The following is a 56,795-nucleotide window of genomic DNA, read 5'->3' as shown; positions in this document are numbered from 1 at the left end:
ATGGTGTAGTTGGTTAGTATGTTCGTCTCACATTGTAAGATCCCGGTTCGAATCTGAACTTAGACAAAAAAAAAAAAAAAAAAAAATCAAATGAGAACTCTAACACCAATGCTTCAAATTAATTCTCCTGCTAGAAGTGAGATTTGAACCCGACAATCTTTGGTTCTCAACTTTGTCATCTACCACTACTATTTTTTTTTGTTAGAATATATACCTATTGATAGATAAACTAAAATAACAATAACAAGAACACGGTGTTTACTCCATATTTTTAATTCCTCTTTTTTTTTAACCTCTGGAATTGTGCTTGCTGAGTTATACTTAGGAAAATTAGAAAAATTTTATGGAGTTGTTCCGAGTCTTTTTGTTTGATACTTAAAACACCTACAAGATTTCTATTTTGTTTTTCTTGCTCTTTTACTTGAACTACAAAAGTTGAAACCAATGAAGTAATCACTGTATTTTGGTTATTTTAGTTTTCTAATTCAACACTTATACTAATATGTTGGTCCCAAAGGCATATAGAGGGGGTGAATAGGTGTTTTTAAAACTTTTAATCTAAATTAAATTATTTAGTGTGTTTATAAGTTATTCTTGATAGAAACTCGAATAACTTAAATCTAAACTAAAATTTAAAATAAATAAAGTAAATAGTAGAGTTTAGAGACGCTTGACACAAGAGATGTTTACGGAGTTCGGCACTAACGTCTACGTCTTTGGGGCTTCGCAACCTTCTTGATGGCGCACCTTTCTTTACCCAATGAGAAAGAAATACAAGGTGGAACCGGTGAGCCCTTACAAAGCTTGGGAAGTCACACGGCCCGAGCATGGAAATGGCTCAAGAACACTAAAGGCTCTAATACAAGATAAGCGAGCACTCAAGGCTCTAGGGTTTTGTATGAATAGAAGATCTCTCACAAATCACTCGAGTTCTTACACTAAATTTGAGTATGGAGTAGATTTTCGGTTGTTGAATGAATATTAAAGTTTCAAGATCAAGTAACTAAGGTAGCTCTCTATTTGAGTTGAGAATAAGATGTTTGACGGCTGGAGCACATCAAATAAACCTAGCTTTGGCTTCCATATAAAGGGAGAGAAGCACATCTAGGTTTATTCTTGTTTTCATATCTGACGTCTGTCTTTCAAGGCCTATATCGATCCATCAGTTCATATTTTGAACAACATTAATATATAGAAGTTGTAGATCTCAGTCTCCTGAGAATTTCAAGCTTGATTCACTCAAATCGGAGTTCGTATGACCAAATGGCGGTCAAAATACAAAAGGTGCGCAGGCTGACGGAACACAACGGTCCATGACCGTTGCAACGGTTCTGGCAACGGTCCGGCTCTGGATTGCTTATCCTATTGAGGTAAACCACATATGTCTAGCAGCCGCTGAGGCTAGACGACCCGACCCTTGGGCTCGGGGAGGAGACCTAAGCGTTTTCTAACGCTAAATGGTATTTTATGCGTCACGGACTATACTGAGATGTATTTTTACCATTATAAAGGTCCCTGGATCATTATAATGGTCCTCAACTGTTTTGAAACTTCAGCACTCTTCAAACAGACGTATCTTGGTGCTCGAGTGTCCGATTTCGGCATATGACCATTTTTCGGAAAGCTTGTAAAGAGTAGATATTGATTCTGAAATCTTAGTCTTCATTAGAACATGTTTACATTTTATGAACATGCACACATCTCAACTCAAATAAATTGTTAAATACAATTTATGTATGTTTTATAAATCTAGTCAAACGGATAAGTCGAGAGCTCCCAAAGCCAACATAATATTGTATATTATAACAAGAAACGTTAGCTAGTGTAATGGACTAATGGTAGATGGTAAAGTTGAGAATCAAAAGCTCTCGTGTCTAGCAGCAGAATTAATTTTGGACATTGGGTCGGAGGCTTGGAGCTAATTAACTTTCTTAGGGATATTAAAAAAAAAAAAAAATCGGTTACTCATAGGACTTGAATTCAGCAAGCTAAGTATGTCACACAGTCTTCTCTGTTAAAACCCAGTGTGGTCTGCAATTGGTGCAGGAGACTACTCGTACGCAGCTTAAAAGGTTTTACAGCTTTCGCGCCACAACTTTTGTCTGTATGGTATCTGGAATGGGGAAATAAATCTGCTTAGAATCGTAGGAACATGTTTTTTCAAATCCAACCACTCATTTATTTAGAGATTCGTGCATGAAAATCAACTTTTTTTGAAATTCGTGCATTCTAAAATATTGATGGTTAGATTTGAAAAAGGAGGGTCCTACAATTCTTGTTGGAATCGTAGCATATTTATTTCCCTGGAATGGGATATTGTAAATTTTCATACAAGACCCTCTAATTGGTTGTAATTGCATACATTTATTCAAGTTGAAATAAGATTGGCCTAATTAAACTTGATTTGCACAAAATATAAATCGACTGAATAATACGATCAATCGAAGTACGAAGAAACAAATATTCACTAAACAATTTATACAAAATATGATTGACCGGATTAATATGAAATATTTTAGCAGTGAAAAAATTGATTATTTGCCACTCCAAAATCTTAAAATTTGAAAAATATTATCCCGAAATTAAAAACCATTCTAATGTCACTCTAAAGTCTAAACTTAATTAATTTTTAATTTTATCACAAATAATAATTAATAACTAAAATACCATCCCATGCTGTGTTCCTTTTATATTTTAATTTTAATTTTAATTTTTATATTTTAAAATATACAATCTCTTGCGAAGGAGATTCTTTGTTCACCTAATGATGCCTCGTCTCATCTCGCATCATTGCTTGAATCAGACTCGGTCAGATCGATTGTACGCCTCTCCATTGATGATTTTCTCTTTCTCCAGTTGCTCTCCTTGTTTAAACCTCGACCACGGCTCGCTCTTCAGGTACTCTTTGTTTCGTGCTTGTTTTTGTTCTTATCTGATTCTAGCATTTCTACCGTTCGTATCATATTTCAAATTCTGATTGGCGAGAAGCATAGTTCGAATTGAAAGATTTATTTTTATAATAGTAGCCAAATTAAGATTAGTTTCCTTGTGTTTCTTTGCAGAAAATTTCAATTTACTCTACCAGTTACTGAGAAGTAGCTCTTGGAGTACCATTCGTGCAAAAATTTGTATCCAAATTAAGACCATCCGGCATACCACGCACTGCTCAAACCTACAACATATTGATGTGTGGATATTTGAGAAGCAAAAGATGGAATGAAATGGAGAGAATATTTAGTTCTTTGAAGGATCCTGATGTGAGAATATGTCTTTTGATGCTACGTGTCTATGCTATTGCCGGCTGGAGAAAATGGAAAAGCTGTACAAGTTGGTAAATGAGGAGGTACACGCTCAACAGAGGTCGTTAATTCGGGCCATGATTTGTGCATACAGCAAGGTCAGAGGTGAGTCTAGTCTCAGAAAGATTGAAGAATTGATTAGATTAATTAGAGCCGAAGAGTATTTCCCACATGATCATGTAGTTCTGATTAAGTTTTGTGCTAAAGAAGGGCTTATTGTTGATGGGAGGGTATTTTAGTCATTAATTATTATTTGTGATAAAATTAAAAATTAATTAAGTTTAAAATGGTATTAGGATAATTTTTAATTTTGGAGTGGTATTTTCTAAATTTTAAGATTTTGAAGTGATAAATAACCAATTTTCCCTAATTTCACAAATATTCACTGGATAATTTATACATAATATTACCGAATATTTTCAATTTTATTTAATCGTTCAATATATTTAATACTTTTTTTTTTAAAATTTGGCAGTGGCTGCCGAATGATTTATTTAATTTTTCATTTTTCAAAATCAAACAATCAATCAAAAGCTGAGGAATCGAATTTAATAGATGGAACAACCGAATTATTTTATCCAAAATAAAATTGATTTGGTTAAATGTACTAACAAATCGAACCATTCGGATTGCACTAAACTGTTTTACTGTTTTATCTTTCGAGTAAATTAGTAAATTCAAATTGTAATCGTATATATCCCTCCGGGTATATCCACCAAGGTGTTCCATTAGATTTTTAACTATTCGCATATATCACACATGCACACAAACTTCCATATCCGAAATATATATTTACCTAAAACAATATTCTTAGAAGCAGACAAAAAGTTCCCACCAAGTACAGATAATTTGTTTAATTCCACTATACTCAAACCCAACAAGGCACCATCATTCTATTTTTACAGCAAAACAGAGATACAGTCATACAGAGATTCTGATCACGGAAATGGAGCTATGCGCTTCATCTCAGCTGGTGCGATATCAACAGCAAACCCTTTGCTGTGCTTCATCCAGTAATCAGCATTCGGATGGATTACTGGTTCTTGTATATCAGCCCTTGCTTCGCGCAATTCCTCGGTCGAAATCTTGTACCTCTCATCTCTTCTTTGCACCAAGTCAGGCCTCACCTGCCATACCCAACAAATTTAATTGATGCAACTCAAATTATCCACTTGAAATAATATATGTTTGTTGTATACCTTTGTACTCAACCAATTGAATTACAACTTCCAACAAAGTCCATCTTGTTAATTATTTATAATGTGTTCGACCAACTACACTATTTTCCTTCATTTACTAGTGATTTGTATTACTGGTATTAAGAGTGGAGTTGCATTTTTTTTTGGTGCCAATATTGGTGCGGGCTTGTTGACAAAAATAACTGTAATTCTTCCCTTCAAAAGAAAATGAGTTGCAACTAATTTTACCTAGTGAGAAAAGATATAGGAATTATTACTTTTCCCAGGTTGACAGGCTGAGGGGAGAACATGAGAGAAGGGGCGCCTAGTGGTAGGCGATCGCCACGGTCAACTTGCCAAGTGCACCAAAACTTGCCATATGTGCATGCCATCTTGTCTAGCTCTGGCTTCTCTAGCATCTCTGGTACACTGGGGTTTACCCATAGTCCCGATTTAATTTCGTACGCATGCGAGTGCCAAAGTTTCTGCTCTTCGGATGATAAAGTCTTGTAGAGATTCGGTGATATAATATATTCCACACCTACAAGCCAATTGACCAAATTTTCTCAACACATTATTTTCCTTTATGCTAGCATCACATTAATTATATATAATCCGTACCGATTAGGTTTGCCTTGGATTTGTCAGAGTCGTAAACCACGCACTGCAGGAAGTCTTGGTTGAGACGGGCAACATAATGGTGTGTCTCAATCTGACGGCTCATATCATGGCCGTACAACGCGAAGGTGCACACGTGTTGCTTCATTTCCTTCACCGGCTTTAATGACTGCAGCATCGCCACTCCTTTGTCGAGCACTTTCGAACCCATTGTTGTTGGTCCCCCTGGTGGTGTGGGTTCAGCTCCGGCGGTCACCGGAGCGGACCCCGGCTTATCATCACTGGAAGCCATGATTTTTCTCTCTATTTTCCTTCTTCTCCTCTTTTATCTCTTATTTGGATTTTGATCTAAAGATTTGGATTGATGGAATTTATAAAAGGTTTGAGTGAGGAGTTGGGTCTGGAGGAAACGGGAAAAAGACACACGTGTCGAGCTGAGAAGCTAAGACTCGACGTGTCAGCTCGCATGCAAAGGATGTGGCGCGCAGGAATATGCAGATATTGCCAGGGACAAGTTTCAGGTTTTCGTTTTTCTGTACACCGTAATAAGTGATAACGTCGGCAGAACTCAGAAGGCCCGGAACTAAAGAATCAACGATGTTAATTGACCTGAGAATAAAATGGGCCTCATAGAAGCTGAGGTTGGAAATAGTCACATCTAAACCCAGCCCAAAAACCTGGACAGTACTTGAATTTCGTGGCCGTAATTCAAAATGTATGATGATCCTTCAAAAATGCATGACGATTCTGTAATAGCAACAACAACAAAACAGTAATACAATAGTTCAATTGTACACCAATTAGATTTCATAAGCTAATCATGACCCATCTACAAACAACGTAACCCAAAATTAAAAAAAAAAAAAAAAAAGGCACAGACGCCTTCAAAGAATAGCAATTTTCATAGAATGTACAAAAATGAAAAAACAAGAACAAAAGAACCAAACTGTGTATCTATGATGCCAGAAAGAAAAAAGAAAAAAGAAAAAAGGAAACTAAAAAAAAAAGGAAGCTTCATCACATACACAAATGAAGCAAACCAAGAAAAAGACAAAAAATCACAAAAACAAACAGCATTAAAATCACAATCAATAGTTCAACAAAGAATACTTAACCCGGACAACAATCCTCCCCTTCTCCACACCCAATTTTGCACCAGTGACAACCCAGTGACCAGGTGGATCTGCTGCCCCTTTCAGCATCTCACTCATGTCAACAATCTTCAAAAGCTTATTTGCACCATCACTCGACCCAGATGCAGACCCGGACCCGGATCCGGACCCTGACCCAGATGAGGATACCTCGTCAGTGCTCAAACTAGGACCAGGGCTGTGATCCCAGACCGACCTTCTAACAGTACACCCTGGGACCCTAGAAAACAACAACTTCAGATGTAAAACACTCTTATTACTAAAATCCCACACTCCAAGCTGGGCCCCAGTGACAATGAAGACCCCAGACAAGTCTCCAATGGTGGACTCAGAGTGTTCGATCGGGGCAGTGCTGACGTGGGCATAGTTTCTATGCTTTATCGGCTCAAACCAGCGGCTGTCCTGCTCCTCAGGCCCATGCCACTTGGGGGGCCCGATTGCCACATGGGAATCCCAGTGTGGTAGGAGGATTTTTGGAAGTGAGGCAAGGTGTTGGAGATGGATAGCAAGGCGGTTTTGTCTGTCTCCTTCTAGAGAGAGACGTAGTCCTGTAACAGGTTTACGACCCACTGATATCTGGAAAAGAAAATTGCCAAGGTAGTGTTTTATTCCCATGCCTTTCTTTCCAAATAAGAGAAAATTATATTTTACAAAAGTGACTCAATACAAATGAATGAATGAATATACATCCTTTTCTTAGCTTAATCCAAGTTTGAGATCAATAATGCATTGGAAATAAATGACCTAAAGATCACATTGTTTAGTAGGATTTGACATATCTGTTAATAAAGTCAAAATTTGTAACAGAAATGTTTACCTGCTCTGGGCTGACATAAAGCTTGTATTTACTCATCAAGCTGAGCTGGAGAACCGGGCATACAGGTTCCCTTCTCTGGGGACCTGGTATACTATTAGGCGCAGGAGCCCAAACTCGCTGTAGTTGAAAATCCAAGAAATAGTGCAGCTCCTCCATTGGAGGTTTATCTGAAACAAACAGATGGCATTTTATAACACAACTAGAAATGACCATTCATTTACCAGATATGATGTCGACCCTTGTTGGCAACTGACCTGCACGTTATTTTTTGGTTGCATATTTGATTTTTATGTTTGTGGAATTGTACTCACATTATGGGAGAACTAAGTTTCATTATGCCCTGAACAAGCATGAAACGTTGATATCCAAGTGAAACAAAAATAGCTAAACAACTAGAAAAGAAACGAAAACATAGAAAACAAAAGAAACTATATGTTGAAACGATAAAAAAAAAACAGCTGGCATCTATTACAACTTTACAAGGCTTACATCAAATAAGCAAAGATATCTAAGTGATCCTTTAAAAAAACAAGAAATTAGATAAGTAGCCGGAAAAAATAAAAACTTACATTCCAAATAGAGATCAATGGCACGCTCAAGGTGTCTTTTACCAGGCAAATCCTCCAAAAGAGAAATAATTGGAATGAAGGTCATGCTTATGATATCAGGGGCAAAAGATACAGTGTTGGCCCATTGTTCATGATTTTGTACCAAATCACAACCACCTCTTCTCCTATATATTACTGTTATATCCTGAATGTTGTGTTAAAAGAAAAAAAGATCAAAATTAAAAGCTTCAAATGTGATTGATCTTTAGAAGAACCTAGCTTTTTCTGTCAATGATGGTACTTTTTGCACTTGCTTACTTTAGTTGCCACAATTCATTTAGTTACATGGCCTTTAGTTTTTTGGACAAAGTGACCTCAATGTTTAAAGATTTTTTTCTTATTCATTCTGTTGTGGCTGAAATTATGCTTATTCCATTCCAGATGGAGTACTTTTATTCCATATATGGGGTCAAATTCCAGTCAATTCCAGACATAACAGATAAAAGCCACCGATATCTGCATTCCAGGTATGTTCTGTTCAGATACACCCCACTCAATTTTGAAACATCAATGGGAAAATATTAGGTCCCGTGAAACATAAATGGGGCATCTGCCTTGGCACTTGTGATAACAATACATTTCCACACATCGGATATACATAAATACAACTAGATGGATTACTTGGTAGTCCTTGTGATTGTTACAAACTTAATATAAATTTGAAATTCATTTTTATAAGCCACATTTATATATAGTGAAATTGCGGCATGTTTAACCATTTCACATGATATAATTTTTTTAATAGTCTTAAATTTTCTATCCTCAATGCAATACCCAAAAATTACTGAAAACTGCATGAAATTTCAATGTTAGGCTATTTTTATGTCCAACAAATCACCTATGGTAATATTTTTCAAATTTCGACTTATCTGGGTTGATTTGAGAAATATTGTCAAGATTGTCAGATAAATGCAAGTCATCCCACCTTGTATAATTATGTGCTTAAGCATTTGTAACTGAAAGTGGAGCACCAAGTAACTCCAGAGCGTGACATGCTCTACTCAGTGAGGAAACCAAAATGACCCACCAAAACAGATTTGACAATCTCCGGTTGGGCTTCATTTCTAGCCTACCCCAACTTGTTTGGGACTAAAGGCTTTGTTGTTGTTGTTGTTGTTGTTTGTTGTTGTTTTAAGCTTAGAAATCATGTTGTGCTTAATTTCAAAATTCAGTGCCAAAAGAGCCAAGGGAAAAGAAGGGTATGGACCAAACAAACAGAAAGAACTCAAAAATAAATTTACACGAGCAAATACATAAGAGGACTAACCCTCTCTCTATAATTCATCGGAATGGTCGTGGGTTGATTTTCTAAGTTTGAAAATCTCTGATCTCCAATCTCTCTCACATAGTTTTCAAACTCAGATAATGATAGCTGAGACGAAGAATGTAGTTTAACGAACACCTCATCTTTACCTCCAATTGTCACAGATGTAATAATGTGGGTTCCATAGTTCTCTATGAAACTGGAAACAAATAAAAGGTAAAAAGGAATAATAAATTGTTACAGTATCCTAGAGGGACTTGGTAATTACTCTTTTTCTTCAAAAGAAATGACAACAAGGTAATTGCGCAATGACGATAATCAATTACATGATAAATGTTTATCAAAGAGATTGAATGATTCAATTCTGTGCAAAAGGTAGAATCCGGTACTCAGTAATGCACCCATTATTTCAGAATTTTTATATTACAAAAGGGTTCTGGCAAATGTGGAACTAAAATGGTAAATGATAATGCAAGTGCATAGAAAGTAGTCTAGTAAGTAATCTTTTTAAGTATGTGATATTTATCTAAATTAAACCATTTCAAAAGCAGAAACTTCAGCAAATACAAATTAAGTCAAACAAAAAAAGAAATCATAATATATAAGCATCACCAGGTAGCTACTCCAAACTGAAGTGCAAACAAGGTATTACCTACTAACCTAGCCAAGGATGGTGGTTCCCAGTAAGCCGGCACGGCACGCTTCACATCTTCATTTAAAACTAAGTTCGGGTTAACAAGCTTGGCTTTGTAAAGAGGAACTGAATAGCCATCCACTGCAAGAGCCTTTGTTCCTGACGCATCAGTTTTCCAACAGCCATTAAAACTGAACATGGAATTGAAGCTACCAAGAGGCACCTTGTCAGACAAACCAGATTTCTGGTTGAAATATTCTGCCATCTAAAATCATTGAAGAAAAAGATGCATCAAAAACAGGTTCCACACTGCAGTGCTTTTTAATCTGATAAGAGTCAATAACAAAATTCACTAAAAATAGGGGTATCAAAAGCCAAATATGAATCTTATATATTTCTGGAAAGGAATGCCCCAGTTTAATTTTATCAAATAATTTTAACTTTACATAAATTCAATGATATAAAGGATCAAGAAAACATGCATAACCATAATCTAATCCGTTTCTGGTGCACGCTGATCAGTTCAACAGCTTACCATACTAAAAATGGAATGAAAATAACAACATGAGTTAGACGATAACGTCTGCGTTAAAACTTCCACACGAAAGATAACATGTATTAAAATAAAAAAATAAAAAAAAGTATCCGAAATGAAAGCCCCTCGAAACTGTAATTTCGTTTATTATACCACAGTAAACTAAAATGGTTACAACTTAGCGTCATGTTAATTCAGTAAATGCACAACAGTTACACATTCCACACAGCAAAAAAAATCAAAATCTGTCCATAAGTTAAGCAAGAAAAAGTAGAAAAGAAAAAAGCGAGTGAACCTTCTGGAAGCTAAAAACAAACGGTCCAGCATCCGAGCCGATCCGCTCTCGCCTCCGATCACACACATCCACATCGACATCCCACCACACGCCGCGTAGGACGACATTTTCTGAGACCGCGAAGTCCTTCTTTCCTCCCTCACCGGGAGTGACCAGACGCGATCCGGCAGGGCCCTTGCAGTAGAGCAGTCTCTGGTCGGAGGTCACGTCAAAGCCTCGGCCGAGAGCATCGACCGCGTTCCAGAGCGTCGCGGTGAGAGTCTCGCCGGGTTCCATCAGGGGAGGCTGGGTCGCATTTTCAGTTGGTGTGTTTGATTTGTTTGTTTATTATAACGCTATAGAAAGGAGAATCCAAGAAGGGGCATGGGAGGAGAAAGGGCGTATCTAAAATCCCTGCGCTACAACAGTTCTCTTTATTGTATGTTTTTTCACTGACATTGGCCCATTAATTCATGTATTAAATCTCCTGGATGCATGCAGTTATTTGTTACACGGTTTGTTAAGTTAGTGGAATCCTCGGAGAATCATACACTGAGAAAAGGATGAGGCTTTTGACCGCAGCGATTGCCGATTAATCGTCAAAAAGTGAAGAGAGAAACGCGCTTTCTTTGTGAGGTTCCGGCTTTAGTCTACCATTCGACCAGGATAGCGAGAATTGCGCTGTAATTTTTATCATTTTTCTTTCCTTTTTCGGCTGTTATTTTAAATTTAAATGTAAATATTTTTGTTTACTTACCCTTTTCGGCTGTTAATATGAGATTTAAACGAAAAAAAAAGGAAGTTGTTTTCTGATGTTCACTAAATCTGGAAGCCAAAGTTATAGTTAACAATTTTATTTTCTATTGAACATTTATAAATTGCAAGTTTGCAACTTCTTGTTAATAAAATGGTGTGAGATCCAAATTGTGATTGTGTTAGCTGGATTTTATTGCTCAATTTTTGTCTGACCAGTCTAAGTCTTCAACAAAATTTATAATAGATAATTGTATGTACTGAAGGAAAACATCCATAACTTCAATTAATTTAAGAGGATCATTGGTTTTTATTTAAACAATTTTGAGAATCTTCAAAAATAAAGATTAAATCAAAATCCAGCTCTATAGACATAATTTACGTGATAAATATAATGTCTATAAAAATAATGAGTTATGATTTATGTTTCACCGGAAATTATAAGTGAATTTGAATTGTTCAAAATTAAGGGTTGTTGATGTATCATCAAATAATACTTAAGTTATATGAAATTTGATTGTTATATTATTTATGATGTCAATTAACGTACATACAAATCTACTATATAATTTATAATATTCTTTTGAATTTTTATAAAAAAATATATAAAAGAAAACATTGTCAACAGTTTCCTCCTCTTAATGTAATTATTCAACAAAGAAGACATCAAACACCTAAAATCTTAATCTAATTTACTGAATAAACTAAAAGCGTAATGTATCTCTTAGAGTGTTTAACAGAATATATTCTTAATCAAAGGCGAAGAGAATAAGAGAGAATGGTAGTCAATTTGTCTCTATTTTTTTTTTTAAAAATTGTTGTATTTATGTAATATTTTCTATATAAATTAGAGTAAAATGGTATGGTATTGTAAAATTGATTTTATTTTTGTAGAAATTTTTTTATATCGATCACATATATATTTGATCCCTGTAGTTCGAAAGTATGAAATTTATCTTCTTCACTTTGTAAAATGCCGTAATAATTGGATAAGTTTTTATTTTGAAGAAAATAAAATGCATGTACTTACCAGTAAGAGAGACCTAACAATAACGAGTAGAACTAGGGTGCTCTTAAGCTCACCAAAGTGTTTGGTGAGCTTGACTCTAAAATCCATCAAATCGATTTCAAATGACGAATCCGAACCGTTGAAACCCGTCTACCTTACGTGTGATGCGTCTACATGTGAAATTTTTAAACATTCAAATTAGTTTAGTATAAAGTAAATTGGTCAAAATTAGAAGGTTAATAAATTAATTTTAGTGCATTCATTTTTTTAACGTTTTTTGACCGCTTGACTTTATACTAAATTAATTTGAATGTTTAAAAATTTCACATATAGACGCATCACACGTAAGGTAGGCGGGTTTCAACAGTTCGGATTCGTCATTTGAAATCGATTTAATGAATTTTAGAGTCAAGCTCACCAAACACTTTGGTGAGCTTAAGAGCACCCTAGTTGTACTCAACAATAACATATCTTTATTTGGACTTTTGATTTTGTGGTAAACCTTGTCTGCTGATTAACTACTAACGATGGGCCCCGGTGGAAAGTTGACTGGTCATGGACACTGACCAACTCCCCTGGAGGCTGGAGGGACCTTAACAGTTGGATTTGGTCTTTGGCCTTTAATGTGAGCTGAAAGATATTGACCGAGATTACGAGCGAGCATTTACGGTTTTCATTAAATTTGGTGGACGAGGTTCTTGCTAGAAAATGATAGCGCCTCTTTTATTAATTTTTGGTTTTCTCTTTTATTGTCCTGTTTGTTGGTATCTCCAGGTTCTCTGTAGAACCAAGAAATTCCAATAGGATGAGGTAATATATGAGAGATAATTTTATAATTATTTTAAGAGAAGGGTTGAAATGTCTTTATTTTTTATGTCTCTATTTTTAAAAACTTTAATAAATCAAAAATTTTAACTTAAAAGTAAAAATAAAATCGTTAGATGTAATCTATCTTATTTTCACTATGTGCTCATAAAAAAATATCACATTTCAATTTTGTTTTTATGTGAATCAATGAGTTCAAAAATCAACGTCTAGAAATCATCCAAATTAGTACGTTTTTTACAAGCTCTTGATGACAACCAAAATAAAATTGAAATGTCATAATTTTTTACACGTTCATAGATAAAATGATGTAAATCATATCTAACGGTTTTATTTTGACTTTTAAATTTTGAATTATTAAAGTTTTTAAAAATGGAGGGATGGTGAAGACACAAAAAATGGAGGCATTTGATTTTGAACCCTCCTCTTATTTTAAATAATAAATATATTTATTTACTTAAAAATTATATTAATAGAAGCACATTTTTGAAATACTTTTAGGTGATCGGAGATGGCTCCTCGGGTCCAAATCGTACCATAAAAAATTAAAAATAAATATTAATAATATCTAGCTAAATGTTATAAACTAATAGTTAATTATTGTACGGACAGCTAATATTATAGTGGTTTATGTTGGAACTTGAGTTCTAAAAACTCAAAATTTCCCGTTCAATAATTTTGCTTAAAATCTCTATTTGTAATATTGAAATCATAGAAGGTTAAATTGTAAATCTCATATCCATTCATTTCATTTCCGTTAATTACTCTCTGAATTGATTCATAATAATTAGCCCAAAGGGCACTTGAGCACCATTTAACCTTTGATTGGTTATCCATTAATATTCTTTTAATAGCGTTATATTTTGAATCCGTTTCTTTTTTCTTATTTAATTGATAGTCTCACTCAAACAATAGATATATATATCTCATCCATTGATCTCTTTGATTCGGTGGGTTTTGATGAATCCGAACAAAAACAAGAATGATATAATTCTTCTATTCTTCCATTCAACCATTTTACATTTATCTCAATTATGAAATTCTGATCTATGCTGGATATTACGGAGTTATCGTCAGTTGCTTTCATGGCGTGTCTAAGGAGCAACAACTCCGGATTATCTTGGTTGCGGTTCCATCTTGCACGATGAGACGGAATACGCTTAAGGAAAGTGTTTCGTACACGATCCGGGTAACTCTATTTCAATTTGATTTATTTTTAATTAATTTCTAACTATTCAAATATTCTGAAATTTTATACCAACAGTTTAATATCTGTAATTCCAAATATTATACATTATGATGGATTTCATCTGATATGACAGCTAATAAATGCGAAACATGTATGACCGAGAATGTTATATATTAATACAAGCTTGCAAAAGGGGTTTTGATAGGGATCACTGCATCCAAACATACACTTAGCTAGTATTTCTTAATAATTAGCTATAAAAATATTAAAATTTAACTAATTTGACAAGTGGACAAAGTTTGACATCAAATTGAACACTAAAACCCTTTTCTTTTTGACAAGTGGTGGTTTGACTCTACCATCCCTCTCCACAATTTAAGAATCTTTTGACTATGGATATATTCATGCTTTTACAAAATGGTAATGCTAATGATCCCTATTTGTGAACTAAGAATCATTCTGATATGTTTCTTCTTTTTAGATACTATTAGTTTTACTTTGAAACAATGAGGTATTTTAATTCCAAGTTGAGTATGAGATAGAAGATTGATTGGTTGCTCTCCTGACTGATTTAATATCGTGTTTTTGATGTACTTTATTGCACGACAAGTCAAATCATTTTTTTAAATTGAGATTTGACTTTGTACATTAAATTTATCTGCATTGATTTCTTAAACGCTTTTTTTTCGATTATATATCTAGCTCAAAATGACTTTATTATAGCATGTTGTATTGTAAATTTCTTACTAATTATAGCTTAATGGTCTTTTTTTTTAAGCAGCATAGCTAGCACATCTAAGTTTTTCACAAGTTATTACCTGAATATAAAACTCATGCCAGGTTTTATACACATTCATGGCAAATACCCCAATCAAACTCCACATCCTTATCTCTATTTTTAAAATCCAAATAGGCGATCTGAACCGCTCAACATGATCTTCATATTAAAAAAGTGTGACCAAATTCTATATTTTTTGAATTTTCTTACTAATTTTTTAGATAGATCCAAAATCATAGTTTTTTTAGTGTCCAAAATCTTATTAAAAAAAACTATGATTTTGTATCTATCTTGAAAATAGTAAATAATTTTAAAAATATACAAAATTTAATCTTTAGGTACATTTGAATGTTAAATTTATGTTGAGCAGTTTGAATGACTTATTTGAACTTTAAAAATGAAGATAAGGATGTGAGGCTTGATCGGGACATGAAAATAATGAGGTATATGAATCTTCCTTATTTAAAATATGCACAATTCACGTATCATAATTTTTACAAGAGGAGGGATCGGATGACACCCTTTTTTGGTGACATCGGATGACACCGTGCATTTTCAAAGTCCAAACAGTCGATCCAAATCGTTCAACTTAATGAATATGTTAAAATGTGCTTGCAGATCAAATTTTACATTTTCTGAATTTTTTTACTATTTATTAAGATGGCTACAAAAATTCAACGGTCTGAATATAGGGATTTTGTTAAATACTTAATAAATAGTAAAAAAATTCCAAAAAATGTAAAATTTGATGTGCAAGCACATTTTAACATATCTATTATGTTGAACGGTTTGGATCGACTGTTTGAATTTTGAAAATGCACGATGTTATTCGATGTCATCAAAAAAGAGTGTCATCCGATCCCTCCTCTTTTTACAATCATACTAAATAATTCAGATTAACTGTTTAAATTTAAAATTAAAGATATTAATTCAAAGTACGAATTGATACGTGAACTATACATATTACCATAGTCCCATTTAATATTATAAAATTTTGCATGTGTAGTGTTTTTTTTTTTATACATATTTCAATTTTTGAAATAGTGACATAATAGGTGCATCTAAACTAAAGAAACGTGAACCCGGCTAAAATGAAACTTGTATTTATCTGCCAGTAAAACAAGGAAGCCGTCGGCTGATGTTACCGTTGTGTAGTTTTCTAAGTTTGACTTCAATGTTTCTCAATTTGACTAGGTTTTGGTATATTGTTTGAACCGTAAAATATACCATTCTTCAGCGAAGCCAAGGCACATTATAATCGACAACACTGCGTCTGCGCCATCAATCCTATCATAATCTTATTTTATCTGACGTTCTGATTTGATGCCTGATGCATCAAAAAGTCAAGGTATCTAAAGCTTTCACACGTCGGCCATTATCATAAACCTACGTGTCATGATTCAATTAGTTTTAGCTCCGTGTGAATATATATATTTTGGTAAAAAAAAAAAAAAAATCTGTTGTATTTTTAGGATGGATCTAAAACTTAAGCAATCGCAATTAATTTTGTGTTCAACGAAAATAACTGGTCATCATGTATCTGCAGTTTGTTCATACTAGCAATTAAATGCAATATATACTAATGGCATATCGGGTCAAAATATTGCTTTCGCATGTTATTGAGGTTACGACGCAACGATATGTCGATAGTGATATTGTCTCTTGTAACATGACCTATAATTCGAGAGATGTGTATGTCTATGAAATACGAATTCATTATAACAAAAAAAAGAATCTGAATTTGTTACATAATTTGACTATCGCGGTAGATTCAACACTCATCTCTACACGATACAAAATTATTTTCGCAAATGTAAATGTTTCCTTTTGTTTTTTTTTTTCGGAAAGAAATTACAAAAATAATACTTATAAATTTAATAACTGTAAAATTATATTCTATCCTAAAATTTGTCCTGTTTTATTTTAAACCTTGACTTTGAATTTATATCTCAGCTTTGTGAAGAAAAATATCTAAACATTCTTGGTCTCAAAAGATTTAACTAAGCCTGAATTGAAATATCCTGCTGACTTATAATCATCAATGTATCTAGAGTGAGAAAAACAATACGCCAGAGTTAGCTCAGGCACGGGCACAGAACAGTAAAATACATGTGTTGGTTATGTGTCGTAACTATTTATATATCGTGATTAGTTCTCAGTATTGCACAGTATAGAAATTGTCTTAGTCATAATACAGTCCAACACAAAGTAGAATAACACAGAGACACACGAGACACTGCATGGGACGTCTTTTTTTTTCTCAACATAGTCCTTGATTTTTAAATTGTTAAGAACTGATCCATACTTTTTAGAAACTTTTCTGATTTTTTTTCAATAAACAAATTTAAATTACGAAAAAAATAGTTAAATATGATTAAACATGACTAACGTGATCAGTCACGATATGTTTGGCGATAGCGTGACTCACGTGACATGACCATATGCATGTCGTGTTGACTCCTCGTCAATTTGGTCACGATACGGCACAGTACGTGAAAAATTAACTTGATCACAGCACGACACAATACGAAATCAAAAATCATGACACAGCACAATTTTGCCACCCTGTGTCTGATTCATGCAATCCGAAAGTGTCATTTCTAGGGGTGAAAACGGAGCGGATAATGTTGATATCATATCCGTATTCGTCTTTCAATGAGCGGATACGAATAGTAAATGAATACTAAAATTTAAAATCAAATCCGCCTTAAACGGATACTGATACGGATAATCTTCGAATACGGATAATTGAATTATATAGACTTTAAAATATAAATGCTAATTAAAAAATATGAAAAAAAAACACAAATCAGAAATAAAATAAAAACTTTAGAACTTTAGGAATAAAATAAGAACGATTAATTAATCGGAACTTTAGAACTTTAGGAATAAAATAAGAACGAAATTAATCGGCCCACAATTATTGCCCATGCAAGCGTAGTTTAAAAGAATAATATCTGACCGCAGCTCATGAAACAAGTTAGTCTCTAAGAAAAAAAAAAGTACGAGACATTTATATATAACTCCGGTTCAGCACTTCAGCGTCAATTGAAAAGCTTGTATAATACGGATATCATCGGATATCCGCTCCGTTTCAGAGACTCAACCCGTATCCGATTCCGTATCCGGTGTTTTAGTTCATATTAACAAATTATTCGGATCCGAATTAAACGGATTCGGATTATAGTCGAATACGGAGCGAATTCGAATCGGATAATCTGGCTCCATTTTCAACCCTGATTTCACGTCATACATATACAAACAATAGAATTTTACACATAATTAATATTTTTTTTGAAGTAGTAATCTCAATTTGCTATCGACTCTAACGATAATCTAATTCCATCTTCTTCTTCTTTTTACCAAAAGCGGTATTATTTTTTAAGCAGAGATATGCAAGTTTGTAACTATAAATTTTCATCAAAAGCAGTATTTCAAAAAGCATTGCGGTTCATCTTTATTGTTTGGAGAAAAAATAGTTGGTTATTTTTACCTATCCGTCTCCATTAACAATTTAGCACCAATTAGAATTGGACCGGCCGTTAACCACCTAAATTTATTTTTTTATTTATTTTTTATTTTTTACAAACTAGTTTGATTTCATGCAACGCATCAATTATATAGTTTTTTTTTTTATTTAATCTTTACTTTAAGTAAACTGCATAAAGTCAAATTAGTTCGATCAATATTTTTACTCAATAAACCTCAAATGAAATATCGGAACCAATTCTACCTAGGGGTGAAAACGGAGTCGGATTATCCGACGGATATCCGTTCCGAATCCGCTTATTATCCGAATCCATTTAAAACGGATACGGATAATACCGGATACGGATCCGGATATTTATTGGATATGGAAAAATAACCCGGATACGGATACGGATAATTCCGTAAGGGTATAAACGGAGCGGATATCCGTATATATCCGGATCCGTCTGAACCCCACGGACCCGCTAATTTTTTACCCCGCTAATAGCGGGTTGCCAGTCTTCGAGGACCAGCCAAGTGAATTTTAATCTGCACCCCGCTTATTTTATAGCCCCTCCTCCTAGCGACTCTTTTTAATATTCTCGTGTGGGACCAAACAAATGCAAATGCTGGGAACCGGACAGAGCGCGCCTCTTGACATGAATTGTTGTGGGAACTAGGAAGCTTGGCCACGTAAATTATGGAAGGCCTGTTTATAGTTGGGCCTAATTATAACTCATTTATTTGTTAGGCCTTTCTATAATGCTTAAAGAATAAATCAAAAGACCAATAAATAAATATAAGGTTGGAGCAAATATCAAGGTGAAAAGTCTAAAATTATGATAACTTGTGACAACTGTGAGTTGGCATTTGGAATTCAAATATATTTAAAATTTAAAAGAACTGAATTAAAATTATATTTATTTACTTTATATTTGAATGTAGTTAAAATCATAATTATATTATCAGATTTATATAACTCAATTATCCGAACATTATTCGTTTTATATCCGTATTCGAATTCGTATCCGTGGACTATCCGTTCCGTATCCGTATCCGTTTAAGGCGGATTTGGTTTTGAATTTTGATATCCGTTTACTATCCGTATCCGTATTCGTATCCGCTCATTATCCGACGGATGCGGATATGGTATCAGCATTATCCGCTCCGTATCCGCTCCGTTTTCACCCCTAATTCTACCTCTCCAAAGCGAGAGAAGAATTCTCCTTTCAACAAATTAGCGTGATCGGAAGATAATCATGAAATGATTTGATTCGACGTGATTTGAATAGTTCAAATTGAGGTTGTGAAATCACGTGAAAATAGATGGGATTTGGAGAGAATGAACTTGCAGAAACGAAAAGACAAATATAGTCTCGTCTAATGATAATCCGACTCTGTTTTCACCTCTGATTTCACGTCATACACATACAGACAATAGAATTTTACACATAATTAATATTATTTTTGAAGTGCGTAATCTCAATATGCTATCAACTCTAATGATAATCTAAAATTCCATCTCTCTTTTTTTTTTTACCAAAAGCGGTATTTTTTTTTTTTTTTTTTTACATAATGTTCCTTCTTCGTGCTTTTGTGGGGCTTTCTCCCAAATCTTCGTGCTATACAAAATAACTTTGTCTTCTGCGTTCTTAAGCTTTCTTCTTGCTTTCGTCGTTCCTCTTCGTACTTTTGTTTTCTTTTGTTTTGTCCACTCAAATGTTTAGATAAATATTGTAAAAAAAAATATATAATGACATCCCTAGTAAATTAAATAAACTTTAGAATTTTTCTTCATTGTTTGATATTGAATTGAATTCTCTTCCTTCATTATTCCGATCAACAAAATTCAATTTATAATCATATCATTTCTTTTCTTCTCTATTGAAATGAATTGAATTTCTTGCTCCAATTTGTTCCGATCATAGCCTTTATCTCCTGACTATTATTACCTTTTTTTTTCTCTGTAGGCTTTTCATGATGACCCGGCCCTTTAACGGCCCAATTGTAAGCTATCTCAATTCTTATCCGATCGTCATTGCCTCTTTCTCCACCTCTCTCCAATGGCAGCGTAGCTTAAAAAGAACTCTATTGATAGCTTCCCGGATCAGTACTCCTTTCAGAACTACACTAACCGACTGTATCAATGGCGACCACGATTCCCACTTCGGCGTTTATTGCCACTCCACAGCGCTCTGTTGGTAGAAGCTCGGCGATTTGGGTTCATAAAGCTCAGTCCTTTGGTCCTTCTCCTTCTTCTTCGTTTGGGGTTTCCTTGACCATCAACAAACCTTCTGTTAGGCTACTTTCGTTCAAGGCGGTTCGATGTGAGACAAAGGAGTCGCGCACGCCACTAGTTCCAGCCGAGCAACGGTGGATGTTTGAGGAGTCTGAAACTTACGGCCCGGTAACCTCCTCTCTTATTTTCTGTAACTAATAATCAGAGAATTTGTTGAATTTTGCACTTTCCAGAGTTATTGGTTTTTTCAACTCTAATTGATGCTCTATCGGGTGCAACCGTGCAATGTGAGTACTATATTGGTGATTAATGCAAGGAGGAAAAATGATGTATAAACAAAATAATAAATTGTATTTTTGATAAAAATATAGTGGCCAAAATAAGTCTCAAGTGAAAGATATGGATTATACCACAAATGATTTCTTTGAGACTTTTTGTCAAACACCATGCGTGCACCTTTTGCAACAGGCAGTAATGTTGTGGTTTGCACACATAAGCGAGAAAGATAGGAAGGTATTACCATAATAAGTCATATACCAAACATTGAATCTGATGCTGACATTCCCATCAATCCAACATTTTCTCTTGCTTTATTCTGTAACTTTTCAATTCTAAATATAACAAAATTTGGCTATGTTTGTAGGATATATGGAACAAAACATGGTACCCAAAAGCAGCTGACCATGTAAATACTGAAAAGACATGGTACATTGTGGATGCAACAGACAAAATTCTTGGCCGGATGTCCTCAACTATAGCGAATTATATTAGAGGAAAGAATCTTGCCACGTACACACCTAGCGTTGACATGGGTGCTTATGTTATTGTGGTACATTACCCGTTTACAAATTGTACCAACTTATTTGAAGACTATATTAACTCAACAGACATTTAAATATTACCTGTTTTAATAATTTAATCCGCATTAGTAAAGGATGTTCAACATTTTAGCATTGTTTACATCTTCATTTTCCATAAATAGACTGTCTGATGTTATTATGCTAACAACTCTGACAATGTGTAAAGAAGAAACTAATCTTTTCTTGGGATGTTGGGAATATCAGGACTAAAGTTGACATTATATTAGAAATATTTGACTTTTAGTTTCTAATTTCGTTTGGGCAAACAGATAAATGCAGAGAAAGTTGCCGTATCAGGGGCAAAGAGGTCTCAGAAGTTGTACAGGAGGCACTCGGGAAGGCCAGGTGGCATGAAAATAGAGACCTTCGATCAATTGCAGAAAAGAATACCTGAAAGAATTGTAGAGCATGCAGTTCGTGGTATGCTTCCTAAAGGAAGGGTATGTTTGTGTTCTCTGATTCTCTCTCTTTTCAATTCCATTTTTTTTTTTGGGAAAAGATATTGAACATGCTTTAACAAAACCAGAGGAGGGAAGCTTGCTGTATATAATTTCCCACTCTCTGTTAAGCATTAAAATACCAAATATATCTCATACGTATTGTAAAGAAATACCCAAAATTTCCAGCCTTTCTCCATCTTGGGGTATGCTTGTATAATACCTACTAGGCACAATACTTTCCCAATGTTGCAAGGCTATACTTTGTTGAGAGGTTTTGCATGTTCAGACATGGAATTACCTCGTCAAACTCAAATGCAAAATAGATAGAATAAAATTTGGGAGAGATCACCATAATCATAATTGTTGTTACACTAATTATTCTAATTAATTTTATATTATAGCTGGGAAGACAACTGTTCACACACCTTAAGGTTTACAAAGGACCAGAGCATCCGCACCAGGCACAGAAGCCTATCCCTTTACCAATCCGCGACAAGAGAATCCAGTTTGTCAGGAAATAGATTCCTCTATTTACTTATTCCTGTTTGGTAATTATTGAGTGTTGTTTAGAAAGGATTTATGCATGTATGAGATCCCAATTTTTCTCATCTTCCATTGATTTTTCTGTATGTATGTCTTAAGCTTTCTCCTGCTCTGTTATGATTTTGAATTTTTTTCCATATCTATTCTGACGGAGCCCTGCTATATGAACTGTCCTATCTGAATTGTGCACCTAAATGCGTTGGATTTAGATTTTTACTCTATTTAAAACTAGCTTGAACCGTTCAGAAAATATATATAAGAGAAGGTTCCAACTCACAGTGGTAATAAATTCATTGAAAGTAGGTGGCTGCTAGTGAAAGCGACGTTATTAGCTAATGGCAAAGGGTTCCAATGTGGAGAAAGGTATATGATGCCTACAGAGTGTTTTTTTATTAATTGGGAGATTATACGAAGAGATCCTGCTGATAATCCCACGTTATGATGTGATTACGAGGAAATGCTTTCTGTATTTCCAACCTCTATTGCTTCTAAAATTATTAGTTTGTATGAAAGTTGCAATTTTAACTTGGAGGAGGAAACTCTTGACATCGATTATATTGAAAATAAAGATACTGGATTTTCAAGGAAATCAAATAAAAAATTGAAAATTGGATTTTCAAGGAAATCAAATAAAAAATTGAAAATTGGATTTTCAAGGAAATCAAATAAAAAATTGAAAATAGGATTTTCAAGGAAATCAAATAAAAAATTGAAAAGTAAAATGACATGTATGTTATTGAACATATAATATAGATAGCCCGACAAACAAATTTTATGTACTTTTAAGTATTGTTTGATTCATTTATCAAGAACCGTTAAAATTTTAAGTCATATTTTTCTATACATCTATTCTTTTATCTTAAGCACATAGATGTACTAATCTGTCAACGACTCAACGGTCGTGATTAAAAGATGAAATTTTGGATTTAACATCAGCTCTCTTATCAAATAGTTTTTTTTTTAGCATCATTTTTTATGTTTTTTTTTACATGTAGAGGTTTAAATTTATTTAGACATGTACTCGTCATATGAAAATTATATTATCTTTCTGATTGATCCTTATTTCTTTTCAATTTTAAAATTCATTTAAGAAAATTTTGAATTACTTAATGATTGATTAGTCATTTCTTCATTTCTTTACCATTTTTTATATTATATAAGGTATGTTATTTGTCTTTTAATATGTCATTTTATATGGGATTTTTTTGTGAAAATATGTTAAAAAGATATGAAAAATATATATATGCCGTTTAATCAAATATGTCATTTAAGGTATATTATTTGATGTAAATTATTTTATAAAAATATATTATTTTGTATGAGTTTTCTGTTTTCTTTTCTTATAATATGTTTCTGTTGCAACACAAGGTCACAATACTAGTGATATTTGAATTATATTGACTATGTCTATAATGTTGGATGTCAACTTTAAATTTTGTTTTTTAACACTGTCAAAATTATAATAATGAATTGTCAAATAAGACATTACATAAATGACTATGCGAAGATGCGCGTAAAACTTTCAACTATTACTTTCGGACAAACAAGAGATTACATAGATGATGCTTTCACCTTTTACTAGCTTGACAAATAAGAGATTACATAAATGACGCTTTCACCTTTTTTCTAGCTTGAAATTAGGAAGCACGTCAAATTCGGATGGTAAATGTGATTAACATTTTATGACATATTTCGAGTAAACTTTTCAATTATTTGCCGGTACTATATGAATATGAGGTTAATGATGAACAGAGAAATACGCCTCTGCTAAATGCTGGCTAAAACAAGCTTTGAATGGTCGGTGATTAATCACAACGTTCTGTCGTACGATGAATGTTGTACATTTGCGCTAAAAATTATTTGTGCAAGTATATATAATATTTTAAAGAGTAAGGCTTAGATGCTATGGATAGCATAAGGTTTTCTATGCTACGGTCTCAAAAATATATCGTATAAATTTCAAATTTCGATATAAGTAGCTTAATAAATTTGTTATATAATAAACCTGTAGAATACACATTTTTATTATTTTTAATTTTTTTTTTACCATATAACAAAAATATGACAAAAATGATCTAAAAACATTGGCAATTTTCTTTTATTTTTAAGCTACCTTTTATCATCTTTCATAAATTCTAAAAAATAATAATAAGTTTTCAAAAATAGTAAAAATTGATATTCTACAAGTTCATCATATAACCAATTTACTAAGCTACTTAGCTCAAAATTTGAAATTTATATGATATATTTTTGAGACCGTAGCATAAAAAACCTTATGCTATCCATAGCACGTGATCCTAACTCTATATCTAAACCATCCTTTATATATTCAAATTGTTACAAAAGCTATATTACTGCTAATTGCATCACAACAGGCTTGTTTAAGTAAAAAAAATAGGGAATTAGTGGTGTTCCATCAACATCAAAATTTAGACGGATTAAGTACACACGAATTTTGATATGAATCGAACCGCTATGATAAAAAATCATATTGAATTTAATCAAATGCTCATGGAAACGCCTCGACTCCAAAAATCATTTGTAATTAGCATAGAATAATATTTTTTGCATACTCAGAGATCGAATTGCATATTTTTACAAATGTATTCCAAGAGATTTATTTGCATGTCGTATATGCATTCCGTGAGTATCTGTCTGTTTAAAATTTAATCTACTATTTTAAATTAGCACACATTAATTTGTAAATATAAAATAATATACGAAGACTAGCGATCAATTCTGGTTAATTTACAACTTACCAAATTATATTAATTTAAAATATTAATGTATCTCTTGTGCGCCAATTCCACCACTGCAACTGCGGCAGGCTACTAGTTCCGGTTGAAATCAATTTCCTGGAAGAAGAAATCATGTCGAACTGACTTCGGTCATCTTTGAAATTTTCAACTTTCTTTCTTTGAAAAAAGAGGTATTTACAGAGAACATGCAAATCGCAAATGTTCAGAAGAGTCTGCGCGCAGGACCTGAGGGCTGAGGAGTCGGACAGTAGAGCAAGACAAAAAACAAGTCAGATAATTACCTTTCTCTCCAATTTATGTCATTAATACACGTCCAGTCTATTCCATGCGCACATTTGCAAAAGCTATCATTCACTGGACGTGAATCAGGATAAAAAACTGGAGACACTAAAAGCATTCTTTCTCTGGAAAATTCCACGAGTAGGAGGCTTTCTTCTCTGGAACACCACGGCTTTCTTTTCTGAAACACCAAATCCCTCCAAGACAATATATCCAATTGTTTAACTTCACCGCGTCGCATCTTCTCCTTCCCTTTTCGATCCTTCTCCAGCTAATTTCTTTATTTGATGGTTACTTCTCAATCATATTTCTTTCCTCTCCCTTTCTCTGATTATCCTCTCCAGTAATTACGCCAAGGTTCTCTATCCTTCCCGCATCGCCCCAAATCTAGGGTTCTAGATTTTGCTCACCGAACGAATCGAGCTGACTTTTTGATTGATGGAAGTGTAGATTCGAATTTGGTTAGAGATGGATAGCCCTCAAGGCAATTCCAATTCCAATTCCAATTCCTTGCCTCCGTTTCTGACGAAGACTTACGACATGGTAGATGATCCCTCTTCAAACAGCATCGTTTCGTGGAGTTTGAGTAATTCGAGCTTTGTGGTGTGGAATCCCCTGGAATTCGCAAAGGAATTGCTTCCTAAATACTTCAAACATAATAATTTCTCCAGCTTCGTTAGGCAGCTTAATACTTATGTAAGTTCTCTACTTTTTCATTTTTCTTTTTATTTTGGTTGAAATAGTTCTTGCTTCATGCAACAAAGAATAATTATTGCTTCAGCTTAGTACTTATCGGGTGACCAAATTATTCTCCGGAACAAAATTTAGCCGACTGGGTGATTGAGATGCAAGTTAGGCTCATGTTTCCGTTCTGTTTGTAATACTTCATTAGTAAATTTCAATGTTTATATAAAATTCCCAATGGTTTTGTGTTAATTTGGGTTTTCTAAATTGTTGTGAATGAAAGAGAAGGGAAAGGGAGAATTGGGCAGAGGTTCTCTATTTACCTTGTAAAATTCGAACTTAAGAGCAGGGAAATTGGGGTCTTTGTCCCCTCTCCGGTACTGTCCCCTTCTTTCTGGAAAGATTTTCCTTCAATATATGAGCTGATCTCATAATTTTTGATACATTATGTAAAAACTTTAAACATGTCCTATAATAAAAGTTAATTTGCTGTTTTTAGTCTTTTTAGACTTATAACTTAATAATTTAAGCACGTTTTCCACCAATTATTACTTCCATACTTCTAACTACATCAGGAAGCAACATAACCTGAAATTATAATCAAAAGGAGAGTAAAACTTCCTAAATTTACGTTTGGATAGTCAATTTCACTTCTGTTAACCAAACAGCTTTGAAAACGAAAAAAAAAATGTAGCTGTATTACGTAAATGTTATCATTCAAATTGGAAGTCATCCAACCTAATTTGAGACCAAATTTGATGAAATCCACTTTGAAAACTAGTCAATCATGCAGCAAAAATCTCTAACTAGTTTGAAATTCTGGAACTTACTGTTTTATTTTCTGTTTTATCTATTTTATTTAAACTAGGGTTTTCACAAAGTAGATCCTGACCAATGGGAATTCGCAAATGACGACTTTGTAAAGGGGCAAAGAAACCAGTTGAAAAATATACACAGGAGAAAGCCGATGTTCAGCCACTCTACTCAGACCCAGCCTAGCATGGTGGGTGCCCAGGCAGAAACAGAGAGACGTGAACTGCAGGAAGAAATTGACAGGCTCAAACTTGATAAAGGTGCTCTTCTATCAGAGATCCAAATGCATGCTGAGAAAAAACAAGATATCGACCAAAAGATGCAATATTTAGAGGAGAAACTCCAAGTTTTGGAGGATCGTCAGAAGCATTTGATCATGTATTTGGGCCAAATTGTAAGCAAACCGGGTTTCATATCAAAATTTCTGGGGCGGTCTGAACATGTAAACAAGAGGAGAAGGCATGAGGATGTGGATATGGTGGAAAGTACAATTTTACCCCTCACTGGTATGGACACTGAACCTTTTGACAGAATAGAGTCATCTTTGAACTCACTGGAGAACTTCTTTCGTGGGGTTAGTGAGGCTTACGGTGAAGAAGACATGTATTATGACCGAATTGCCCCTTCTGTACCCACCTCAGGTGTTGTTCTGACAGAGCTGAATGCCTCATCAGAGGAGACCAATGGCCCGAATTTAGCTGAGTCAACAAGCCGCTCTGAGAGCCCTGTTGTTGCTATAGCTGAAGTTGCAGCAACTCCAGATGCACGCAACAAGGTTTCAGAGATCGACATGAATTCTGAGCCTACAGCTGCTGAGGTGGAATCTTCACAAGTTGAGAATCAGAATCGAAATACAGGCCAGAACGATTTGTTCTGGCAACAGTTTCTAACAGACCAGCCTGGGTCAAATGAGGAAGTGCAGTCGGAAAGACGGGACCCGGTTGACCCGAGAAATGAAAGGGAGGGGTTTTGGTTGAATAGGAAGAATGTTGAAAATTTAACTGAGAAAATAGTGCATCTCACCTCGTTGGAAAAAACTTGACATTATCTTGTACCTTTTTTGATATAGTTTATGAGATGTGATGTTCATGCGAGACATATTGAGTCTCCTCGTATACAACTTTACGTTGCTTAATTGAGGTGATGGGTAGGCTAAGCTTTTTAATGACTTGATCTATCTCCCCATTAGACAGAGAAATGGAGATATATATGTGAACCCTTTGAAACGAGAAATATGTGCCCGGTAATAGTGTACATATTATCCCATATACTATGGAACTCTGAATCAATCCACGCTTTGAAAAACCGATGTTCGGAAAATTTACTAAAACCTAGTGACAAGTGATTTTCCATTTTGTTTTGAAAGAATTCTTAAAAGTATATCCATTCCAAATGCAGCCACCATTAAATGCTCAAGTAATAATCGCAAACTAATTGCAGAGATGTAAATCAAGCGTGAATTTAGTTAGCTTGCTTATTTAGCAATGTTGTTGAAATTATCTCGCCAGTAATTGTAATTAATTCACTTGACAGCCTCTGCCAATTTTTTATATATAAAAAAAAGGTATTGTAATTAATTTGGGAACTTATTACCGGGATTTAGAAATAAAATATATCCGAACATTGAATGTTTCGGACGAAACAAAATTGAAAATGATATAGAGATAAATATAGTTTATTATTATTTGAAAATAATTACCGAAGTTATTGAAGTAATAACAAGATGCACATGAATTTTTATGTAGTCAAGATAAAGGGAGAAGCTTGCAAAAAAGAATAAATCAAACAAAGCAAGAGGTTTCTTGACTATCATCAGAAAAAAAAAATGGCTCATACAAACTACATCTCATATTTTTAATTTTAGATGGAAATTAATCCAAATTTTTGCACTGTCAGGCTGCTGATTTTTTTTTCCTTTGTCGATTTTTAGAATATTTTAACTACAATATCCTTGATTTAACAAGCCTCATCACTGTATGCTTGCTTTCTAAATACATGCATTTAGACGGCTTAAAACACTGGAAAAAATTTCGAACTACGGCAACAAGCAGAATCCATGTAGGCCTGCATTTAGTCGGCTTTTCCGGCACTTGGAAACTTTTTTCAATATTTTTAGCTACCTGAAAACATGAGTTTAGTATAACTTACGAACGACATTCATTCAGAAAGAAGCTATTATGTTATCAAACTTTTTTAAGAAAAATATATTTTTGTCGGACTTATTGAAAATCAAGGATATAAAAGATATGTTATCAAACTTTTTTACAAAAATAATTTTGTCAGACTTATTGAAAATCAGGGATATAAAAGAAAATTCTTGATTGCCAATGGTACAAGATATTTTTGTCAGACATCAGACATGTACGAAACTCCAAGTAACTTAGTAAAAGTTTTGTTCAGATTGTACAAGTTTGATGGACTTTGTTAATTGGTTTACTTATGAATCTATGCTTATTAGTTCAATTGATAAGATATTAGAATAATTTCTAAGTGGACATACTGAATAAGATATGATTATAGACTTGTGAGTCATCTTCATCACTTATGAAGTAATTAGACTCTGTTTATGATCCATTTTTAAACATTTAACAATTCAAATATCTCTAATCATGCCACCATATGAAGGACGGTTGGCGGAGGTGGACAAAAAATCCACAAGAAATAAGATATCAACTCTATACAAAAAAAAAAAAAAGGGATTGCCTTGGAGATTATTTTAAGATTTGTTGCACGGATTTGGGTAATTAAACTCTCTACCCGAAATCTGAACGAAATTTTCTTATGAAATTTAAGATTATTTTTGTCTCACGTTCGGTCCGATCATTAGCCACCTATCTGTTTAGTCTAGCTTGTAAATGAGCTGAATTTGAGTGAGTTATTTTCAATTCATGCTCAGCTTATTTAGTAAATGAGCAAGTCAACTCGAGTTGCGATGTCAATAATGAGCTATAAAGCCAATTCGAGTTCAGTCCATTACCAACTCGAGTTGGCTCACAACTCGTTTATAACTTGTTTAACCAGTCAATTTTCTTAGTTATAGTTATATACGAGTAAGAATTTATCTAAATACAAACAATTCAAATGATTTAGTAAGAGTTATCTAAACACAAACAATTTAAAAATAATTAATAAAACAACTAACAAAACAAAAACAAAAAATCAAACAACAGCTTAGAATTCATTTAGAAGTGCATACGATTTATTGTGATAAATTTTGTATAATTCGAGTTGTTAATAAGCGAGTTACGAGTTTGAACAATTTTGTACAGTCGTAGTCTAGTCCCCTGGACCCCTGGTTAGCCTTTTTCTTTTTTCTTTTTTCTTTTTTTTTTTGAAAAAGGCTAAAAGCCCATTCCATTAACATGAAACAAGTACAAACAAGAGTCACAATTAGTCCAAAACCAAATTAACCGAACCGTCTACAGCAACATGCTACCAAAGTCCAAAGCAAGTATACTCAAAAGGCTGACAGAGCCAAAATGTATATCTATTATTAAGACCACTTTATTTAATCTCTAGCTAACTCATGGTAAATCAAGGATTAATAGCCATCTTCTTCCTGTGGATCCATGGCTGAGCCTTGCCCAGTGAATATGACCAGCTGTGTGTCCTCTTCAGGTGCCAGAGTCTGTAAGGGAATTTCATCCAACTCACCTGGCAGCCATATACCTGTAGAGGATTTGAACTTCTTCAAAGTGCTACCTAGCCAATAAGAAACCAGTGAGATAATGAGTAAAATAATAGTCTTAAAAGATTTTGGTGCTAATTGTTGAAAACAGATTTCATTCCTAATTTTTCATAAAGTCCAGCATAGAGCACTGAATACAGTAAGGAAGAATTGTTGTTGGCCATTTGGTAATGTAAATGAAAATGCAATAATATCCTTGATGGAATGCCAATTCAGGTAAAATTGTTGACAAATGCCCATCCAGTTCCAAATTTGTTGAGTAAATCTACATTTCAGAAATAGATGGTTATGAGTTTCCTCTTGGGTACAGAAGTGGCATTTGGTACAGCCAGGCCATCCTCATCTTGTCAGATTTTTTTAGTAAGGAGTTTATTTTGAGTAAGAAGCCACATAAAAGTCCTTATTTTGTAAGGAATGGATAGTTTCCATAGTACCATACTTTTATTCCTAATCACCCCTCAAGAAGTAAGAAATTTATAGAGGGATCTAACAGTAAATGCACCAGAGGCTTCTTATCACCAAGAAATTTTGTCTGCAGCATGTGTAAACGAGATACCACTAATTTTATGTAATATAAAGTGTCATTCTTGTAACCAAATGCCATGGGACCGTCTAAACCTGACATTGTGTCCTTGGGAAGTGATTGTTTCGCTAATTTGGGTGCGTTTGGGTGTCACAGGAATAGCTTATATTCCTGGCGAGCTATTCTCAACACAACACGTTTGGGTGAAAAAAAAAATACTATTCTCAACAAAGGAATAGCTCGGGTTAGCTGCTATTCCGCTATTCTTTAAAAATATCGGGTTAGCTGCTATTCCGAGTTATTCTTTGTTTCATCCAAACGCATGGAGGTAGTATATATTTCAAATAACTGAGGGAATTGTGTTGCTAGAGGGCACTGATTGTCCCAAGTGTCAGTCCAAAGTCTAATATCAGTATCTAAATCAGGTGTATAGGTAATACTACAATATCCTAGCTGCTGGTTAGCCTTTTTGAATTTTTTGAAGGGCATGCGCGAAAATTCCAAGCGAACAGAGAAAATCCCAAATCCTAAAGTTTAGGTGGGATCGTGTAACTCGTGTTGTCATAGGAAAATAGGGACTACTAATTATTTATATACATAATACACCTACCCGAGATCTCTGGACGAATTCGTATCCTCTGAGATATCTCAAACTTTGCGTGACTTTATGGAAAATCCCAACCGTTTAAATACGTTCTGCACGAATCTCAAAGCATATAAATACTGACCCCCTACATCACTCCCGAATAGGCACCGGACACGTCGGTCACGCAAAAGTTGAGATATCTCAGAGGATACGCACTCATCTGTGGACCAGATCAATCTCCCTGTACGGGATTTCGAAGAAGTATCTATATCGTTATCTCTTAGATCGGACAGTCCATATAGCGTTTCAAGTAGCTGCTTGATTTTAAGAGGGAATGTCAGAGGAAACATGTACCTTCCAATCTTAATCAAGCAGTTCAAAACTCTGAACAGACTTTCCAACTGGATCCAAAGATTGGAGAGGATCCGTGATTCGAACTTTTGATTTATCTTCCCGAGGGAAAAGAAGAAAAAGTCACACTGCTGAGTTGCAATTCCAAATCGCCAGAAAATGTCACCGATCTCATTAGTCTTTCAGCTACTCAAAGGCTCCATCTTTCTCTTCTCTGTTGCAACCTCTCAGTCGATCCTCCTCCCAACCGATCGATTATATCAAGAACAAAGCTGTTCGTCGGTGGATCCAGTGTCGTACAACTACCCCGTCATCGGCATCGTCAGCCACCCCGGCGACGGAGCCAGCGGCCGCCTGAGCAACGCCACCAACGTTTCCTACATCGCAGCGTCTTATGTAAAGTTTGTGGAAGCCGCTGGCGCTCGGGTTGTGCCGATCGTGTACAACGAACCTGAGGAAACCTTGTTAGAGGTGACTCTATTTCTTTCTCTTATTATTACTTAATGGATCAGAACTCTGTTCACAACTTGTGGATGTGTGCTCTATTGTATTTTACAGTTATTTTTGTGAAATTTTTTCTAAAATTTGAATGTACGGAACTTCCTAATTAATATACTGAATGTATAATATAAGCAAACGGATGCTGTACTTGTTTGGTTGCAAGTATATCTAATAATGGATAGCTAAGAACTGGTCCTTGTATTTATTATATTTCAGAAATGAAATGGGCCCTTCTGCCTTTTTTTTTAAAAAAAAAAATGTATATCTAATAAGAGTAAAGCTAGCGTGTGACATGCTCACCAAGAAAGTTTGGTGAGCATAACTCCAAAAGTATATCGGATCGACGTCAAATGCCAAATCCAGACCGTTGAAATCCATGTACTTCATGAGTGATGCATATATATGCAAAATTTTGAAAGTTTCGAGTTTATTTGCTACACGGTCAAGTGGTCAAAGAAATGAACATTTTATTATAAGTTATTTTATATATTCAATTTTTATTATTTCTTTGACCACTTGACCGTGTAACAAATAAACTCGAAACTTTCAAAATTTTGCATGTATATGCATCACTCATGAATTTCAACGGTCTGGATTTGGCATTTGACGTCGATCCGATATACTTTTGGAGTTATGCTCACCAAACTTTCTTGGTGAGCATGTCACATGCTAGCTTTACTCATCTAATAATGCAGCAAGTAATTTAGGGCTGGAACCTATTAATATATAGTTATTGAACTTGACGATCATAATAATTGGAATGAATGAAGGTTTAATTTGAAAACCAACATTATAGGCATGACTTTTATGGTTATTGACTTCCTTGTAAAGGATGACGGGTTTGGTTCATACTGTCACTCGAGCAATTTCAACTTTCAACTGGGTAAATTTCTCATATTATTCCTTCATATCAAAGAAAATAAATGATAGGTAGATTATAAATTGTCCAGGGTCATGTCTATGCACTTAATTTTATGTTGGAAGTTTTCTTTGACAAGATTTTAAAAATACTGTCAAGATTGTTATTTCATTGTTAATGGGATCCCATACCATAAATTTAATGCTTCTGCATGTTTGTACCATTAATGTTATAAGCACAAAATTATCTCTTTGTTTAGAGAAGTATAATGATTAGGAGGATCCATTAGAAAGTTAACAGGAATGTTAAATATAACATGATCTGATTATACCATGCGTTAATATTAATCTGTTGTTTGTAATATTTGTTTGTAGAAACTGAAATTGGTTAATGGAGTTCTGTTTACTGGCGGCTCAGCCAAGACAGGCCCATATTTTGAAAGAATCAAGAAAGTTTTTCAGGTACTTTGCTTGATGTTTTATTCCTAGTTTCTTTTAAACTAACATATTTTTATTTGATTAATCAGACATCTAACAAACTCGCAATTAACTTCTGTCAGATTATTTTGGACAGAAACGATGCAGGGGAACACTTTCCCTTGTTAGCGATTTGCTTAGGTTTTGAGCTTGTAACTAAGGCCGTCAGTAAGGTAACCCAAATTTATGAAATTGTCAAAAAAATTGTATATGAAATTAAGAAAAGTATGACTGAAACATACGTTCAAATTGTTTATCATAATTTCACATTTAAATTTGTATAAAATTTTATATGGATTGTGTAGGATAACAACATACTCGAGAGATTTAGTGCACAGAATCAAGCGTCTATTCTTCAATTTGTAGATAATGCTGCCACAGATATTTCTATTTTTCAAAGGTAAATAAGATATAATATTAAAATACTATATGAAGATCAATTGAAGTTACTTGAGAAGCACGGTTCACCATACTACCACTTACTGGCTTACCGCTACATGCTTCAACTAGAAAGTACTAGTATGTGTCATGCTAGCTTAATACTAGCAAGGTTGTTTTTTTTTAGGTGCTTGACTTGAGTGTAACATTCAATATATTTTCCATCTATTTTTACAGATTTTCCCCTCAATTAATTGAAAAGCTAAGTACTGAATGCCTAGCAATGCAAAATCATATGGTAATTTAATGTCAACGGATGTCATCTTAAAGTGTCTCTATTTCTTTAATATTCTGCAAAACACAACATAACCATATTTGTCTCATACTTTCTTTGAAGTTTGGTATTTCTCCTCAAAGACTGCAAACAAATGATGCGTTGTCGAAGTTCTTCAGGATTTTGACAACCACACCTGACAAAAATGGCAAGGTAGCAAAACCAATACAATATGTTTTCTTATTTCTCAATTCCTTTCCTCAAGGCATGATTATATTTATAACTATTTGCATCAGATATATGTATCAACTGTGCAAGCTTACAATTATCCTGTGACTGCCCTTCAATGGCATCCAGAGGTATACTGACAAATAACTATTGAATACAAGTACTTGAATTACTTTTATGGGGCTATGTGATATATTTATTCATACTATGTGATTGTTTCAGAAAAATGTTTTTGAATGGGGAGTTTCAGCGATTCCACATACTGAGGATGCAGTTTTGGTATCTCAATCTGTTGGCAACTATTTTATTAGGTTTGTTTTGGAAAGTCTACTTCTGCACTTCATATCATTCTATATATTATTTTCTTTAAAAAAATGTTTCTAAAAGCCATTTGAATATCAAATGATATCGTATTGGTTATGAAAATTTATTTGGCATTTATCGTGGACATCAAATATCCTAGAAATGATGACTCCAACCTTTTTTATGCAGTGAAGCACGGAAGTCATCAACCAGACCTTCAGCGAAGAAGGTGCTGGATAATCTCATCTATAATTATGCTCCCATATTTTCTGGCGCTATTGGGTAAGAGGACCTCATTTTCTTATTATGTTGTTGTTTATCTTATTTTATAAAATTTAAGACACTTTCAGAAATTAAAATTTCAGAACATTATGGAAAGAAAAATACTATGAACAAACTTCCAAAATTTAAAAGCTCTATAAAGCAATGTACTTAATTGACGTCCTCTGTTGTAAGTTCATGCAAGATACGCACGAGGGAATTTTTTTCATGTGATATTTTTAACTTTAATACAAGAGGTACATTTCTGTTTAAGCGCGAAAAGACTATAACTAGTCTGTTGTTTCAGGAGGGGATTTGACGAGGTTTATATCTTCCAATGAGAACGAGATTGGGTTGTTATTGATGTACATATATTTCTACATAGACAAGTTTATTGGCATGTTCAAATATGGTATATAAAGCTGTACAAACAAACTTTCACCCACTGTATTATTGTTATCTTATTAGAAATATCTGCTCAGCTTTGTAATAATCAAAATCGCCACGTGATCCACGATAAATTGAAGTTTCATTCAGAGAGTATTTTCAAGTACTCCACTACCATTATTTATCAGCTATAACCAGATGATTTGGTTTTAGGTTACATACGAAATAGTATTGGTCTAATACCAGATCTAAGCAGGACCTATAAAGAACGTTTGAAAAAAAAAAAAAAATAGTACACTAAATATTGGTCTGATACCAGATTTTTTTTCTAAGATCCTTTATTTGTCTTTCCTCGTAAATTTTAACTGAGATATGCTACAACCACGTACAGACTTGTACACCCTTCAGTCTTCAAATTCATCCACCCAAATAAAAATGAAATGATTCCCTTCGTCCCACCAAAAACTTTTGACTAATCTCGTGAATATTCCAACTAAATTTGAACGGGCAAGTACATCACAAAGAATAGCATCTAATCCACAAACAAAACTATAACTGGAAAGGTAAAAAAACGAACCCTCAAAATCTCATTGGTTGCCAGTTGCCAGGATCTGTTTCCAAAAATAAATACTCATTTCTTTTAACTTGTCAATTTCACATTTGTTAGATCACCTCCTCCTTGGAGGGAATCCCCTTCACAGCAATCTGTATACATTCTCTCCTCTTTCTCCAACCTTGACTCGAAGCCACCAACCAACCAAATTGCCAAAACCAAACATAATAGAGGAAAACAAAAACAAGACAGAGAAAAAATAAATTAAAAAAGAACAACAACAGAAAAAAGAAGAAATTCGAAGAGGTCAGTTATAGACAAGAACTATATTTTGTTTAGCATACAAATCCTCTCATGATATGGAAGCTTTATCAAGAGATAACCCCAAATCATCATCAGAGTCAAACTGCTCTGATGCATCAGCAAGAGCATTAAGCATGCTTAACACATCATTAGTGTCGTCCAAATAATACTTAGCTTTGCTTGGTTTCTGGCCGACAGTACAACCGAATAGTGATGTATTTGGAGAGACAAGACCTCTCTTGACTAAATCAGCTAGGTTTTCAAACATATCTTCATCAGATCTGTCATCGCCTATGCATAAGACAAAGTCCGCTTGTCTCCCTTGTTCCTTCATTGTTGTCAAGATTCTCTCTGCTACCAATCCCTTGCTCACTCCCTGTTAAACAAATTCCAAGTTTATACATATATCAAACATTATGGGTCATGACACAATAAACATGCCCCTAAAAACAGAGGCCAGCATTTATAGACTTGCTTTTAGAAGACAAAGGTGTAGTTCAGGCGCTTCAGAAAATATCATATGAAGGATCGTCAGGGATAGTTTCTAACTTATAAATCACCAGAAAGACGTGTCTCGTTTCTCAAGGTAGGATTATCAATCTCCCATTTTAAAAGAAATAAGAGAGAGGCAAACCTGAGGTTTAACTTCAACAATGAATTGGCCACTCTTAACTGAAACAGGCTCATTGGCAAGAACACTTTCAAGATGATCGAGCATTTCTTTGGCTTGAGAAGAGCCAAAGCCGGGATCAGCATCTTGATGGTGCCACACCAAGGCGCTCTCTTTTGTCTCCATAGCAGATCCATCAGTTGACTCAGTGTATAGTTGCATCACAGGCTCCGCCATCTGCATCCATCCAAAGTCACAGTTTTGCATACTCATTTCCCATGAGACGTCTCTATTCCACCTTCATTATATCATACCATTGCATAAATTAGCCAATTTTGATCACAGATCATTATAGTTATGTGTCCTATGAAATCTCACAAACAACACAATTGTATACTCAAAACCTCCTGCCCCCGTCCCTACTAAATGGTATCTAACACATCCTCCCTCCAGTCATTAGCTATAGAGCAAAAGATAAGGACAACACTCCGGGAATTTTTAAGGGAAATAGGGAATCTACAATTCAAGAAGATAATTTCCATATTTTTGTCAAACTTCAAATATTCTGCAGGATATGCAACTAATCCATCATTTTGCAATGATGCAAGTGTTTAGTCTTTATACAGTTGTTCATGCAACAGCTAATTGAACAGTGCAATTAATTACATACCTCATGAAGTAACCATGCTCGGCAGCAATACCAAGTCTGGGGCACGGGTTAAACCACTTTTCAAGGCTGTTTCTACCTCTGCCACTCACAACAAATACCACATTTTTCTTATCCACGCACAGCTCATTAACTATTCTGACAACTGTTGCACTGGGTGTTTTATTGATTGCCACCTGAGGCACCAATGTGCCATCATAGTCAAGCAAAATAGCCCGATTTTTGGACGCCTCATATGCCGCCACAATAGAGTCCACATTGAGCTTTCTGAAGTTCGGGTCGAGCGCTACAACCCGAAAACCAAAACCCAAACCAATACCCCAGCACGTTCTTCTGAAGTGGTCCTTGCAACTCCTCTCCAGGTCTTGGAGGTAGCTGCGAGCCCAGTACGCCACATCATGTGTACTGACATATCGGTAGTGCTTCTCATGCCGAAGCTGTTTCTCGGCATCAGAGAGGGATACTGCCTCGTTCATAGCCTCAGCAGTGGATTCAATATTCCACGGGTTGACCCGTATTGCACCACTAAGTGAAGGTGAGCACCCAATAAACTCTGATACTACTAACATGCTACGTCTTGGGCCATCGACCTCTGACTCAGACCCTGATCCAAGACTTGGTATCCCTTGCCGGCATACAATGTACTCGTATGGTGTCAGGTTCATGCCATCTCGTACAGCTGTGACAACCACACACTCAGCCACAGTGTAGAAAGCAATTCTCTCCACGCTGGAGACATCTCTATCTATGAAAACAACAGGCTTGTACCCGTCTTGGCCAAATTCATCATTTATTCTCTTACAACTCTCTTTTATTTCAGCTTGTACCTCATCTAAATCCCTCCCTCTGCCACGGGCCGGATTTGCAATCTGCACAAGGACAGCCCGACCCAGCCACTTGGGGTGCATTCTTAGCATCTGCTCAAAAGCTAACAACTTCAAATTAATACCCTTAAATATATCCATGTCATCCACGCCCAAAAGGACAGTTTGGCCTTCAAATTGCTGCCTCAGCTCAGCGACCCGCCACTCCCTGTCTGGCAGATGAAGCACTGATTGCACCTGTCCCATGTGGATCCCAACTGGCATGATTTTTATGCCAACAGTTCGACCGAAGTAATCTAGACCAATGTAGCCTCGCTTGGATTGGTACTCTATGCCAAGCATGCGGCTGCAGCAGGAAAGGAAGTGGCGTGCATAGTCAAAGGTGTGGAAGCCGATCAGGTCACAGTTTAGAAGAGCCTTAAGTATCTCCTCTCTGACAGGTAAGGTCCTGTATATTTCTGAGGAGGGAAACGGGCTGTGAAGGAAGAACCCAATCCGGAGCCGGTTAAATCTGTAAGACATTTTTTGGGAAAGGTCAATTAGTTGAAGATTTTAATTATCAGCTACAAGAAGATATTGCATTATGACCAGTGAATTATTTCCAGTGAAGCTGACAATGGATAGGCGCATAAAATTTCAAATCTACTTGTTAATTTCCTTCCAAATTTTGATGTTTGATTAAACACATTATTAATATAATTAATCAGCAGAAAATACACATAAGATTTCTAGTTCCTAAAGGTTTCGATTCTTGCTCTTCAGGCCCCAAAGCAGGAGATGCAATTCGAATTTGCAAAAGCAGTCTGACTGCTCAAGAATCTAACCAAGAAGTAAATGTGGCTTATGTTTATATTATACCTAAAACTCCCATCAAGCCTCACTCCAATAAAACAGCATGATGACCAATTACTAGTTCAACATTGGGATAGCCCTACAAAATCTCATATTTAGCTGAAATTCTGAATTTAGTTAAAAAAAAATCAAACCTGCGCCTGAGAAATGTGGGGAGCGCCATGAGGTGGTAATCATGGATCCAAACATAATCATCTTCTGGATTTATCACCTCCACAACCTTCTGGAAAAACAGTTTATTAGCAAGCACATAACTCTCCCACAGGCCCCGATCAAACCTCCCTCCATGATGTGCCGAGAACGGCAACATGTAGTGAAACAGTGGCCAGAGGTGTTGTTTGCAAAACCCCTGGTAGTACCTCTCATGCAGATCCGGCGGCAGAAAGGCTGGCACACACTTAAATCTCTCCAGCAAAGCTTGTGCCACGTCATCCTGCTCGGTGGGGTCTACGTCGACCTTCAGGGACCCGATGTACAGTACCTCCATGTCATCAGGCAAACCGTCTTTGAGCTGTAGCAGGAGAGAATCTTCGTCCCAGGCAAAGGACCACCCACGGCCATCTGGCCGCCGCCTAGCCCGCACCGGGAGTTGGTTAGCAACTATAAGTATCCGATCAGTAGCAAGGGAGGAGGGGACGTCAGATGTGACGCTATTGGCGGGTTCTTCGTCGTCTAGCTCAGAGAGAGTTCCTGGTACTGTCATGACCCGCTGCATCCTCCTCATTCCTGATCGATTGGTCCCACTGCCACCTAGCGCTGCAAAGTTTCCGGCTGCCAGATCTAGAAGGTTTGTATAAGATCTTGACATCATCTTGTCGATTTTTTGTTTAACTCTGGATCTAACTAGGAATAAGCTACCAGGCAAGGAACCCTAGGTTTATGACAATTGATACCTTGATCGGATTAGATATTCCTCCTTTGTTCCGGGATAATAAACGGGACAATCGTGAATTTGTTGAATTTATTCTTCGATCGGAGGAACACCGACCAAGTCCGAGAGCTTGAATTTAATATAAGCGAAATATCTGCTGGTGGGGAGCTGTGTAAAGGTGGAGAAGAAAGAGTTGAATGGAAAATGGGAATAAAGACCGAGCGATTTGATATGGATTTGCTACTTTATTCCGAAAATTGAATTTTCATAGGCTTCTGTGTAGAAAAATAAACAAAAGCCAGGATCATACTATGGGAAATGAAACGAGGGAGAAGGAGAGGCGAGAATAGGATATTCGCTTGGTACAAGGCCGCTAAAATTGGCTAAAGCAAGTAGTTGGAACTTGGAACCAAAGCGGGGCTATGCGAACCGGATAGGGTTATCTCACCTCCAATTACAAAGAAAATGGAGGCGCATTAGACTTAATTATAACAATATAGAATGCATAAAAGATTCCTAACAACACGCGGCCTCCCCAGTTTTAAACCAAATGGAGGAAGCGGGTCGAACAGGATAAGGTCGGCCAGCAGAGTACAGCATCCCAAAAGCCAGCTGGAGTCGCGCGCCCCCACCTTCTTTCGTGCTCTCCACGTGCTGACGGTTGTGATGCCGCCTTTACCCTTTTCATCTCGTGATGAGCGGTCCAGATGTTACATCCTTAGCGCAAAGGGCTAACTTTTTTATACAATTAATCCACTGTTTTTTCCCCCCCTTTTGCGAATGCATATCTCTGCATTAACTTAAAAAGGAATATTTTGAATTAATGAATCTCAATAGTCTGGTTTTATTTTTTTTTAAATTCAATAGTCTGGTTTTAAACGGAGCCAATTCGTATCCTGATTATGATATAAAGATATTTTATATTAGCACGAATTTAATTTATATAAATTTTAAAACAAATTGAATGATTAATATTCATTAACTCAAAAGATGGACTTTTTGAGTTAATGCAGAGGATACGAATTCCCTTTTGCAGAACAAGAGCATTAAATTCTCCGCCCCCCAGCCCAGTAAAATGGGTGACGGGACCTTGCGAATTACCACGTGTCGTACCATTAGTGGGTCCCAACCCTTCATTTGATTAAATCGCAGATTTTGAACACGCGGCAATGACAAGCATTGCATCACTACTTGCGTGTCAATCATTTTAGCCGCAGCATCCCCATTTAGTCCCAGACTACATACTTAGTTAGGTATCAGAATTCAGATGCATAAGAAAACAACACGATGCTTCGATTGAACCAACGCTTTAATGATCGAAATTACATAATTGGGTATTATTCAGGGTACAACTTTGGTGTGCACATAGCGGTCATGGTCTTGGTCCAGTGTTAATTAATTAATTTTTTATTTGAGTTAATTAATTTGTAGGCCAAATGGATACGGGGATGGACGTGGAATCGGTGCGAATAGAGCCATTCAAGTTTGACTTTATTACGACCATATCCACGCCAGATTATCGGGAACTCACCGTCAATTATCAAAGGGTATAAATGTCATTTCAGATATCGACGTCAAGTTGACCCGCTGAGTTGCGGTCGCAAACTACAACCTGGCAACCATTGTAGGTTTTCGTTGAGGTCACGACTCACGACCGTTGCCTGTTGCCACGTCAAAATTTCGTGTAAGCTTTATCAGGGACTTTGACAGTCTATATTTTATTAATAATCGAAAAAAATAATAGCAAACCGAGTTTTAAATCAGTTTCAACTGAATTAAATAAATTATATTTTCTATAGTTCAGCCTAATAAGATTATAATCTAGTTTTTTTTTTTTATTAATAATCCGTAGGTATTTCATTAATCTGAACACAAACTGATTATATCAATTCGTTCGTACCAGTACGTAAGTATACATAAAGCAACCATACTAGTACTTAAAATATTACAAACAAAACTCCCTTTTATAAAGTTAGACAAGAAAAAATAGAAAAACAAAACCGTGCTTTGATTATAAAAAGATGAGCCTTCAGGTTGTCATGCTCAGATTGATAGATAGCGAGCATACATGGTTTTTTGTACTCGTGCTCAGATTGATAGGTAGCGAGCCAGCATGGTTCTTGTCATTAGCACAAATAGTGCTGTTGTTGGATCATAGCGAGCCAGGGGGATTCAGAGGAGCTTTGGTGCTCAGATTAAATTTGTGCCTAATTATTCAGTTTTAAAACACAACAAGATAAGGAGAGGAAGAAGAAGATGAGGAAGGAAAAAGAAGAAGAGAGAGAGAGAGAAAACAAAGGGACAACATCAACACATCATCTTTATCATCGCCATCAATCATAACACGTATCTCATATATGAGATGGGCTCAGCTGAGCCTGATATCTCCATATTATATCTAAATTACGGCCCTGATTTACACTGAAACATGTACTTTAAAGCCTATAAATGTGGAATTTTTACTTGTATTTCGATGAAATGTGGTACTGCTATGCTTTGTTTGGTATTTTATAGGAAAAAGAGCGAAAAACTAGATCTGACTACTTTTCATAATGTCAGTATGACATTTTGTACGGACCGTACAAGATCTGCCCAACCACACAGAAGGTTCCACCTAGAGGCACAAAGTCTCCGAGTCAAAGCACAGGCATACGGTCCGTACCGGATCCCGTACGGACCGTACGACGCTAATTCGAAAAATCCAGCTGGAATCTGAAATGAGCATAATTTAAGGAGGCCGAAAAGGAAGTCCCAAGGGGCGTGATTTGAGGCATTAAATGAGATATTCCACAACAGGAAATAAAGGAGGAAGATCAGGCTACCATCAGTAAGGAGGAAGAGAAGAAAAGAACTCGAGTTTGCAACGAATCTTTGGATTTTCCACTGTTTTGTCATGAACTCTTTCATCCCTTGTTATTTGTGTTATCTTGTGAACATGAGTAGCTAATTTACTTTGTTTCTAGGGTTAAGATGTAGTTTCTAGTTTGGCTTTGTTTGTATGCTACTTGGATTTTGTGTTGAATGCTTTGTTTTTATCTTGTTGTGTAGTGTTTTGATTGCTTTATTTGTGCTTGCTTGAATTGATTAGTTATCATGTTAGATGAATGCGCACATCTAAGTGTTAGGAGTCAAGTCTATGACATTTAATCCAATCGAATAAAGTATATGAAGTAGGGTGAAACCAAGGAGTACCCGAAAGGTGAAACTTTCCTTGAGGCAAAATTCCTTTGATACTTTTAGTAAATCGACAAGTAACTCAGATAAATTAGACCAAAATGCGAAAGTTGAGGTTTAACACATCTAAGAGGGAAGTATTTGAGTCCGATAATCGGGTACTAGGCCAAAATGCGAAAGTTGAGGTTAGGTATCTGGATCTGGTCGATAGACACCCTAAACATTAGTATCAACACAGAAAACAGTAGCTGCAACATCAACTTGGGGTCCCATATGGACCGTACGGGAATCGGTACGGGCCGTATGCCTCGGGGCTGAACAGAAATGAAATCTGAACCCTGGAAACATCTTTTTATCAATTGAAAACAACTTTAATTCTCTTTTATTGTCTTTTAAACTTGTCATAAATCAGTAGAATTGTTAGAACTAAACCAAACCAATTTCTCTCACTTCTAGAATCTTGAGTCATTTTAGGATAAGTCTGGTTGTTTTCTTCCGTCCCTGTGGATCGATACCTGAGCATACTCATCGATAGGATAGTACACTTGCTATCTGATTTGACAGAGTATAACAAAGGTTTAAAAGGTATAGCTTGCTATACCGAAACTTTGTAGCATATATTCTGTGTGAACAGAGCCGTGACGTAAAATGAAATTTTACTTCACGTTTTCTGTCCGTTGAATAAGCTATAAAATTCGTGCGGATCTCATCTTTTATTAGCGGGAAAATAGGTTGCAATTTGGCTCCAGTTAATGGAGGTATCCATTTCATCTAACCTCTCCCATCCCCTAGAGAAATTGAAAAAGAAACAAAAAAAAGAAAGAGGTCTCCTCTCTCCAGTGACGTGCTCTCCGTCGACTCCTCTCTCACTTGTCGCGCCTCAGCTGCACCTTGAAGAAAACCTAAATCGCGCCTCAACCTCCGCTCTTCGTCGCCTCTGCCACGCCAAAACCCCTCTCGGTCGCACCCTTCTCACTTGTCGCCTAAGCCTTGCCCCTCTTAGTCGCTCTCTTGCTCGATCCACTTGGTAAGCTTGCCCGCCCTTCTCACAAATTTTGGAAGAATTGATCTTGGCCATACTCAAATGCTATTTTTGTTGTTGAATTTTGCAAGAAAATCTTACTAATAAATGCCTGGTTTGTTCTCTCTCTACACTTGATAATTCTAGAAAATTTGAAAATCATGAAACCATTCCATTGCAAATATGAGTGCTAATATACCATTTAGTTTCATAACAATGTGTGATCAGTTCATTTAAATGTTTCTTCTATTAATTTTTTTTAATCAGGATGACAACAATCATCATTTGATTTGTATAATAATAAACATTTCAGTTGGTTAAGCTTATTCTAGGTCTCTGTTGCAACTTGATATAGGAATCTTGGTTATTTTTTATATGAATCTAGGTCTATTGCAACTTGATATAGACTTATAAAGTATTAAGCCTCCAATTGGTCAAATTTATTCTTCAATTATCAAATTAATAGATTTGACTTGTATCATGAGAGCAATTATTATACCAAAATTTTACAAATGTAACAACGTCTTCTTTCTTTTGATAGGGATTGAAATCTATAAAAATGTCATCTTGTGTCGATGAAGATGAGATTCCTGTTGATGGTGATGAGATTAGTGACAGATTGCAATCGCAGGTAATATTTTATTCTTCTGTTGTTGTGTTACCATTTCCACTTTCATCGTAGAAAAAATATATTGTGATCGATGTTTCTTATATTGTACAGTTGAATATCACCGATCCTTATACCTACTGCATGAACCCATTAGAAGTTGAAGAGTCATTGCAAGATGGAGCAATTAAACCGAATATTGGCATGGAATTCTGTACGAGCGAGGAGGCATACACACACTACAATAATTATGCATGTCATATGGGATTTGGTGTCCGCATAAGAGGTAATGGAAAGAATAAGCATGGTGTATCTAACATTAGGTTTGTATGTAATAAAGAAGGCTTTACAAAGTTGAAAAAAAAATGGAAATGCCGATAGGAAGCTCGGCAGAACCTAGTACACCTAAGAAGCAGAAGGCGATGACAAGGAGCGATTGTAAGGCCTCATGCAGGATCAGACGTGTAGAAGGTGGGATTTGGAGGGTGAGCCGTTTTAATGAAAATCACAACCATGCTTTAATCAAGAGCCCCTCGAACAAGAGAAATCTGTGATCCCACAAACGCATGACAGAATGGGATAAGGAATTCATACGTGGCTTGGGAGCTCATAATGTAGGATCTACGCAAATACTGGAAATTATAGCTGACCAAAATGGGGGTAAGAAAAATGTCCGATTCAAGAAGAAAGATGTAAGCAATTTGATAGCAGCTGAAAGGAGAAAGCTCAATGGGATAGATGTTCAATCGACTTTGATGTTCTTTCAGAAGAAGCAAGAGGAGGATTCTGAATTTTTTTTATAGCATAGATGCTGATGAGAGTGGTGTTGTAAAGAATATATTTTGGGTTGATGGCCGAGCAAGACGAGCATACCAAGAATTCGGCGATGTCGTGACATTCGACACAACATACCAAACAAACTCATACAACTTGCAATTTGCACCGTTCATTGGAGTTAACCACCATAGACACTCTATCTTATTTGGCATGGCTCTCCTTAAATGTAAGACGACTGAAAATTTTTGTTGGCTATTCAAATCATGGCTGGTTGCAATGTATGACAAACACCCAACGACAATTATTACAGATCAAGATCCCGCGATGAAGAAGGCGATTGAGATAATATTTCCAAATACTAGGCATAGATGTTGTCAGTGGCATGTTATGAGAAAGGCAAGAGACCATTTCACAAAACTATACAATGAAATTCCATGGTTTTGTGAAGACCTAGCTCATGTCATCAACCGTAGTTATACGGTTTCATATTTCGAGAGGAGGTGGGCAGCTATGGTCGACAAGTTCAAATTGCATGACAATAACTATCTCAAGGTGATATATCAAAATCGGGTCCAATGGGTGCCGCCGGCTTACTTTCGAGACATTTTTTTGCCGAGATGCGCACTACACAAAGGAGTGAGATCATGAATGCTCTTTTCAAGTTGTTGGTGAACAACCATACATCTATTTACCACTTTGTTGTGCAAATTGATAAGATGATTGAGGGCATATGGCACAAGGAGAGTGATGAAGATCTGAAAACCATGAATGAGACACCCCATCTGTGGTCAAACTATCTAATGGAGGTCAAGGCGCGACAGGTTTACACTCGAAAAGTCTTCTCACTTTTGGAAAAAATAGTGAAAGATAGCAACCTTGGTTTGGTAACTGAAATCGAAAAAGATGTTTCTTATCAAGTCAACATCACAGCTCATCCAAATATTCAAAATTGGGTACCCGAGTCGTACATGCTTCAAGTAGATAAAGAAGGATATAGAATTTCGTGTGATTGCAAAGGATTTGAGGTTAGTGTGATTCTTTGTGCTCATTATATTAAAGTCATGCTTCATATTGGTATGGGACACCTCTCTAACCATAATGTTATGAAACGATGGACTAAGGGTGCTAATGAAAATGTCAAAAGATCTGCTAATTAGAGAAGTATGGATCCGGGAAACTCGTCGGAGTTGAAAATGCTAAGGTTTTCTGCTACAAAATCAGATTTGATGGAGATTCGCAAGATAGGTGCACTAAGTCCAAAGGCATTTAGATGTTTGAAAGAGTTGATTCCTGGTGTCAAGGAGAAGCTATTGGCTATAGTATAAAATGTAGGAGATGATGAGGAGTTGATGGATCGGATTCATGGTGTCAAGATAGGAGTACCAAATATTGCATCTGATAAGGAGAAAATTGGGACAGATTTGATGGATTTTACCGTGCCCGTGTATCTTGATCCACCGCAAGCGCAATGCAAGGGTAGGAAGAAGAACCCTACACGATTTGTACCTGCTTCCTACAAGAAGACAAAAAAGATGAGAACTTGTAGCAGATGCAATAAAAAAGCGGGTCATAATTCAAGGACTTGTCAAGAGGTTATTATTTTCTTGTATTATTTAGTTTTGCTTCTTCTTAATAATTTCTTCTAACTAACGATATCTTCACATAATTTACAGAGTCAAGAAGGTTCTGGAAAGGGTAAGCAGAAGGCTTGCGATAGTGAGGACTACAATGAAGTTGATGATGAAGTAGATGATGGAGAATTTGAGTAGTGTTGTTAGAGTAATTATGCACTTCTTTTGTTATCAGTAAGCAAAAGACTTACTTTTTTGTTATGGGCCTTTACTATTGTTAAAGAATGTAAATTATGAATTATTGTTTCTTTTATAACTCAAGGTTAAAGCAAAAGACTTACTTTTCTTTTGTAATTTCTTTCTTCAATATGATAACCTGATATAGCATGTAAGCTGCTGGTTTTTGTGCACTGCCAATTTGATGTTAGTTGTTGTTTTTAGTTTTTGTTTTTCTATTATGCTAATTGTGCGTATTTTCTTGGCAATAACTTGGATGCAGCATGTACAAAAATTATATTTTAGATTGATATATGTGTTAGTTTGTGTAGGGCAGATTATTTTGGTCATGTAGGTACCAATGGTGATGCCAAGATTATTTCTTGAGCTGTTGGTACCAATGGTAGAGTAAACAAAGTGGTACAACTGTTGGTACTATCTAGAATTTCTTGAGCTCAAGTTACTTTCAATCATTCAAATTCAAGCGCAAGACAACTTAAAAAGTAACGGCAATTGCTCTAAAATAATAGTAACCAGAATGAAAGAAAATAATAGTAATCATTTAACAAACTAGTTTTTACTGATAAATAGAGCACAGTGCAACACAAGTTTACAACAATTAATAACAACTTTAACAGAAATATATGTGTACATTGCATAACTAGTATCACAAAGTTCATAACAAAAATAGAGAGTGAAGAGCAGCAGTCTTGCATCACTGGTACAACATAAATTTAACAATCTAAAAAAAAAATCCAACAACAATGATAAAAAAAAACTTCAAAAAGTTCACGGTTGTGATCATCCGTTGACATGAATGTCGATTGAGCATAACTTTGTATTACTAGAAAAAACACATGATGACATCGGAATGGAAATCAGTGCCTATCAAAAATAAATATCAATTAGTACATACAAAAACACTCCTTATTGGTTTTGTTTTAGTCTGAAGTGCAACACAGTATCGACCATATTTGTCAGAAATACAAAATTATTCTAGTGTCCCAGATTTGTCATAATAGAGCACTTGCACCGATTGGTATCAGTGTGGAGTGCATCAATCAACAAAATAGAGATAGCAATGATTGGTACAGTGCAGTTTAGGCTTGGTAACGAAAGACATTTTCAGGGTTTTGAGCTAGAAACCAAAATTGACAATACAATCACACAAATAAGGAATTCTACGGGGCAATTCAATCCTTTTTTTTAATAAAATAAGGGACTCACAAACACCAGCTATTTATTAGTAAGATTTTCTTGCAAAATTCAACAGCAAAAATAGCATTTGAGTATGGCCAAGATCAATTCTTCCAAAATTTGTGAGAAGGGCGGGCAAGCTTACCAAGTGGATCGAGCAAGAGAGCGACTAAGTGGGGCAAGGCTTAGGCGACAAGTGAGAAGGGTGCGGCCGAGAGGGGTTTTGGCGTGGCTGAGGTGACGGAGAGGGGAGGTTGAGGTGCGATTTAGGTTTTCTTCAAGGCGTAGCTGAGGCGCGACAAGTGAGAGAGGAGTTGACGGAGAGCACGTCGCTAGAGAGAGGAGACCTTTTTCTTTTTTTTTGTTTCTTTTTCAATTTTGCTAGGGGAGGGGAGAGGTTAGATGAAATGGATACCTCCATTAACTGGAGCCAAATTGCAACCTATTTTCTCGCTAATAAAAGATGAGATCTGCACGAATTTTATAGCGTATTCAACGGACAGAAAACGTGAACCCATCTCTCTCTCTCTCTCTATATATATATATATATATAGAGAGAGAGAGAGAGAGTGTGTGTGTGACTAATATGATTTCGGTAGCACTTCGGCCAAAGTGCTACCGGTCCAAATTTCAAAATTTAAAATCTAAAAAGTCGATCTGAACCGTTAGATGTGATCTCTATATTGAAATGTGCTTGGAGACCAAATTTTACATTTTTCTGAATTTTTTTTTATTATTTATTAAGCCACTTTGAAAATCGTTGATCCAACGGTGGCTTCTGATTTTACTGTTTTGTTAAGCCACCGTTGGATCAGCAATTTTCAAAGTGGGAAAATTCAGAAAAATATAAAATTTGGTATCCAAGCACATTTCAATATAGATATCACATCTAACGGTTCAGATCGACTTTTTGAATTTTAAAATTTGAAATTTGAACCGGTAGCACTTCAGCCAATGCTACCGAAAGCATATTAGTCACACTATATATATATATATATAGTAGACTACGGGAGAGGTGGAGGGAATTCACAACACCTCCAATCAAACCCGGAGAGTCGAGATGGAGAGAAGAGCGGTGGCCAGATCCGTCAAACAGAAGCACCTGTTCGGTTGGAGTGAGGCGAAATAGACCGAAGAACGGTGGCCAAATCTGTTAGACAGAAGCACTTGCTGAAAAAGAATAGAGCAGAGTGACGAGCGATGGCTAGATCTGTTAGACAGAATTATTGACTCGAATAAAGTAAAGCGAGGTGGACCGAGTGAAGGAGGAGAGAGCAGAACAGGGCGGGGCGGGACGGACTGCTGAAAACGACTCTCAAAATCCTCTTCAAATCAACCTGCGGAGTTAACGAGATTGGGAGCGGAGCTCCCTAGGGTCACTATAATCTAGTTATTAAATGATTCAAAGAATAGTTTATTTGAGTTTATTTTAATAGATTAAATCGATTTAATAACAGTGATAATGAAATGAGAAGTTTCAATATTCCTCTTTATTATTACATTATTTTGTTTTAAATGTTGTAAAAAAAAATTTATAAAATTTTCTACATCAGAACCTGGCCGGTTTATATAATGAAAACATATATTATGGCAGTCAATCCACATATAACAACCATATGAAATACGCAACGTATTATTTAATAAGTCGTTTAAGTTGAATTTATTTCGTAATCTAGGGTAGGTTAGATTGTGTTATACAATTATTTAATTCAAAAGGTACAAGTACCTTTTGAGTCAATTAAGTTTATGCCGCTCAACACGTTGTGTTCATATTTAGATTATATATTGATTTGAGCATACACAATTCAGATCTCTTTTTGTCAAATTTATAGATTTAAAAAACATGCCTGCTTTTCACAGATACTTAATTTAAAACAAAAGTAATGCTGCATGGCCTATCAGTAATGAAGCACATGTTATTGACTCTTTACGCCAATGGGATCTAACTTTGAACGAGACAAACAGATCTTAGATTTCTTTTTTATTCTGATAATAATAAATAAACACAAAATCGAACGGTTAACATTTAATCAAGGTAAACTGCAGGCGAAATTAAGCGACCGTAAAAAGAAGTAGAAAACTGGCGTGCATCCAGCATAGTTATCGGTCAAAGAATCGACAAACTCACCGCAAGCATCGCCGATAAAGATCATTAACGGCTGGATAATGGTACGGTTCTGGTTCTATGAGACGGTTTTGTAACAACACAATGTGTGTTCTTCCACTGACAATCATAATAGAATTTAAATAAAGCGTACACTGACTGAACTACTGATTACTGAAGTCCTTTATAACTCGCAACACGATGGTACGCAGGTGCAGATGCGCAGAGATTTTATATATGCTCGGCGTCGGTCGGATAAGATATTCGGATTAAAGTCGCCTGGATGGCTGGATGTAATGCGTGCCTTTGGGCGCTTTATTACACGTGATGAATAATCCAAGGAGCATAGCCAAAAAAATAAAAATAAAAATTATAATATGCCAAGGAGGTTAAGGAGCTGTTTAATACAGAGATAATTCATAATTGCGAGACATGAATAGATTTTATCTCCGTCCACATAGGAAAATAATTATAAATTTTCACTGTAGGCTCTGTTTGAATGGAAATAGGATGGAGAGGTGATGATAACTTCGACAAAGATGAGATGGAGAAATAGAAAAAATAAATGTCTGATAGAGTGATGGAGTAAGGAGATAGAAAAAAAATAACAATGATCCTTTTTTTATATCTCAGCCATATCTTATTTTCAAGCATTATTATTATATATTATGTTCGGCAAAGAATAATAAGAAGAATAAATATAATTAACTTTTGTATTCAATTTCAAGTAATTATATTTGATAGGAGAGAAAAAGAATAGAGAAAAGGAGATAACATAATAGGTGATGTCTGGTTATAATTTTTTGTGGCTATATTTGATGGAAAAAGATGGATAGAAGAGAACAAGATAAAAGTAATTTAAGAAGTAGTATTTAATTTGAGGGTTCAAATGCACTCAAAATTTTGTGCACTCAAATGCATCCTATCTTTTTTCTCCGTTTTCAAAGTCTGATTAGTCAATTCGAACCGTTAGATGCAATCTATATATTAAGATGTGCTTGGAGACCAAATTTTATATTTTTTGGAATTTTTTTACTATTTATTAAGCCACTTTGAAAATCGCTGATCCAATGGTCCAGAAAATGCAAAATCAGTGATTTTCAAAGTGGCTTAATAAATAGTAGAAAAATTCCAAAAAATGTAAAATTTGGTCTCCAAGCACATCTTAATATATAGATTGAATCTAACGGTTCAGATTGACTATTCAGACTTTGAAAACGGAGAAAAAAGATAGGGTGCATTTGAACCCTCCTCATTTAATTTAGTGACAAAGAAATATGATTTTTATGTGTCAAGTTATAGTTTTGAAATCTGAATAAGAGAAATTATTTGTTGTAATAATAAGGTTATTAAATAGTTTAATATCTTGACTTCCAACTTTTTATTCAAAAAATAAATAAAAAATAACGGTAACTTTGGATCCACTTATCTGATTATACGATAAATTGTGCTTGGTAAAGAATTAAAGTAAAATATAAATCTCTATTCTTATATTATGCACGTAGTTGTCCTGATCCGCCAATGGCTCAGATTGAAAGATAGATTTTCAAATTGAATATCAACCCTCCAATTACATAAGTTGTCCTCTTTTGATTAAATACATCTATATTATGTATAGAAGCCTAAATTTAATTAATAACATAGTCGCCACACAGACTGATATATGATTTGTCACATTAGAATTGAATGAATCCCAAGCAATATGTTTCCTTATTTCTCCTTACAGCTATCTTTGATTAATGCAATCAAATTATTTCTTATTTCTCCATTTTCTCCATTTCATTTCTCCTCTTCATCTATAGTTTTGAAAATGAAAATGAAATAATCATATATTTTCAAATTTTGTTTAAAGGTACTATATCTTTGTGAATATATGAATAGCAATTATTATGCTGATGGAAACAATCATACATTTTTGATTAGGAGAGAAAATAAAAAATATCTAAAACTTTCGAGTAGATTATTTCCATCCTATGGTCAGCAAGTATTTTATTGAAAATTTCATATCAGTGTCATCCTTAGAATAAAACAACTTCTACAAAAAAAATTGAGGATAAATTAATTGCACCTTGGTATATATTCGGGGCTATTACAACTAAAAGCACAAATTCATACACATATATTTAAGTTTAGCTTACCTCCCCGGAAATTTCTCCTAGAACCTAGCTTGCCAATATATATATATGCATATCTAAATCCTTATCGCTCTATATAAGTTGGCTAAATGTACCTCATTTTATTTAGAAATTGTTTTTTTTACCGATGCCTAGATATGCAAAAGCTTTTGTTTTGAGTTATAAAATATTTTTTTAAGAAAACGAAAAGAGAAATATCAGTGAATTGTTTGCAAAATGTTCTTCTTGTCATAAAAATCCGACAAAATGTTTTTATTTTTTTAGACCTATATATCGGAATAATGGATTTCAATATTTGGTGAAGCAATATGCAAATTCATGTATGTACTTCATTGAAAGGTTGAGATGGATATACACTTTTTGCTGCATGAGAGTATTAATAGGCTTCGTCAAAAGTTTTTGCTGCACTGAAAGGTTCGATTCCATAAAATTAAATGAATCCCTATACTCCTACATGGTTTGTCATATTAAATTGAATGAATTTCTAGCGATCTGTTTTCTTAATTCTCCTTACAACTCTCTTTGATTGTTGCAATCAAATTAGTTTCTTATTTCTCTATTTTTTCCATTTCATTTCTCCTCTTCCTCTTCGAAAATTAAAATATAAACAATCATATATTTCCGGATTTTGTTTAGAGCTACTGTATCCTTGTGAATAGATAAATAGTAGATCTTGTGCTGATGGAAACAATTATACATTTCTAATTTGGAGAGAAAATGAAGATTGTCTAGAACTTTTATGTAGAGAAATGATATGTTGAAAAATTTTCATGTTAAAATAACCTCCATCAATAATATACATGTAGAGAAAATTTTTATTTGAATCATTTAATTAAATCTTTTCCAATTTTGTTTCTTTACATATCATTTATCCTCTAAATCGTTTAATGACATGTCTTACTTGTGAAAAAAAAATAGATATTAAATCGCAATGATACTTCAATTTTTTTTCATGTTATATTTGATCTTTTTTTTTCATTTGTTGTTGTTTCTTTTATTATTATTTATTATTTGAATTTTCATTTTCTTCATTTGTGTCTTTTATTTTTATTTAAATATTTATTTTTATTTTGTGTGAATGTCAAACAAAAAGATCTCTTCGTATTCTATTCAATCATATAATATATCCCCGTTGCAACGTACGGGCATGATACTAGTTAGTAATTGTTATTTCATGTGAAAACAATGATACGAGTTGCTTAGTTATTCCTTTTATGCTCACTTTTTATCTTCCTTCCAAACATAATATATATATATATATTTTATATGAGATAGAAGAATTATCTTATCATCTTTGTATTTTTATATCAGACACTATCAAAGACAATAATAATAGATACAAAACTATTTTTTACATTATCTGGAGTTATTCATGTACCAAATAAGGTGAGGAGAAGAATGGGTATAAGTAGGGGTGGCAACAAGTTGGCTCGGTCCGAGCTAGGTCCTATCTCAACTTGTTAATTCTGAATTGAGCTACAGTCGAGCGAGCTGAACCTAGGGCATCCGAGTTAAAATCTCAGCTTGAACTTGTGACAAACCAGTCCGAGCTAATTCGCTGGGGTTGATTGGATCTTGTTTTAAGAAAAAAATGTACAAACTTTTTAGACCAAGTTAAATCGAGCTGAACCAAGCTAAACAGTATAAAATGCACACAAATTCACAAATTGATACCTAACCGAGCTAGCTCGCGAGCAAGCTAAACTCCAGCTTGAATTCGTTAATTCTAAACCGAGCTAGTGATGAGCTTGCTCGTTAACATCTCGGTCCAGTAATAAACAAGTCATGGGCGAATCACAATCGAGCCACGAGCTACGAGCTTTTTTGCCACTCCTACCGTATAAGAGTTGTCTTTTGATTATGTACGGTTATTCATGTACCAAATAAGATTTCGTAAATGAATCAACAATGTATAACAGACACACAAAATGTCTACCGTATAAGACGTTGTCTTTTGATTATGTACGGTTATTCATGTACCTAATAAGATTTCGTAAATGAATCAACAATATATAACGGAAACACAAAATGAATGATTGTTATGTCGCATGCAAATTTCAATCCAAAATTCTAGATTTAAAGTTCTTGGTAACGGCGATTTTTTTTTCTGATTAAAATTCGAGATCAAACTATCTAACTATTTAATATTTATAAATAATATATAGTTCTTTTTAAATTTTGATCTTGCGACCTTCCACACAGAAAGTAAACTAAAAAACAAATTCTTGTAATGTGCTAAATTTTGATTATTATTTACTATCGTTAAACCGTGATTATAAAATAAACGCGAGATTGCTTGATTGTTATTGTTATTAGACAATTACAATATGTTGCTTGTGATTTATTTGCTCTGCTTAGTTTTTAGATTTTAAAGACACGTCACATGTATAGTATGTGTTGTACTATTCTATGTAAGATTCTAAATAGCAATTATTGCATTATTGTTTTTGAGTTCCAAAAAAACTATAGTGTAACTATTACAAATAGGGATGTAAATGGATCGGATACTATTCGATTTCGTCTGAATCTATATTCGAAAAATTACTTAAATTATCCGATCCGTATCTGTACTCGAGACTATCCATATCCGAAAAATTATAACGAATAAGGATACAGTAAGGATTTTAACTATCCATAATTGTCTATATCCGACCGTTTACACTCCTAAATTACAACAAATGTACTATATGTTCTTAAATTGATTTATTAAATTGCATATACATACTAATGATTTATTAAAATGTATATACATATATATTCTGATGAACAATATAACACTATGATATAATTAGTGACTAATGTTTTGATAATATGATATATATTTTTGTAACCAACAAACTTATTATGAAAAATATTAGATCTAATTTATGAATAAAAAATTATACTTAGATGTTATTCTTTACTATAATGTGCATTAGTAATTTATTTTTAATTATCCGAATTATATTCATATCTGTATTTGTTTCCGTCTGATATCCGATCTGTATCCGTATCCGAAAATTTTTAACATATAAGGATACGGTTTGACCACTATCCGATTCATATCCTACCGTTTAGACCCCTAATTGCAAATCTATAGCTAGCTATTTAAAACTCTAATAAAAAGAAAGCGGCTGATAACAATATAGTTAAATTTAAAAAAAGTTATAACACAACTATTACTAGTTATTTAGAATTCTAGTTGTGTGTCAAACCAAGAAAATGAAAACATTGCAAAATGTGAAATTCTAGTTTTAAGTCGTGTCCGATTACGTGTTATATGGGATCTTGGTTATTTCGGGTAATTTTACGTAGCTATTGGCACCAATTATATGTACCAAGTTGATTTTGACAAGTAGGTAGAGATTATTGATGAAAAATTATGCCCTTCTGGGCCCAATAATTGACATTGCATAGTTTGGATACATAACCCATTAATTACCTTTAATTAACGCATGTCACACTTCTCAGTTTTGTTAGACATTATGCAACCATCAATCGT

At 34.9% G+C, this 56,795-nt stretch overlaps 6 protein-coding genes and 1 long non-coding RNA gene across 10 annotated transcripts; 4 read left to right on the top strand and 3 right to left on the bottom strand.

Moving 5' to 3' along the window:
- Window positions 1-4,141: 4,141 nt before the first annotated feature.
- Window positions 4,142-5,579, bottom strand: LOC144562688 (oil body-associated protein 2A-like). The gene is made up of 3 exons (XM_078311918.1): window positions 5,099-5,579; window positions 4,756-5,018; window positions 4,142-4,426 (listed from the first exon to the last, which is right to left on the bottom strand). The coding sequence occupies exons 1-3, from the start codon at window positions 5,385-5,387 to the stop codon at window positions 4,238-4,240; spliced, it is 741 nt and encodes a 246-aa protein (XP_078168044.1). The 5' UTR covers window positions 5,388-5,579; the 3' UTR covers window positions 4,142-4,237.
- Window positions 5,580-5,900: 321 nt separating this feature from the next.
- Window positions 5,901-10,752, bottom strand: LOC144562687 (MACPF domain-containing protein CAD1-like). Of its 2 annotated transcripts, none has more exons than XM_078311915.1 (6): window positions 10,400-10,752; window positions 9,596-9,834; window positions 8,939-9,134; window positions 7,633-7,816; window positions 7,064-7,230; window positions 5,901-6,822 (listed from the first exon to the last, which is right to left on the bottom strand). In XM_078311915.1, exons 1-6 carry the CDS (start codon window positions 10,673-10,675, stop codon window positions 6,184-6,186), a joined length of 1,701 nt encoding a protein of 566 aa, XP_078168041.1. In that variant the 5' UTR covers window positions 10,676-10,752; the 3' UTR covers window positions 5,901-6,183. The 2 variants fall into 2 exon arrangements, with proteins under 2 accessions (XP_078168041.1, XP_078168042.1); XM_078311916.1 differs by having other exon boundaries at window positions 9,596-9,895; window positions 10,400-10,525.
- Window positions 10,753-20,439: 9,687 nt separating this feature from the next.
- Window positions 20,440-22,585, top strand: EMB1473 (Ribosomal protein L13 family protein). Its single transcript, XM_078311914.1, has 4 exons — window positions 20,440-20,807; window positions 21,283-21,468; window positions 21,769-21,939; window positions 22,341-22,585. Exons 1-4 carry the CDS (start codon window positions 20,547-20,549, stop codon window positions 22,458-22,460), a joined length of 738 nt encoding a protein of 245 aa, XP_078168040.1. The 5' UTR covers window positions 20,440-20,546; the 3' UTR covers window positions 22,461-22,585.
- A 3,108-nt stretch (window positions 22,586-25,693) lies between these two features.
- LOC144562684 (heat stress transcription factor A-4b-like) lies at window positions 25,694-28,494 on the top strand. Its single transcript, XM_078311912.1, has 2 exons — window positions 25,694-26,216; window positions 27,073-28,494. The coding sequence occupies exons 1-2, from the start codon at window positions 25,989-25,991 to the stop codon at window positions 28,057-28,059; spliced, it is 1,215 nt and encodes a 404-aa protein (XP_078168038.1). The 5' UTR covers window positions 25,694-25,988; the 3' UTR covers window positions 28,060-28,494.
- A 3,759-nt stretch (window positions 28,495-32,253) lies between these two features.
- LOC144562685 (gamma-glutamyl hydrolase 1-like) lies at window positions 32,254-35,988 on the top strand. The gene is made up of 10 exons (XM_078311913.1): window positions 32,254-32,636; window positions 33,900-33,986; window positions 34,085-34,174; window positions 34,307-34,401; window positions 34,617-34,677; window positions 34,777-34,866; window positions 34,950-35,012; window positions 35,104-35,192; window positions 35,374-35,466; window positions 35,753-35,988. Exons 1-10 carry the CDS (start codon window positions 32,325-32,327, stop codon window positions 35,784-35,786), a joined length of 1,014 nt encoding a protein of 337 aa, XP_078168039.1. The 5' UTR covers window positions 32,254-32,324; the 3' UTR covers window positions 35,787-35,988.
- A 458-nt stretch (window positions 35,989-36,446) lies between these two features.
- On the bottom strand, window positions 36,447-41,224 carry LOC144562683 (putative alpha,alpha-trehalose-phosphate synthase [UDP-forming] 7). Its single transcript, XM_078311911.1, has 4 exons — window positions 39,776-41,224; window positions 37,969-39,300; window positions 37,323-37,596; window positions 36,447-37,064 (listed from the first exon to the last, which is right to left on the bottom strand). The coding sequence occupies exons 1-4, from the start codon at window positions 40,450-40,452 to the stop codon at window positions 36,738-36,740; spliced, it is 2,610 nt and encodes an 869-aa protein (XP_078168037.1). The 5' UTR covers window positions 40,453-41,224; the 3' UTR covers window positions 36,447-36,737.
- Window positions 41,225-44,674: 3,450 nt separating this feature from the next.
- On the top strand, window positions 44,675-48,133 carry LOC144563098 (uncharacterized). 3 transcript variants are annotated; one of them, XR_013514263.1, is made up of 5 exons: window positions 44,675-44,713; window positions 45,249-45,338; window positions 45,472-46,550; window positions 47,313-47,683; window positions 47,765-48,133. It is a non-coding gene; the product is annotated as an uncharacterized LOC144563098 (long non-coding RNA). The 3 variants fall into 3 exon arrangements; XR_013514261.1 differs by having other exon boundaries at window positions 45,472-47,683; XR_013514262.1 differs by having other exon boundaries at window positions 45,429-47,683.
- Window positions 48,134-56,795: the final 8,662 nt, after the last annotated feature.

The sequence above is a fragment of the Carex rostrata genome, chromosome 12 (assembly GCF_964058835.1).
Source record: "Carex rostrata chromosome 12, lpCarRost1.2, whole genome shotgun sequence".
Lineage (NCBI taxonomy): Eukaryota > Viridiplantae > Streptophyta > Magnoliopsida > Poales > Cyperaceae > Carex > Carex rostrata.
The sequence above is the reverse complement of the archived record's forward strand: the minus strand, read 5'-3'. Positions and strand labels throughout refer to the sequence as shown.

What these genes read in the sequence shown, in the direction of transcription:
- LOC144562688 (XM_078311918.1), bottom strand. Translation starts at nt 5,387, where the DNA reads ATGGCTTCCAGTGATGATAAGCCGGGGTCCGCTCCGGTGACCGCCGGA. An exon ending in ATCCAAGGCAAACCTAATCG is followed by an intron (nt 5,019 to 5,098) that starts GTACGGATTATA and finishes ATTGGCTTGTAG; the next exon opens with GTGTGGAATATATTATATCA. An exon ending in AGCCTGTCAACCTGGGAAAA is followed by an intron (nt 4,427 to 4,755) that starts GTAATAATTCCT and finishes TGGGTATGGCAG; the next exon opens with GTGAGGCCTGACTTGGTGCA.
- LOC144562687 (XM_078311915.1), bottom strand. Translation starts at nt 10,675, where the DNA reads ATGGAACCCGGCGAGACTCTCACCGCGACGCTCTGGAACGCGGTCGAT. An exon ending in GAACCACCATCCTTGGCTAG is followed by an intron (nt 9,135 to 9,595) that starts GTTAGTAGGTAA and finishes ATTTGTTTCCAG; the next exon opens with TTTCATAGAGAACTATGGAA. An exon ending in TTTATGTCAGCCCAGAGCAG is followed by an intron (nt 6,823 to 7,063) that starts GTAAACATTTCT and finishes TTTCTTTTCCAG; the next exon opens with ATATCAGTGGGTCGTAAACC.
- EMB1473 (XM_078311914.1), top strand. Translation starts at nt 20,547, where the DNA reads ATGGCGACCACGATTCCCACTTCGGCGTTTATTGCCACTCCACAGCGC. An exon ending in TGGGTGCTTATGTTATTGTG is followed by an intron (nt 21,469 to 21,768) that starts GTACATTACCCG and finishes TTGGGCAAACAG; the next exon opens with ATAAATGCAGAGAAAGTTGC. An exon ending in GTATGCTTCCTAAAGGAAGG is followed by an intron (nt 21,940 to 22,340) that starts GTATGTTTGTGT and finishes TTTATATTATAG; the next exon opens with CTGGGAAGACAACTGTTCAC.
- LOC144562684 (XM_078311912.1), top strand. Translation starts at nt 25,989, where the DNA reads ATGGATAGCCCTCAAGGCAATTCCAATTCCAATTCCAATTCCTTGCCT. An exon ending in TTAGGCAGCTTAATACTTAT is followed by an intron (nt 26,217 to 27,072) that starts GTAAGTTCTCTA and finishes TATTTAAACTAG; the next exon opens with GGTTTTCACAAAGTAGATCC.
- LOC144562685 (XM_078311913.1), top strand. Translation starts at nt 32,325, where the DNA reads ATGTCACCGATCTCATTAGTCTTTCAGCTACTCAAAGGCTCCATCTTT. An exon ending in TAACTAAGGCCGTCAGTAAG is followed by an intron (nt 34,175 to 34,306) that starts GTAACCCAAATT and finishes TGGATTGTGTAG; the next exon opens with GATAACAACATACTCGAGAG. An exon ending in CACCTGACAAAAATGGCAAG is followed by an intron (nt 34,867 to 34,949) that starts GTAGCAAAACCA and finishes TATTTGCATCAG; the next exon opens with ATATATGTATCAACTGTGCA.
- LOC144562683 (XM_078311911.1), bottom strand. Translation starts at nt 40,452, where the DNA reads ATGATGTCAAGATCTTATACAAACCTTCTAGATCTGGCAGCCGGAAAC. An exon ending in GAGCATGGTTACTTCATGAG is followed by an intron (nt 37,597 to 37,968) that starts GTATGTAATTAA and finishes GATATAATGAAG; the next exon opens with GTGGAATAGAGACGTCTCAT. An exon ending in TTGTTGAAGTTAAACCTCAG is followed by an intron (nt 37,065 to 37,322) that starts GTTTGCCTCTCT and finishes TTTGTTTAACAG; the next exon opens with GGAGTGAGCAAGGGATTGGT.